This window comes from Protobothrops mucrosquamatus, unplaced genomic scaffold (genome assembly GCF_001527695.2).
Source record: "Protobothrops mucrosquamatus isolate PMUCROS unplaced genomic scaffold, P.Mucros_1.0 scaffold128, whole genome shotgun sequence".
NCBI classification, from domain to species: domain Eukaryota; kingdom Metazoa; phylum Chordata; class Lepidosauria; order Squamata; family Viperidae; genus Protobothrops; species Protobothrops mucrosquamatus.
The window spans coordinates 276006-348094 of record NW_015386495.1 but is presented as its reverse complement, the minus strand read 5'-3'; the positions used below and the strand labels follow the sequence as shown (position 1 = coordinate 348094).

The window sequence follows — 72089 nt, the reverse complement described above, 5'->3', positions numbered from 1 at the left end:
TAATTCTTAGTTTTATTTTTTCCTGTACACTACAAACGAATACAGTATCTCTACACATTGACTATAGATGCATACTGTTTTGTTTTATTTTGCCTTTGGTGGTTTTCCATTTATTTTTATTTCACATGATTTAGAAAGCTTGAATCTTGGAGCTTTCCTAATTATTTTTCTCTCTCTGTCCTTGCTCTGGCTTTTCTTCCTTCTCTTTTGTAAATCCTAACTCATTTTAGTCGCTTTGTGTGTTCTGTGTTGGCAACTCCTTGTGCAAGTGCCTGCCAACTCCTTGCAAATCCTCATGTCTGTTTTTCCACTTGGTATGTTTTTTGGCTGCTGGTCAATATCTAGCCTTTAACGTTTTCCAGTCTCTGTTCTCAATAAGGATTTCTTTCTTCCACACATTCTGATTCTTCAGACATGACGTGGAAGTGGTCTCACTGATTTCACTGGAACCTCTTTTCAAAGAAGTATGTTTTGGATCCCAGCTTAGTCTCCATTCATCAACCTCCTAATTATTACCAATTTTTCCCCTTTGTTTTTCTACAGAGCATCTCCTGGGGAAATCATTTCAGATATAAGTTGGGGGAAAGTGTTATTAAAAAGAAAAAAGAGGGGGGACTGGACAATTGATATTAGATAACCTGCAAAAATAAAACCATGCATTTTATGACCATGTGTTTTTCTAATTATTTAAATAGTGAATAATAATTGCAGCAATGTTATTGATGCAGCTCCAAAGTCCCTTTTTTGTTTCAGCAGACAGATTTTGCCATGCATAAATGGATGGATAGTACATAGATATAACTTAATCATTCTTAACAACAATCATGTCTAAAAAATAAAGAGCAAAAACTAAGGAGGGCTAAATCAATTGAAAACTGGTAGTCATCTATTAATTTTAGAGTCATCTATTGAGTTTTTTACATTCCAGTTTATGTCAATATTTTTTTTCCTTTTTTCTCTTTCCCTGCAATGCAGTCCCTCCCATCCTCCCCATCCCCCATCCCTGTTGCAGATAAAGGATCTTATTGGGAACAGCATGTAGTGTGGTTGCAACATGCTCAAATTGGGGTGGGGGGTTATTTATAAGTGCCACAGCTCCAATATGTATAAGAGGAATGAATATGTTAAGAATATTAGCTGAAAAGCAGACAATCCTAATAATGATGTTTTATATTCTCTAATCCAGGAATGGTAAACTCGTGACATCGCGCAATGTATCGGGACTTTTCCCCCATTGCCAGCAATGGGGTGGGCACGGTTTCAGTGTGATGCATCTGGCCCGTGGGCCGGCAGTTTGACACAGGGCTTTTTTTTGTCATAGAACACCCATAACGGAGTTCCGGCACCTTTTTTGGATGGAACCTTGTAGGGTAGGCAAGGCAGGTTGTATGACATGTGTGAGTTCCGGCACCTTTTTTTTTTTTTAGAAAAAAAGCACTGGTTTGACATGCCTGCTCTAATCAGACATATGCACTTGTATAATATACATATTGATTAAACTGCATTGTACAATTGCATATTGTACTGTACAGTTGAAAATGGCAAGAATTACTCAGTACAGAATCTATGGATTGTCCTAGATTAGAATATTCACATTACTTGAGTAATAACTACACATAAGCCAAAAATGGACTATCACCTTCTTTTTCCAATAGTGTCAGTCTATTCCTGTTTAACAATAGACTTTGTTTTTCTTTTAATTTGACTGCAAGCAGGATAATTTGTAAAAAGATATGCTTATACTCCCAAAGTCTTCTAAGGCAGAGATCCCCAACCTTTTGGACACCAGGGACCAGTTCTGTGGAGAAAGGTTTTTCCGTGGACCAGAGATTGCATGGTTTTGTGTGCTGCCTGGATCCCACAAATGGACCTTTGCTCATTTGTGCGGACCGGTTGCTGGCATGCCACGGCCCAGTACCAGTCCATGTACCAGGGGTTGGGGACCCCTGTTCTAAGACAATAGACCCCTGTTCTATTGACACCGTGTTTTATCTGGACCTGTAGCCCTTGACAAACCACCGAGAGATGAAAAAGCATTACTTCTGGCAAAGTTATTGGTATTGGCTGGAACTGTACATTATTTGAGAATAGGAAAACTTCTACTTGCTTTGAATGTTCTATGATGAAAGAGATTAGCATTTCTATCAGTTTAATTTGCTGCTCCAAGGAAAGTTAAATATAAAACAAACATATTAAGGAAGGAAAGAGAGAGAGGGAGAGAGAGTACAGGATTTTGATTTTCCTGACACATCAATTTTATTTTATAGCTATGCTCAAAAGAGTGGAAAGAATGGAAATATATAATGGAAAATTGTACCAATTACAATTATTTTTCCAGCTATTCGTGGTCTGGTAAGTTCCTATTTAGATTACAGCACTCATGTTTTCTAACATAGACATCAACATAGACAATTTAAAAAAGGGATTGGGCAGATTTATGGATGGTCAGATTATGAACAGTTAACTATGTTAAGTATCTACAGTAAAACAGTTTCGCCATTAGCTGCTGGGAAATGTAAACCAAGATTGCTGTGACATTTAAGTCCTCTTTGTGAACTTTTCATAGGCATGGTGCTGGCCATCAAGAAAACTGAATCCTAACCAGATAGGATGAAGGAGAGCTTGAGTCTATCCTCAAACCCGGATTTGATGATTTAGGACAATTACTAATATGCAACCCAGCTACCTCAGCAAATGACTGTATTATATTTATATAAATATTAAAACGTATCTGTATCCTAAAGAAAGGAGATGAAATAATGCTAATAATAATAATAATAATAATAATAATAATAATAATAATAATAATAATAATAATAATAATAATAATAATAAAGTTGGAAGGGACCTTGGAGGTCATCTAGTCCAAGCCCCTGCTCAGGCAGGAAACCCTATACCATTTCAGACAAATGGCTGTCCAGTCTCTTCTTAAAAACCTCCAGTGTTGGAGCATTCACAGTTTCTGGAGGCAGGTTGTTCCACTGATTAATTGTTCTAACTGTCAGTAAATTTCTCCTTAATTCTAGGTTGCTTCTCTTTTTGGTTAGTTTCCGTCCATTGCTTCTTGTCCTGCCTTCAGGCGCCTTGGAAAATAGCTTGACTCCCTCTTCTTTGTGGCAGCCCCTGAGATATTGGAATACTGCTATCATTAATAATTTAAAACATTGCAGCTCTAAATAACTATTTTTGGTGAGAAAAAGACATTGCTAATTTACAGTTAAGGTTTACCGTGAATCTATAATTGATATAGTTTACATAGTATATATGGAAGAGAGATTAGACAACTCTTATCATGCATTCAAAGCATCTTACAGCTACATGATCTGCATATCAAAGTCAGTTTCAGGTGAAGTTTATAATTTGAATATATTTGTTAGCAAGAAATGGGATAGGGAATCCACTCCCCCCCATTACTTTCTGGTCTTGCTGATATAAAAATTATATATAAACCATGATATAATATCTGTGCATATCATGCATAGTAAGAAACAGAACACATAAGTTAATTGATTTTCAAGGCAAAAGAAGCAATAATTTTGCTAGTAAGTGAATGCAATACGTAAAGTAATGCAATTTTTCGTTTTAGTAGTATTGCATCTGAAGAACAATTTTAGGGAATTTAATACCTTGCATACCTTATTTGTTTACTTTGCTTGGTTGCAATACAATTATTATCTAGTATGAATTTTGTGTATTTTAATGTAATATAAAATTTATGAATTTATTGATTGCATTTATGTTCTTCCTTTCTGTTTATAGATATATTCAAGGTGGCTTACTATGGTTAAAACAAAAATACAAAGCTTAAAATAACAGTTAAAATCAATTAAATTAAACAACATATTTGATCCTCATTCTCTGTATTTATGCTCCTTACCTGAGGAACCTCAACCCTCCCCCAATTTAACTTTAATAGTAATTCTCTCCTAGAAATGATATATTACTTTGTTCAGTAAAGAACTTTTATTGCTTGACTCTTGGCTATTTTCATTGCTGTTGTCTCTGTATAACTGAGAGCGTCAATTAGCCAAGAATGTTTTCTTTAAACACCTGTTCTGGTTCTTCCTAGAATAAAGATGCAAATATATCATATGCAGATTTATTATGCAAATTATTGATTCTTATAATAAATGTTCAGGAAGACATCATGTCAAGAAGAAACCTTGAAGAGATAATTATTCTTTAGTTTCAGCACTGAATTTCAAGTGATTTGTGTGGGCATTTCAGGCATATGACAGTATCTACTGCAGCAGTAGCGAACTTATTTCAGCCCAAGATCCAAGCAATTTCTTGGATGGCATAAACCAGTAGTGATTCCAGGCAGTGAAAGAATGACTCTTGCCCTTACCATTGGGCAAGAAAGGGTTGGGAGTTGGGAGAGAAAAAGGTGATTTCAGGTTTATCATGTTTTTATTGCTTCTTGTTCACCTAGAATCATTGCATGAAATGGGTGACCATCTAAGTTCTGAAAATAACTTGGAATTGTATAAAATCTGTGCAGGAGACTGAAAATTATTGTTAATAACATATTGCAATGTAATAGTTCATACATTATAGCTATATTTAATATACATAATATACTTAAATATTTTGACCAGTTTGTATTTTTATAAACTTCTTAAAAATTCAAATTAAATTTATGAATGTGTATTTGTAGCCACAGTTTCACAAGAGCACGAAGTACATTTCCTGTCTATAACTGCCTTACCTTTTCACTGGGCTTATTCCTGATGACAATGTATGAAAGCAAAAGTTGGACTTTAAAGAAACAGCAAAGGAAGCATATCGATTCATTTAAACTTCGGTGCTGGAGAAGAGTCCTGAAAATACTCTGGACAGCCAAGAAAACAAACTTATGTATGATCGAACAAATCAACCCAGCATTCTCATTCAAGCCACAAATGACCAGGCTCAAATGATTTCACTTTGGACACATTATGTGAAGACATAGCTCTCTGGAGAAGGCTCTAATGCTGGGAAAGGTAGAATGAAAGAGAAGAAGAGGATGACAAACAGCAAGGTGGACAAAGTCGGTTATAGTAGGGATTTAGAAGACTTGTTCAAGTTAAGGATAGATCATCGTGGAGAAAATCTATGTGGACAATAGGAGTCAAAAATAATGTTAATAGCACATAATCAACCTTATTCTTGCACTAATGTATATCTTTGTGCCTAGGTTTTTGTCTGACACCTGAATAGTTCTAAGAACAATTCTGCTCTCCTCAATTGTCTGAACTTATAACGTGGGTTTTAGCCACCATTTAGTCACCTTCAAATTAGTTGGCTTCTAGGTTCTCAGCATCTCTGTTGGAGTGGTGAAACCGCTGGGTCTGATTCCTTTTCAGCTTGTCTGCTGTAAGCTTGCAGTTGCCCAAGCCGGCTCCTCCTTCACCATCAATTGCCTGCTGAGTTGACAACTGCTCCACTCCCTCAGCTGCAAATTCTTCCTCTCTGTGCTCCCACACAACACAAAGCTTTCTCCAAAACACACCTACATACCCATGCTCTTGTGTTAACAGTGTTTTTCTTTTGTAATTGGAAACCAAGTGTGGAAACCAGGGCTCTTGATACTGTTTTAAACTTCCAGGGGAGAAAACAAAGGGAAGGAAGAATTCATGCAAATCACTTCAAGGATTTCCTTCCACAATATGTATGCCTTGAATATTCAGAGAAAGCTTGAAAGTGAAGAAAGGACTTTGGACTTACTTTACATGAAGTATCCTGTTATTTGAAGTGTCTCTTTTTCTAATGTTTTTCATATAGCCCTGAGGAGAAACATTTGCCATTCAAAGGAAGAAAAAAAAGTTTGGAAGTTTGTCTGATAACCTGGTTGAATCTAAAGAGGATCTGAACCCTGGCCAGAAAAACTTTTTGGTTATTGCAAATCCACTTTCTGAGAACTGTCATCTTTTAATACAATATTCCATTATAATCAGATGCCTTTTTCATTCTCTTTCTCCCACTCCATATGCACAAACCATATTTAGTTTTCACACTAAACTTGGTCTTTCTGCAATATTATCCTTGAAAAATAAAAGCACTAAAAAAAACTATACTGAGTTTTCTTTTGATTGAAGGTTGATTGTTCAGTTGATCTACCTACCAGTTAGTTTACTATTATTCTTCAAATATAATTTTTTTTCAAGTTTACTTTTTCCACATCAAGGAAAAATACTATCAAGAATTAGAATACTATTAATACTGAGAGCTGAGTTACAGTAAATGATTGATTCTATGCAATTTTTAAATAAGTTTTTTGTTGGGTATTAAAGCAATTAGAAGTATGCTACAGAAAATAAATATGCAGTGATTGTCTTTTGTTCAACTGATATCAATACCAGAGGGATTTAGAGAACCAATGGTTGTAGTTTTATTCTTATGTTACAGCTAACCATGTCTGGATGACCACTATTGAAAATGAAACATTGGCATATCCGTCATTTTCACAAGTTAATAGAATCACTTATATCAGACATGATCAAGGAAGATCTACAGAATTAATGAATACAGAATTCATTAATGCCAAATTTCCAATTTGTGTGTGGCTGTGTGTGCCCTCTGTGGAAAAAATGGGTGCATGGCACTGGGAATGGTCCATGTAATTATGAAAAACATTTCTGAACTGGCTTTAAATGTATGAAACCAAGTATAGTGGTTTTCTCTATTTCTTGAAACAATCTTTAAGGCTGCAACAATACCCAATAATTCTGTTTTTAATGAAAGATAAAGCATAATTTTAATAAAATAGTCTGCAACTTCATCTGGACTATTCTGAGTCACATTATTTCTCATCGTTCTATGATTAGATTGTTATCACTCTGCCTCTGATGAATAATGTATTTTTTCTTTATAAACTTAATATGATATTTGCCTAATCCTACCACAGAATGGTGGTGCTTGATAGTTGTCTACAAAACCTTTCATTTATACTTGAAGAGTGGGTCAGATTGTAGCAGCAGTCCCCAACCTTTCCAGCTCTACCGACTGGCAGAGGCGGCGGCAGCACAGCGAGGGGGACGGGATGGTTTTGCACACACAACTTAATCCCATGCATGGGCAAATGGAGCTTTGCGCACTCGCCTGCTGCTTGCATAGCCCGGGCCGCAGACTGGTATAGGTCCACGGACTAGGGTTGGCAACTACAGAACTTTATCCAAGTGGCAAAGCATGTTACTTTTAGAGAGTCTCTGAAATTTCACAATATTTTTATGTCAACTATTAAAATATCTTCTTTCCTCTACAGCAAGGCCCAACTGACAGTTACACAAACATGCAGTGAATAAATGTTGGACTGTGTGGCTCATTATAATATTTTAGGAAAAACAGAAGTATACATACAACCTCTGAAATTTCACAGCTGCTATTAAGCAGATATAAGAGGCTGTGAATGTTGTGTATCTCTGAACATCCAACTTTACTATCTTGAGATCACTCCTTTTTAAATCAGTTGGATTGTTAATCAAACTAAGGGGTACAGTAAAATGAATTATCACACTCTATTTCAATTAACACACTTATCTACGTGCATATAGGATCACATAAACCCTAAGCAAGGAAAAGGATTTACATTTTCTTCACACCTCAGGAACCAAAATTGACTTAAAAATTATACTTCTTCCTTTCTATTGGTTTGCTACCTATATGTCCGCAAAAGTTAAATTTTGATACCTTTTGAATGATATCACGTTCTCTTTTTCTTTAAACCAAAATTGGAACTGTTTTTGTCAGAAAGGTAGGCCGCATCAAGACACAAATCTTGTTTGACATTATTCTGTCCAATTCTGTTTTATTTTACTTGTGGAACTGTCAAACGGCAACTACACATTTCATTCTTCATTTTATCGCATCACTCACAAACCTGCCAGGGTTCATCCTTATCAGGAGCAGATTGTGAGGGAATGCATTTGGAGCTCTCCATCTCTGCTCCAGCTGTCCCAGCCATCCTTTTTCCACCTTCCCCTCATCACTCTCCAGAATGTAATTGAAACTGGGATCCAAGGATACAGGTGTGCAGGACACCTGCACAAGCATTGTATTTAAAAAGAGATTATTTTGAATATAACTGGTATTCAGGTTTAATCAAACTATTCATCTTTGCTGAAACCCCCCCCCCCCCCATCGTAATAAGATACCTGTATTCTTGATTTTGATACTTGATACTTGTATTGTCAGTTATAACAATATGCTGTTATTTGGAGCAAAACTTTTAGCAACAGGATTTATTTTACTTTTTATGTGATAGTGCAGCAGATTTTTGGGAAAGCTCTGAAGACTTGCCTTTTCAGCAAGACCTGGGGCAGGGTGATGTGTAATATTTTTAAAAAACAAGCACTAAAGTTTGCATTTGCAGCTATAATTATTATCTGCCATGACATGAATTGTTAACATTGTTGTTAAAATTGTTGTTGCTCTTCAGCAAGGCCTTTGTTGAAGGAGAGTGAGATCTCTCACTTCATCACACTTGCTGTCTTTTTCCCTTTATCTTTTATCTTTAATTGTTTTTATTGTAATTTCTTTTCTTTGACTATCAGAACTAACTGCCCAGAGTTGTTAACAGTCAGGCGGCATACGAGTTTAATAGATTATTATTAGCAGTACACGTAGTCCTCAACTTACAAATGTAATGGAACTGTTTAATGCTTAGAGTTGTCATGGCAATTTAGGCAGCTTCTAAATAGATTAGATAAATAAATAAAATTAAAGTATACTCCTTCCTCTTCCCATCAGCTATGGTTACGTGCACATCCTTTGTGTGTTGTGTGCATATTCAGAGTCAATAGTGGGACCGGTGCCGGAGAAGTAGAGTTCTATTAACTGGGAGAATTCTGAAGTTCACATACTGTTTTATTCCTCCTCAAAGCTTGTTTCAGTTTCCAATAGCAACCACAAACTCCGTGTGAGAGTATTACACATGCCTTTCCTTTTTTCACTGTGTTTGTTCTGTGGAAAGTTTTTAAAATTTAACACTAGACCATGACAAGTGGCAAAACTGGGTACAGTTCATGAGATGTGAAAATATTGGTGGCACTTACATCTGAGTATTCTCAGATCAGATATTCAAAAACATCAGGGTCTCGGTATAAAAGTTACTGCCTGAGGATATGCATATTTACTCAGAAGCAGTGCCAAAGGAACATTTGTCTGGGCCCCTTTCCCACAAAAGGCCATGTCTATTTTGAAAAATTAGGGGATTGATTGGCATCTTTTTGCTTTTTAAGCTCTTTTGTTTAAGCTAATTGCATTTCTGGCTGTCTCGTTTGTATTTGTAGCCAGGCTTAGTGGGATAACATACATGTACATATACATGGAAGACAGATGCTGCTGCTGAATCCCTAGGGCTTTATCTCTAGGCAATATTATCATGTCTTATATCAACATCACATTTTATTCAGCCTTCCAGTATTATATTTATATTAAGTTCTGCCTTTGCTGGAGACCTAAGCTTGACAATTGTCCATCAGACCCTCCTTTACTCTTATGGAAGACTAGGCAGATAATCAGGGAGAAGCTGAGATTCCACTAAAGAGGCCATGGTTGAAGATATCATGCAAGTAGACATGTTGCTTCCAGTTTTAAGGCATCTAAGCCAAAATAAAACTCGATTGTCTAAGGCAGGGGTGTCAAACTGCCGCCTCACGGGCTGGATACGTCATAGCAAAACTGGGCCCATCCCATTGCCGGCAATGGAAAAAAAGTCGCAATACGTTGCAACACGTCATGTGACGTTGAGAGTTTGACATCCTGGTCTAAGGGATGTGTTTGGAACATCCCAAGTGCTTTTTTTCCTGATTCACTGCCACCCCTGTGACAGCACCATGAAAGTAACAAATATTACATATTGATTTTTTGCCATATGTGGCCATGTTCTTGTTATGGAATGAATTTTGTGGGTCTCTCTGGAAACCTCAGATAATATTTTTCGGTTTATTGTAAAGACCGCTAATTTTTATTTATTTCACTGATTTATTTTACAGTACTTATAAATATTCTACCTCAGTCCCAAATGCAAATCTTCATCCTTACTCCAAAGCAGTTAACAAGAGAAATTTTGGGCTCAATTGTGGTCATAAGTCGAGGACCGCCTGTATTTCTCTGTGAAGTGCAGCATTTGTTAAAGTTTGCACTTCTAGTTATAAATTAATTAATGTACACAAACGTGTCATTTTTGTCTTCTTTTCTTCTTTTTGGTAGGATGATATGGAGCTTCAGGTTTGATTCCCAAAAGGTACTAAGAGTGTAAAGGGGCACAAATATAGCATCTGTTGGTAATTTTTTTATTTTTTTTATAATATATTTTATTAATTTTTTAACATGGTCACCTTAATATTCGGTAAACAGTGTGTTGTCTGGGTTTACATTTAAAAAACATTCACTAACAATTGGTTTCTATGATCTATAACCCACATAATAGCTTTACTTGATTTCCTCTTCTTCCCATAATGTTCTCTTTTACCAACCTTAAGTTAATACAATTCTTGTTTTGATAGATAACAATTGAATATAATTTTTTTCTAATATTTACACAAATAATAATCACATCAATATAATATTTCTTTTCTATCTAGTCATTCTGGTTGCCTCATCATAGATCCCGTTTACAGTTCTTGTTTACATTTGTTTTTTCCACAATATTCAAGACATTCTTACTGGTTAAGATTTTCTCAAAGTTAATTACATTTAGATATTTGATTCTATTTTTTCTCATGTAAATCATCCCATAACTTTTGCCTTACTTAAGGAATAAATAAGACTAAAAAAAGAGAAAAAAAGAACAAGAGTAAAGAGGGATAAAAAGATAGTTTACTACTGAAAGTCAGGTTTCCCCTAAGCTAATACATATTTATTTCCAAAATTTTTCCATTCTTTTTTAGCATAATTAAGAATATATTTAATCTTTAAATATTCCATTTAATAAATCTAGTCATCTGGTCTTTCAACTCTTATTCAAAACATTTTTTTTCAATCCATTTTAATTTTCTTAAAATCAATCACATTTAAATATCTAAAATATGTCCTTATATATAAGCCATTCTAACTCTTTTATATTACTCATTTCAAGAAATAAGATAAGAAAGTTAATAAGTAGGATAGAGAAAATCTACGATCTTACCCAGATTCAAACGCGCTGTTTACAATCAGCTTAAAATAGTGCTTTTTTACTTCGGTTGCTTGTAGCTTGGGCTAGCCTCTGAAATTAGGCTAGCCTTTCTCCTGTTGGTTTCTGAAAGGCTCCTCCTGCACCGGTCGGGTCGACCGCTGTCTCTCCATGGTCCGCGGGACTTCCTTCCTTCTTTGCCACCTCTTCGGGGTGGCTTACGACCATTTAGGATCCCCTAACATGAAGAAATTTAGCCAAATGGCACAGAGCCCCGAAATCCCTTGCTGCACTACTGCGCAAGACCGGAAGTCAGTTTGTAACTTTTTAAAGTATCTGTGTTTCTTTATGAAAAAAGATGTGGCTGATTTAATGAGTTGCAGTCAGGTACTAGGTTTTTGCCCTTGTGCGCTTTTGAAATCAAATTTGAACTGTTGTATAGTCCTATTCTGTGGTACTGCATATGTAGTCATATTTATCTATGTAAGTGGAAAGATGTATTAAGGAAAAAATCAATCACCAACTTCAAATTTAACTCTAGAATTCATTGACTATTCATTTGTATGTGGTTTTTGAAGATAATGTAGCAATTACAGGAAAAACTGCTTTGAAGTTAAAATATATTATTTTAAAGCTTAGATAGCAGGGTACATTATAAAAGCAAAAATGTTTCTTGCTTGAAAGAGCTTTTAAAAGCCTTGGGTTAGGAACAAGGAAATGGCTAAGCACTCCCTGTTATGTGAATATTCCAAAAACAATACTCATGCTCATTAATTTTAAATTAAGCATAATATATTAACTAATTTTATTCAAAAATACTCCCTGTAATAGAATATCTTGATAGAAAAGCTGGTGATAATAAAAAAAGGACTCGAAGAATTTCATAGGCTGGCATGGGCTAGAAGAAATACATAATCTGGTGAGCATTTGAAAGAAAAGAACTATCTGTACGAGAAAAGTACTGGATAGCAACATTTGTACAGAGTGTCAGACAGTGAAAGAGGTATGACACCAGGGGCTAACATAATGTTAAGTAATTTTACAGTGCCAGTGCTCTTCCTCATAAATTTCTTTTTATTTACTGACTTCTAAATGCTAAGAACATAAAGCAAAGAATATCATTCACTTACTGTTCAAATCACCTGAGCAATTCCTATGAAGACGAGCTGCAAATACAACATTTCCTCCTGATTCTATGATGCAAAAGCCCAGGAGTTGGAAGCAAGATGGAGCCAGAGTTACTATAAATGGAGAAATGAACTACTCCAAGTTCCAAAAAAACATGGTGTTTCAAAGAAAATAGAATTTGGAAATGGAAGAGTCATCTAGAGTTAAGATTAATTTTGTGATTGTTACTGGTGTATTTTTTAACTGATTGTCAGCCGCCCTGAGTCCGCAAGGAGAAGGGCGGGATATAAATTCAATAAATAAATAAATAAATAAATAAATCAGACCCCCCTCCCCATGAAGTTGACCCAAAACCAACACCATAGTCCAGTTTAGAGAGCTTCTTTATGACTAATGGACCTGTTTGCTTTCTAATCTGTCCCTCTTCAAATCCTAGGCACATTGTATGGGAAAACTCCATTGGAAATAGAAATGTCATCTACGGTTAGTGTTTTGCCCGCATCTTGGTTTAAAACTAACATCTTGGTTGAATTTAGAGAGCCTCTTTAAGTGTGGTGGACCTCTTTCCTTTCAAAAAGAAAGTCAAAAGATCAGGTCTATGTTTTAGGAAGGTTGAGAAAAATTCACTGCTACAATACGGCATTTTGCCTCTGTACTGTATGGCAAAATGCTTCACTGAAACAAGTCATGGTCAATTTATACATTCATTAGATAATGTTGTAGCAGAAGATACACCCAGAATTGTGTGTATTACAGCAAATATAATAATAATAATAATAATAATAATAATAATAATAATAATAATAATAATAATAATAATAATAATAATAATAATAATAATAATAATAATAATAAAAGGTTGGAAGGGACCTTGGAGGTCATCTAGTCCAACCCCCTGCTCAGGCAGGAACCCTACACCATTTCAGACAAATGGCTGTCCAGTCCTTCTTAAAAACTTCCAGTGTTGGAGCATTCACCACTCCTGGAGGCAGGTTGTTCCACTGGTTAATTGTTCTAACTGTCAGGAAGTTTCTCCTTAGTTCTAGGTTGCTTCTCTCCTTGATTAGTTTCCATCCGTTGCTTCTTGTCCTGCCCTCAGGTGCCTTGGAAAATAGCTTGACTCCCTCTTCTTTGTGGCAGCCCCTGAGATATTGGAATACTGCTATCATCTCCCCCCTCGTCCTTCTCTTCATTAAACTAGACATACCCAATTCCAGCAGCCTTTCCTTATATGCTTTGGCCTCCAGTCCCCTGATCATCTTTGTTGCTCTTCTCTGTACTCTTTCTAGAGTCTCAACATCTTTTTTACATCGTGGTGACCAAAACTGGATGCAGTATTCCAAGTGTGGCCTTACTAAGGCATTGTAAAGTGATATTAATACTTCACGTGATCTTGATTCTATCCCTCTGTTAATGCAGCCCAGCACTGTGTTGGCCTTTTTGGCAGCTGCAGCACACTGCTGGCTCATATTTAAGTGATTGTCCACTAGGACTCCGAGGTCCCTCTCACAGTTACTTCCATTCTTCTATTCTTCTATTTTTTTAATTTAGAAAAAATGTAATGTAACAGAATATATCATAAAGGAATACAAATAAGGCAATAGCATAGAAATGTAACTATGTAGTCTGAATTTACTAATATCCACACATTCCTATTTCTAAGACCTCCATTATGATATTTACACCAAATAAGAAACTTTCTTTCTGAAAAAAATGTTTGCTAACTTCTGCTGCTGAACATCTTCAGTTCCCAAATTTTTATTAACTTGCATGGGTCTTTGTGTAAAGTTAGATCTTTCCATATGGCTGTGTTAAAGACACACAGCATATGTAGCGATATTCCATTATATTCTGTCTAAACTGAGAACAGTTTGCTCAGATTCTTACTGTGATTTACAACCAACATGGAGTCATTAGACAAATACTGTAAGTCATTGCAGCTGAACAAGCACTTTCAACTGCAAACAGTGGGAAATGTTTACCAGAGACAAACATTTCACTTCTAAAAGGTTCACAGCTTTCTTTTACATACTATGCAAATATAAAGTTTTGGAGGAACGTTCATATTATAGGAGAGAAAAAGATTGTTAAATAGGGATAGGAAAGCTTATAACTATTTGTAGCCCCAATATGTAAACGGGAGGATAATTCATCTTTTTCCCCCCTCAGCATCTACCCAGGGTAGATTCTATATATTTAATGTTACATTTGATACTTGGATCATTTGTTTTCCTTTTTTTGTACATCAATCTTTTTTTCTTTTTTCTTTTTTTTTGTTAGTGCTGGATGTATGGGTTTTTTTCTGTTTTGCATTTTATTTTGTTGATAAAACAAAAATAAATATTTTTTTAAAAAAGGAAAAAAAAGATTTTAGTTAGTATTCACAAGGAACATATTCATTCCAATCACCCCCAACTTAAAAAGAGAAATGGCAACCTGAAGGGAACCAGCATTATCTAAATTCAGAGCAACAGACAGTGCCAGGGAAATAGCAGGGTTAGACAGCAACAAAGCAAAAGGAAGTTCAATTGCTAATTTAAAAGAGAAGCTGGGGGTGGGAGACTAAAATAGTTATCAGAAGAAAGAAAAACCGAAAAAGTGCAAAAGAAGCAGTTTCTGTTTCAGGTAAGAGAAACACAAAAGCATTAGATTTCAACTATTCATATCTAGATAACAAATGTATGTCGCATAAAAGTTGAATCCTAGAGAAATTTATATTTGGATCCAAATAAAAATAGGGTCAAATATGTCAAGCTTTGGGACACTATCCTGAAAATAAAGAAGTTCCCAACTATCTACTCCACCACCACCACCCACTCCAAGCCATTTCTGACAGTGATGCCCCCGGAGACAGGGAGGAAAGTCTTAAGTTTTAAATCCTGAATATATTGGTTGTAAAAAACAACTTTAAAAGGGGCAATAGTCGCCATCCACATGACAACTTTGATGATGGTCTTTCAAATGGCAAGTTTCTCGTTTAAACAAAACAATCATTTCGCTTTAGGATCACAAGCTCAAACAGAGGCCTGATTTTCTGTCAGGCAGAAAATAGGCAGCTAAAGCTTCATCAATAAAGAAGTACACATTGAATTCAATGGATGAATTGTATGGAATGTGCCAGTAATACATATATATCTTCCTTGGGATAGTGAGGCAACAAACTGGGTCAAACAACTCTCCCTTGAAGGTTAAAATCTGGTACATGACTCTTGAGCCAGTCCAATGTAGTGGTTAATGCACCAGGTTAGAAACCAGGAGACCATGATTTCTAGTCCTGCCTTGGGCACAAAGCCAGATAAGTAACCTTGGGCCAGTCAATCCCTCTCAGCCCTAAAAAGAAAGCAATGGCAAACCACTTTTGAAATTTTGTCAGGAAAACTGCAGGGACTTGTCTAGATAGTCACTAGGAATCAAAAGAGGAGAGAGATAAGGGGAGGCGAGGCGAGGCAAGGCAAGGCAAGGCAAGGCCCTGACTGTGGTAGAGATAGAGTTTGTTTAACTGATTATGTGCCATCAAATCATTTTTCACTCCTAGCAACACATAGCTTTTTTTAAAGATAGAAATAGTTTTTAGATAAGAATTAAAAGGAAAGGGTAAAAAATATTTTTTTAAAAAAATCCAGGTCAATTTCTTGAACCAAATCATTAGGCAAGAATTACAAAAAATAATAATAATACCATAACAAGCAATGAACAAGAAAAGACAATTGATGCTCAATCTTAAAGACAATTACAGGTTTTAGACAAAGCAGCAAGGGACTTGGTGATCATGGGACTGTGCTTAAGATGGGCTGAAACAAAGAAAGCAGTGTTTTTTTTTTCAAGCAATGAAAAGAAACAGAAGCTTGATTTCGCTTCATTGCCTTTAAAACTGTTAAACAAAGGCAGACTAGCATGAACAAAGTTGCTATACGCAGTTAATTTATTCAGGTTGTACACTGAAACTCTTGATCTGTGAAAGAATTGGTTTCCTTATTGGTTTTATTTGCAAAGTGAATTGACATTCTTCTGTGAATTTTCCTTCAAGTTGCATTTCATCTTAACCCAACTGGTAGCAGAAGCACATGAATAATAACCAAAGCACAGGAACAATTCATGTGCTTTTGCCTGTGTCAGTTCCACAATATTCTTAAGCTTGACTGCCTTTTGGGAACAAAATTAAAATTAAATATGAAGTTATGAAAACTGAGTAATGTTTAAGAAAATATATGGCATTAAATTCACAAAAAGATATCCTATATTTCTGAGTTCCTCTCTAACTTTAACCTCAAATCCAATTTTCTATCTTTTTTCCCACCTAGATATAATCTATATATCCAATCGGAAATTCCTTGTAGCAGGGATAATACCGTATGTAGTCTTTATGTTAAATCCCATTGCAATTTACGAAATAGTTATTCTAACTACCTTTTACATCTCACATTTTCCTTTTCCAGATAATGTTTGAAACAGAATCACTGTTGTTCTCTGCAGGGCAACTTGGATGTAGGCCCAAGTTTTTGTTCCAAAAGTATGTGTGTAGGTGAGTATCCAGGTTCAAATTCACTGAGGAAAGGAAACCTTATTTTTTCCCAGGCATAATGAAAGCAGAATGCCTTTGTCAAGTACAAGAAAATTGGCAGTAAGTTTTCCAAATGACTAGCTAGCTTCCACTCCTCTACCTGTTTCCTTTCAAGCTCAATTTCAGAAACAATGACCAAAATATTTCAACATGAATTTAAGTGGCAGGAAACCTGAAGGTGCACGCCAAATCTAACAGCATTTATAGAAGATATGCACAAGACTTTCCAAAAGAATGTGTCTGCTTGAAAACTGAGGACTTAAACCAAGATCTAAACGAAGGACAACATATATTCTAGAAAAATATTCAGTAATCTAACAAGTCCTGAGCTTGAAAAATAATGTATAACTATTCTAATTCAATGACACCAGGGTTTTATTCCTAATTACAATGGAATGTTTTTCTTTCTACATTTTTGGAATTTATAATAACAAAAATCTGACTCTATTTGGCAATGTTCATTCTGTCTTACAGGGGAATTAAAACAACAGATTTATGCCAAATATGTCTTCAGTGACATCATTTATCAGCTTACCTAAAATGTATTCTTGAAACCACTTTAATAAAAAAAAAATCTGAGCAGGGCCAGATACATTGGTATGAATGGGAGAATATCAGGAAATCCCTGGGCTATAGGCTCAAACAAACAAACAAACAAACAAATCCTGCTGAAAATAATGGCAAACCACTTACCTATTGTTGCCAAACTACACAACTTGTGTCCACATAATCATTTTGTTTGTCAACCATGCAATTTATTTGTTGTCCATGTAATCAGTAATATTGTGCTTGAGGGAGTGTTTACCGTTATTTTATATTAAAATATCTTATATTAAGTTGGCAGCCTTCAGCTACTGTAAATATGGTGGGATAAATTGGACTGTGGATTAATTCACTGAAGGTAGCCAAATCAGGGAAAATTGATTTAAAAACATTCTTTTTGTTAAAATTAGCACTACGTTGCTTCTATAGGTATGAAAGGAATGTTTGATATTGTACAATCGATTGTCATACTGATTGCATGCCCATTACATAAAAAGATTAAAATATAGCACCCTCTTTTTATAGGATATATTTGATAATTTATGATCCCTTTTTCTTTTTTTTATAAATACACGGCAGTTGCTTAATCACTAGACTCTGAACATTTGACAGGTAGTCCTTGACTTACAACAGTTCACTTAGTGACCGTTCAAAGTTACAAAAGCACTGAAAAAAGTGACTTATGACCATTTTTTACACTTATGACTGTTGCAGCATCCCCAGGGTCACGTGATTATATTCGGATGCTTGGCAACTGATTCATATTTATGATGGTCGCAGTATCTCAGGGTCATATGATCCCCCTTTGCAACCTTCTGACAAACAAAGTCAATGGGGAAACCAGATTCAATTAACAACCATGTTACTAATTTAATAACTGCAGTGATTCACTTAATAAATGTGGTAAGAAAAGTCATAAAATGGGGCAAATCTCATTTAACAAATTTCTCACTTAGCAACATAAATTTTGGGCTCAATTGTGGTCGTAAGTTGAGGACTATCTGTACTTGAATCCAAATTAGCTGCAACATTTGTAAGAGAAATTTTAGTCTGACAGAGCTTCCTCATATTACTTCCAAAACAGCTTTCATTAATACTAAGTCCTAATACTAAGTCCTACGGGAGAAGGGCGGTATATATAAATTAAATTATTATTAAATTAGTTGGTAAAGTCCACTTTCCCTTCCCACTTGTATTTATTGATTCAATGATTATGGTTTATTTTAGAACACTCTCAAGAGAAGGATTATTTTAGGAAGTTCTGCACTATGGTTTCTACATATGACTTCAGAAACCTCTTGTTGACAGTGAAGGCAGATTGTGCAAAATCCAGTCAGAACAGCATGGTGGCCTAGTAGAGAAGATGCTAGCCTCCCACTCAGAAAGTTGAGAGTTCAATCCTACGGAGTGGCAGATGTTTCTCTCCTAGGGTGCAATGAAAAAATATCTGCTGCAAACTCTGTGTAGCATCAGGAAGGGTAGTAAACACTCAGCTCAATTCAGTTGCCCCAACTCTACCCCAAATGAAGATTTACCGGGCCATAAAAAGGGAGTGTGTGTGTGTGTGTAAACTTCCTGACAGTTAGAATAATTAATCAGTGGAACAACCTGCCTCCAGAAGCTGTGAATGCTCCAACACTGGAAATCTTTAAGAAGAAATTGGACAGCCATTTGTCTGAAATGGTATAGGGTTTCCTGCCTGAGCAGGGGGTTGGACTAGATAATCTCCAAGGTCCCTTCCAACTTTATTATTATTATTATTATTATTATTATTATTATTATTATTATTATTATTATTATTATTATTGATCATTGCATAGTCAGCCAGATGTTCAGACTGGATTTGGCATTTTTGTCTACCTATTGAGTCCTTACCAAGGACCTGGGATAGGCAGATGTGGATGTTTGATGGTATTACAGATATCGTTGCTATTATTATTATTATTATTATTAGTAGTAGTAGTAGTAGTAGTAGTAGTAGTAGTAGTAGTATTGTTGTTGTTGTTGTTGTTGTTGTTGTTGTTGTTGCCTTAAGGCTTGCAAATATTTGAGATACAATTCAGTGCTTTAAATATCCACATTTTAAAAATTAGCTCTTGAAGACTATCCACATTTGAAATGTGTTCCTCGACATACTATGCAAAGTCCGATATGGCCCACAAGCTGACAAAGTTGCATGCTCCAAGTTTATGGCTTTGTAGACCAAAACCATCATGTTTAGTTATGCCTTAAAAATAATTGAAAGCCAATGAAGTTGTAATATTTGTCATGAAGGATATCCAAGCAAAAATAATGGATGGAATGTTTTCATATAGTGGTGGGCTACAAATAGTGTTGAGCATGTTACAGTGATCCAAATAAAATATATGGACACATTCAAACTAGGCTTTTTTCTCTGAAGTTGGCAACTCCTGGCCAATCAATTTTATTATAAGAGTCACCTATGTGGGAGTTGGGTGGCTGTATAAATCTGTGTAATAAATTAGCAAAAATAAATAAATAACGTGAGCCCCAAGAAACAAAAATTGATAGAAACTTCACATTACATCTAGAAGCATCCTGAAAACATGTTGAACTTTACTATACGCTTGATTTTTTCCATCATCCCAATTTGAAAGCAACAAATGAGTAATAACCAGATGAGTTTTTGCCAATTCACTTTACCCAACCCAAGAATTCAATCTGATCTTCCAGGAACAGAATAGATGGAGCACAGAAGAAATAAAATCTTCAGAACCTTGCTGGTGACCTATGAATCTATTTCCTAGCTTTAGTTGCCTTTCTTGACCAGTGAAAGAGAAACAGGAAATAAGAAAGGAAATGCCATTCCTATTCATCCTTAGGAAAAGCTCAGATTTTAAATCTAAATTACTAGTAGAAGCATTTCCTTTTTCCTGTACTTAGAAATAGATGGTATAATTATATTGCCTTTGATACTCTTTCTTATTTAGCAGCAATGGGGGATGACATTTGGGCTTTATTTCCTGCTGAATATTATGGTTTAACAACAGCTTTTTGTCCTTCTTTTTAAAGGTGATTGTTCAGATTATTAATGTATTTTAATTACTATGTTGTAAATTGCCCCAGAGGCATTAATTAAGGGTGGCACGCATATAAACACATTAAATTAAAAAAAGTGGTTACAGGGAAATAGCCTTCTACAAATAGAAAGAATCACCCCTTAAAGCCTGTCCTCATTAGCAGTCCTTAGCAGGGTTCAGTTTTTATGGCGGCAGTAGAAAATGTTGCTGGCATAATAATGCATTGTCTTGACAATCTCTATCCTCCTTTGTGTTTGTTGGGCTTGCTGGGGTTTTGTGATTTAGAAAACAGTGGGATGAAGCTGTGTAAATCATAGTCTGACAAAGGTCACCCTCATAGGGATAGGGACAAAACTGTGGTTGCTAGGCTGTTCCCCTGATGCTGTAAATAACTAATAAAGGAAGGTTCTGAGGTTTAATGTATGCATGTACTACTGACAGTATCAATTTAAACACAGGGTCTGTTTGCATTATGTTTTAGCCTGAATAATTATTTTGGTTTGAAATTTTATGGATTGCATAATTGCTGTGTTACCATGATGAAAAAAGCCAGTAAAATTACTCCAATTCCTACATTGCAGTAAGCCACAATTTTGTTAGCAAAGATTTATTGAACAAGGTACTACTGGCTGAATTCACACATTCTTTCAATGCATTTTATAAATCACCAAAACTGATTGCATGGTGATGTGGTGTGATGTGCGAACACAGTGCTGTATGTAAATGCTCAGACACGTTCTGATAACCTATTATCTAGAAAATAGTAAATAGTCACCTTAGTTCTCTTTGGGTGAGGGAAGCATTTTGCATTAAAAAAGAGAAAATGTCATTCTTGACTAGGAGTTTCATGTCATTCTGCACGCTTCCTTTAGTAGCTGGGAGATATTTTTGCACATATGTACAGCTGATGTATAGAAGTCTTTTGCTGCTATTGGTTGTGTCAGAACATATTACTTTATCTTAGAGGCTACATTAATTCAAGAAATTGGTTTGAAAAGTGTTTCTCTTAGAGAAGAATTAAACTATACTTTTCCAGTTTTGCTGAGCCTTTAGAAATATAGTATATCTTTTTATACTTTATACTCATAGAGTTGCTTTCTGGCTTGATCCCTGATCCTATCAGAAGTTTGATATAAGCATATGAAATTGCCAGCAGAGACATAAGAGAAAAGCCTATCAACTCAAACCACATATTAGTTGTAATCTTTGTCAACTCTGAAAAGTTGTGATTCTTTTTTTCATCATGGAAATGCAATAATAAAGAAAACCTCACTTATTTGATTTCTAGCTGGCATACGAATAGAGGTAGAAGGCTTCTCTGAAAAAGAAGTTGGCAGATCTACATATTTTAAAGTTGCCAAGTTTGAAAAGGACTGATCTACAGGAATTCTAATGAATGCATTTTACATACAGCAGGCTTTGAAATTCTTGAAGCTATCTCAAAACCTCTTGGCAAATTTGCATGACACAGAAATGATGTTTACTACTTTAAATGTTTTTATGATCCTTAAAATTACAGTATGTACCAAAGCCTTCAAAAAGTTGCGACATCTTTGAAGCTGCAGGCTTTGGTGCTTAGTAATTTACAAAGATGGCCAACATTATTTCTGCCTATTTACAATCCAAAATCATGACTTTCCCCAAATCGCATCATAAAACTTCACTTGGAATGCTGTGAGATGATAGCAGAAAGTAGCAATGACGGAAGGATAACAGACCAGAAAAATCACTGCAGCTGGGGCTATAGAAGAACAGGAAAGTCTCATTGTACATTGTACTTCATTGTACCAGACATTTTTAACAGAAAAAAGGATAATGGCAATTCTGCAATGAATTGTAGGGACACTTTGCTTTTCAGTCCTTCAGATTCACAACTCTTCCATAAGAATTAATGATTAAATATTGAAATATCTGCACAAGAGTAGAAAGGTTAGAGTAATAATGGATAATTATTTGACAATTATTTTACTAAATTTACAACAAGCATGCAAGACCTTTTTAACCCAGAAAGACTTCTCTCACTTGACAAAGTATTTTAAATTCTTTCATATTTGTCCACTGAAACCATGGCCCAATAATGGCAATGCAGGAAGAACCTCACATTTCTCAGCTCCTAGGATTTTTTCTTTACTGTTTTGGTACTTGAATCACTGAAATTGTTGGACCAAATTTTGAATAGGCCTATTTTATGCGTGGAGTCCAGTCTAATACTTTAGATCAGACTGGAAAATTAGGGTAGATGCATAAAGCTCCACATTTATGCATGCTTGAGATTATACTTTACTAAGCAGAAACAAGGCTACAGAATAGAGCCCCATATTTGAGTGAGATAGTATAGTTCAAGTCCTTAATAAGATATAACATCCAAGGCCTCCATTTAGGTTCCAATGCCTTTACCTCAGGGGTGTCACTCGCAATGTCACGTGACGTGTCACAATGAATCACGACTTTTTTTCCATTGCCAGCAATGGGGTGGGCGCGGTTTTGGCTTGACGCATCGGGCCCGCGGGCGGGCAGATTGACACCCCTGCTTTACCTTGTCAGCAGAGCTTAATTATGACACAATATGGCTTATTTGCTTCTGATTTAATGCTGTACAAACTTATTCATTACATGTTAGCATTATATGAATCAGTCTACTATGGTAGGGTTATAATATCCATGTGGCTTTTCTCAATTTAATTGGTATGGTCATTTGACTAATTACTAACAATAAGCTAACATATCCACATGGCAAACATCCAAACTTCAACCAGATAGCAGCAAAAATGACAGAAGTTTTCAGCGTTTTCTGCCATCTGGATATCTGCCATTTAGACTTGGCAGCCCGAACTATGGCCAGTTAAAAGATCATACTTTTGTTTTTAAAAAAAACCTGTTTAATTTATGCATGAACCAGGACAACGTGCAAGTCTTGTTCATTAGAATTATCAGCAAGTTGATAAAAAAAAAGGAGGGGAAGCAAAGTTCTGGATTGCTTCTCCCCCTCTAAATACGCTCCTGGTGGCAAGCAGTATTTCATTTCATTATATAACAATCCCAACCACGTAATTTGGTTTACGCCTCATCCAGGTGATACCTTTTAAGGAGCTTGCGGAGTCCTCCCATTATTTGGTCAGATAGTATGTCGTATATTTTGTTTATTGCTGTCTTTGCATTTCTGTTTGTCCCACTCACTGAAATAACTCAAAGGACTCCCCGCTCCCTAATTCCTCCTCCGCCCCTTTTGGAAATAATCATCCCCTTCTTGTCTGTAGAACCGGGACGTCTGATTCCCAAACGCTGGGACAATTTCACGCGCCCTTAAAAGCCCTTCCCGGCTTCGTCAGCTGCGCAGCAGACGGGAGGGTTGCGTCTTTGCATGCAAAGCAGACCAGCTCCTTTGGGGACGGGCGGAAGAACCTCCGGGGCTCGCGGATCTAAGCCGTCCGAGCTCCCCGCGAGGCGGCGGCAGTAGCAGCGGCGGCAGCCTTTCATTACGCCCTCCTGTCGAGTTGAGAAGGTGGGGTTTGCCTTGGCGAGGGCGGGGCTCCGACTGAAGGCCGAGCACGGTACAGGGACCGGACAGGAGGGCAAGGAGCAGGTCGGGGGTGGAGCGAGCGCCTGGAGCGCGCGGGGGCAACCGGTCGGAAGTTTTGGCTGAGCCGAGGCTCGGAAGCTTTGCAAGTCCTTTTAAGCCTTCGCCTTTACTTTGGAGCGGTTCCGATGAGAGGTGAGTTGGCTGGGTAGAATTGGGGGAAGGATTAGACTTGACCCCCGGGGCTTCTGTATTGTGATATTTTGGCGGGAAGCTTGGGCTTCCCTAGTTGGGAGACAAGCTGAAAGGTTCCCCTCCCCTTCCCCGCAGAAAGTTTTCCTAGCAGTAGCTGCAGTTAAAGGGACCTTGAAGGGAGGGCTGAGTTGGTGGTTGTAAACACGGTGCCTCTTTCACCGCTGAGCCGCAAGAGTTCCTCATATTGATGGGGGGGATTGCTCCTTCACCCCCCCCTCCCAAAATAACCCGCCAGAGGATTACTATAGAGAATAATGTCAATACTACCGGTATAAGGCTGCTAACGGGAACAGTGGTATGCGAGCAGTTACAGAGGAATGCATAGTATAGGAATTACACTAGTGCTCATATGAGGAGTGCGAGTTCAGATTTTTCTTCTTAAAGGTACAGTCTGCTTAGTTCAAAAGCTTCAGGAGGATTAGCCGCCGTCCTGGAAGGACAAAAGGAAAAAAAAACATTCGTTTCAGATACTGTTCAATTCGTGGATCGTGCAGAGAAGGCTTCTAGCTGTCCACCTCTTGTGCTTCATTATGTGACATAAACTCATCCAAACACTTATCAAAGAGTGCTGGAGAACTGGAACGATTGCAACTGTATTATGGCCTACAGTTGTAATTAATGTAGATGCTGGAATTCTTGTTTATTGTCCTTAGTGCTAACTGTGTAATGTTATGCATGTTTTACACAAGTCCCGTGGCGCTGAAGGGGGCTAATCCTCAAAACATGTCTGGGCTTTCTCAGCCTCAGGCTAAGCAATGAGTAAACAGGCATACTTGAGCATGGAATTGTTAGAGCAAAATGAGGTTCTAAAACCCTGTTTAAGTATTGTGGAAGAAATGTCTAAAAGCAAAATCTTGGTTTGCTGCTATTTTTTTGCTTTAAAAGTTAAATATTGTGTAGTACAGCATACTAGTTTTTAAAATGTCCCTAGACTTTGTACAGTTCTGCTTATCAGATTGGGATTCTGCTGATGGGAGGCACAGTTTAATAAACTTTGCTACTGAAGTGCAACCTTATACATGTTAGTTCATAAGTGAGTACCCTGGAGTTCATTGGTGCTTTCTTCAATGTAAATTTATGAAGGATTTGTTTCTGGGAAAGGAAGTGAAATTTGTGCTACTTTGCAGCATGTAATACCATTATTCTTTGTTGAAACAGTTTGGAAACAGGTTTGCCATACACTAGCTACCCCCTCAGGATCCCTTGCCTCAGGATCCCTTGTGTATGTTTTGGGGTATGTTTTGAGGTATTTCCACCCTTTCTAAAAAGCACTGTTAGGCTTTGTACAAATTGTACTTATTTTCTTAATAACCCTGAAATATTTGCATGATTGTATCTGAAATATGGATTGATGGTGCTATTGAGCGAAATTAGGTTTGATGAAAGACATGGCACCAGACTGCATAACTATTGCATACCCTACATGGTTTCAAACTTTAAAAAAATATTTTTCTAGAGAATTTATTTGTGATAGGAAATATAAAGTGTTCTTCATTTGCCTGTCTGCTGGAGAGCAGAATGTGACTTAACTTGTAGATCAACAGAAGTCCATCCAATACAAATGATTACCTTTCTTTTGCTTTGCCTTCTGGAACCACCATGGCTTGTGTCAAATTATTCTTGGCTAGTATTCTTGTGCTGTAATAAAGTAGATCTTTTATTTAAAAAGCAGCCTCACTGTTTAACTGCATGTAGACTAAAAAAACTGCTTCCTTTAAATGTCTTAGAAAAACTTCAATTAAAAGTTTTTTAAAAAATTTCTGGCACAATATGACCAGTGAACCTTTTCATATCATCTTGGTGGGAATAACTGTAAGAATACATTTGAGACTGCCTACTTATTTAAATGTTAAACTCTGCTTCCATAGATCCACTATTATTAGTGTACTTACCATCTCTAAGCCAAAGTCTTTGAGTGTTCATCAAGCATTCTTTTTTATTTCATTTTATGGAATACAATTTTTCTCCTTTATTCTTTAACCACAGTGATGGGAGTCTGTGGAAGATGGAAAACACGAACATTTTTTTTGATATTTTAATTTGAATGAGAAATATCAATACATCTGATAATCATACTTCATAAATGGGGCCTGGGCACTTACTATTTAAAAGAAGAATCTAGAACTTAATCCAGGGGTGTCAAACTGCCGCCCCCTGGGCCGGTTTCATCATACCGAAGCCGCACCCACCCCAACACGTCACGTGATGTGGCAAGTTTGACACTCATGACTTAATCCATTCCTCCTCTGTACTTCTGTGAGGTGTTTGAATGGTATCCATTACCTATCTCAGCTTCAAGCTGCTACTGCTCAAATCCTCTCCCAACAGTACTAGACATGTTTTAGAAATGGTAGACAGTTCCTTTTTTATTAAAAAAAATAATACTGAGATGATGGACGCTTTCTCTTCTACCTTTTTCCCATCAAGGATGATTTATTAGATTGTGGCTACTGAATGATTTAAGTTTTTGTTTTTCCTTTTTTTGTTGTGCAATAGGAGATATTGCATTCCTGTGTTGATGTTGAATTGACCTCAGTTCTGGGTTATGGATGGACAAAATGAAGTAGACTTTTCCAATAACAACGTTACACCATTGTGGAAGAGAAGATCAGTTCATCGTGGGCATTTGCATACAAAGAATAAACCTAGACCACAGTCCTATCAGAGTTCCACTGGGGTCCTCTTCACAGATTTTCCTGTGGAAGACAAAGATACACTCACTTTAATGCAACCTGATGAAACAATTACTTCTCCGGACAACTCTATTCAGAGAGATCCCTTGCTTTTGACCTGTAAAAGTGTACCAAATGGAAAGGTTCAGTTTCCAGAACATAGACCCTTATCTTCTACACTTTCTGACCAGTCCCCACAAATCTTGAAAATGGTTTCAAATAATTCTATAAATTTTACATCGAGTGGCTATTTAGATTCAGCAAACAGTAAATCAACTCGCACAAGGAAGGCTTCTAATCAAGCTTCACTTAATTCTGAGATGGAACATATTGTTTTCAAATCAAGCTTTGGAGTGTCACCAACAGAAATTATGCATTCGCCAAATAATAACACAACCATTGACTTAGCATTACAACCGAGTCAACTTCCTAAAAACCTAGAAAATGAAGCTGTTTGCCTGCGTGCTCCCTCAGACATTGCACATTTGCCTCTGCAAAGAATACCATCAAATCGGAATGACCAATCAGATATCTCATCTGTGATTCTAAGCACAAATAGTCTTGCTGCATTAAAAGTGGGGAAACAGCAGATCATCCCTAAGAGTTTAGCTTCTGAAACAAGAGTAATTGGTAAAGCTAATTATCAGAATTCAGAGCCAAACAGCAGGGTACTTAAGGTACGCAGCATGGTGGAGACTCTTGATGCACCTTTGGCAGCCAGTGAAGATGATGAAACAGAAGGGGATGTGGAAAGCCCAGGGATGCTAAAGCGTAGCTTGAGGTCTACTTCATACCGACGAGCTGTTGTGAGTGGTATTGACTTTGATGGTATTGCCAATATTAAAATGAAAAGCAAAATGTCTCAGCCAGTGCTGAAGGCAGTCATAGAAGACAAAGAGAAATTCTCTAGTTTAGGAAGAATAAAGGTAAGTAAATAAATGAAATTATTATTAGTTTACAGTCATTGGTAGTTCAGATGGGCTTATTTTGAACATTTGGTGTTTTAGTTTTTATGCTGCAAGATCAGAATAGTATTTTAACCATAGATTAATAGGGAAAAATGTGAGAAATCTTACAGGTTTAAGAATGAGAAAGGAAATATTCTTTACCACAAATGAGTGATAACAGCCCTATCACTAAATGAGTCTTTGAAATCTTCCTGAACAGACCCTTTGCTGTTATATGTAATCTTATCCATTTAGAAAAACACCCTTAATAGTGCAATGTGTTACTTTTCTTAAAAGGTACATATTTTAAATCTTTATACAATACATCCACTTTTCATTATCTGTGATAATCATTTATTTACTCTTTTAAGCGGGAAATTAATTCAAACTGCATGGCTTGAAACATCATAGTGAGTTCTTTATTTCAGCAAGTGCTCTTAGTAGCTATCCAAAAATTTATCCCTGTGACATTCATATGGGATGAGGTTTTGTGTCTGAAATGTTTCTCAACTCTAGCACAAGCTCTGGATACAAACTCAGTTTTCCTCTTTGTGTTTCAAACTTGGTTAGTGTGGAGTACTATCCAATACAGAAACAAACTGACTATTGAGAACAGTGACTTTCTGTGTTTTTAGGTACTCCGGGCTCTTGTTAGGACCAGAAGATTGTGCCTTAATCTTATCCCAGAAAAAGGCAGGGTCATGCATTGATTTGCTTGATCTTTCTCCAGACTTGCAACCTAAAATGTTTATAGCTATATATGCGAGAATATTACTGTTTCATAAATTTGCATTCAGATACTCAAGTTTATGATATTGGTTGACATGGTAAAATGATTATTCCAGATTATGTCAATATATCCTGATTGAAGATTATACATTTTGATTTATCATATTTCCTGGTTGTAAATATCTGTATAACTCTGGATGGAAATATTGTTTAAGCAACAATGTGTATGTGTATTTGGAAGCATTATTTGGATTTGGGGTTTTTCCCCCAGATAATTGTATTAAGGGGATAGATACCCTTCTAATAATTTTTTTCTGGCATCTTAACTCAGATCAGTCAAGTCATTCATGATCTATTGCTGAATCTCACTACACTGACAGGGTTTCTTGCTATCTGTCCACGTAGAAACTTTTGCATAAAGAAAAGTTAAATTTCCCAGAATTTCAAAGTCAGATAATTTGTGCAAAGGCAACATTCGTAAAACTCAATTACAGAGTTCAATACATATACAATGCATATTTGGCAGAGATGTATTACTAGATTTTTTGTATATAATTTTGCTAATCATGTCTTTACTAAAAGCAACGTGCTTTTTTATTTACAGTCCTGTCTTTTCTAGGCACCAAGGTATAGCTGTTCAACCAATATTTTTTTAAAAAAATTCATAATCTAACCCCCACCTTGCACTTCAGAGATTTTTACATAGAAATGTATGCACTAAACTATTTTAAAAAAAGAATTTGAAGATTTCTTTTTTTAAATTCCATTTTGGAATGTAGAGATCATCTGAGGAATGTTAGGATTTTTTTTAGTATCCCTGAACACTGTGTGGTTGTTTAGTTTTAGCTTAATGTGTTGTGCAGCCCAGTCATTGTGTTTTGGAAGTTATGATTATGTCTTAGCATGATGCATAAACCTAGCTACTTGTGATTTAACAAACAGATCATTGCTAGTATATCCTGTTCTTTTCATTTCAACTCTTCTACCATGTTGAAGCTGAATAAGGTAAATTGTGATTAAGAGGTGTTTCTGTCAATCCAGCCTTCATCTGACCTTTGACCTGTTACTTCTGATCGTTTATATAACTCTGGGAGCATGTAGAATCTGCTAGGTGGAGATGGAATAGGAAAGTCTGTTTATGTCAGTCCTATTATGTGTATCCAAATTTCAATTCAACTCCCTAGACTTATTACCAAGTAATACAAGATTTGAGCCACGAAGACATTATCTGTGATGGAATGTATACAAAGTCTATATGTTTTCTATAGAACTAGAGGTTTTTTTTTGAGGGGGCGTAATTAGGAAAAAAGGCTGGCTTTTCCTTGTACAGGAAATACAATTGAATTTAAAGACTAATAAAATCATTTACTGTATGCATTTCATTATACTTATACTTTCATTATACTTCATTATACAATGAACCATTTCCTACTTTAATAAAGAATTTAAAATTTTTCTTCAACAAAAATATTACTGATATGCATGTTAGAAGTCTGTTATTTTCAATGGGTTTGGAAAATTTTGATTCCGAATCAGAACATTACCAAAGTTGTAGACCTCCTGGAAGATGGCTACTATCCTAACTTACTATCCTAACTTACTAATGGCTACTATTCCTAACTTAGATGTTATGGAAAACATTTAAAATTCATTTATTCTTATGAGCATTCCTAATTTCACCAGTTTCCCCTTCCCTTCTCTATTTTCTTTTTGAAATATAGAAGAAAATGCTAAAAGGACAAGGGACATTTGATGGACAAGGTAAGAGATGCTTGGGTATTCTGTACTAATTTTTAATGATATATTGCAGGGGTAGTCAACCTTGGCTCTTTTATGATTCGTGTACTTCAACTCCCAGAATTCCTGAGCCAGCCAAGGTTGACTACCCCTGAATATTGTATAAAGAAGTGGAACCAGGTTAAGTTTTACTCTGCAAAGCAAAGTTTGGGTCAAAGGTGTAGATTCTTCTGTTTATATTAACAGGATGAGGGAAAACAAAACCAAAGTTGTTACACCAAATATCAACAAGCATTTTGGTTGTAATATCCATAGTGTTCTTCCACTAGTAGCATGGGTGAGAAAACACTCTTAACCAGCTTTATGATGTCTTCAAGTAGAGTAAAATAGGATAAGGGGATTTCCTATTGCAAAGAGTTCTGTCATATTGTATAGTTAATGGGAGAGAGAGTAAGGAAATGCAATCTTGTTATAATGGTTATATAAACATTGGTTATGCCCTATTTGCATGGGCTCCCATCTGTCTCATTGGTATTGTGAATTTCTTTGGTTATTGTTACTTCTTGTCCTAATTTGCACACTGTTATCACTTGTAAGCAACACTTTGGTTTGTTGGTCATTTGTGTTTCAGATGTCTGTGGATTTTTTTAATTCATAATTTTCTTTTTTCTATATTGTCCAAGTTGTCTCATCAAGCAGTTTCCTTTAATGTCTTTGGCTTTGTTCATTCAATGCCTCATATTTCTTAATTTGAGACTGCTTCATTTTTTAGCCACAATATACATATACTGTTTATAATGGTCTATGATTATAAGAAAGACTTGATTTGATCTACGTATGCTGCTGGTTTAACATGTTGCAATTTTTAATATTTTTTCACACTTTCAGTGGTATTCTCATACTTTGTTATTACCAGTGCAACTTATTTATATATCCCATATTTTAGAAATCTTAGGCTTTCAACCCAAGCTGTAAATTGAACAACAGTTGAAAAATAACATGATAAATTGAAAGCAGGGGTCAAGTCCAGTTACTCTCCCCCTACTCAAAGAGTATTAATAACAGGAAAGCAGACTTGATAGAATTGATCCCGTGTGTGTGTGTGTGTGTGTGTGTAACTTTTATATAATTCAATAAATATAAGATTCACATAGAAGAATTGAAACATAGTTCAGCCTACTTTCAGAAAGTCATTTTATTGTTAACTTATGTCTCTTAACTGATTATGTGTGTATTTTTGTATTGCATTAATTTGTTATTCATGTGGAATGTAAATAACTTACATTTAACTGAAATAGGGCTATCTGGGATTTCTGATCGAAACTTCAGATACTTAGATCAAGCCTATTTTATTTATAATAACTATGTATGGTACTGTAGCTTTAAAACATGTTCGTATATTATCAATTTCTTGAATCTTATTAGGGTAATATGTATTCAGTATTTAAAAAGTAAAGGAAATCAAAACTTCAGATTGTATAATTTATTCAACATGATAAAGTATAGAATGATTTGATTTACATTTTAATAGGCCTGAGAAAAAAGCCCAGTATTTAGTACTAAATCTAAGATGTTGCTACTGTATATATCCTTTAGCTCTGCATTTGCAGTCATAATTACAAGAAACTTATTGATTCTGTTTAAAGTTTCAAATGACTTTACACCTTGCTTACAAGATAAATCAGCCAATTTTCACAGAGGAACCCTTTGTATTCAATCATCTACAGAAGGGGGGGAATAAAATAGGGTTTTTGTTTTTCCTTCCTGAATTTGGCTGACCTGATGTTCCTGTAATTTATAATATGCTTTCCCAGTATCTGTTCTGAACAAAACTAGCTGTCTAAGAGAAAATTATTATAACTATATAGCCTAGAAGCATCTCAAATCAATTTTGTTTTTTGTTATTACAGAAAATGCAGTGTTATATCAGAATTATAAAGAAAAAGCTTTGGATATAGATTCCGATGAAGAAGTAGAATCAAAAGAACACAAGTTAGATGAAAAAATAGTCATTCAATACAAACCTCTAAGATCGACATGGAGTCAACTGTCTGCAGTAAGTGTCATAATATTACTAAGTACCTCAAAGTTCAAATTGGAAACCGGTGATGTTTATAAGCAAAGTTTTTTTACAGCCTTATTTTACTCTCAACTACCTCCCAAAGCAAAATGTTTATGAACATGCAGATACTATTCAGTAGTTGTAATTGGCAAAGAGAGGTGGCTGCTACATCTGCATTTTTCCTTTGATTCATGGTTTTTATAGAAATCAGACTAACTGGATGAAGACTTCAGGAAACATTATAAACCAACTATTCTTTTATGGAAATAATAGGTTAGGATGATTCCTTCCTTCTTACCACTTAGGAAACCAGTAAAATGGAGAGTGTACAGGTGGTTACAATTTAATTTGAAATGTTGAAATTTGAAATTTTAACGGTGCTGGATAAATGGACTTATAATAACCCCAGGGTGCTTTTTTCAAAAGGCAACTGGACTATGTTTTTTCTTTGAGGAAGAAGACGTTCCACTTCTCATCCAAGAAGCCTCATCAGTTCTGACTGAATGGTGGGGGGTCATCTGGTTGTTAATTTAGCACTTGGGGGTTTATCTGTGCCCTCAGGATCACCTGAATCAGAATGCAAATGGTTGTGGACTGCATTGTAGGCAGGAAATAGGTGGTGTCATATTCCTCCCCCTCGGTTGAGGGAGGGCTCTTCAGTTCTAACATAGATGGCCTTTTTAACCCCTCTTTCAAACCAATGATTCTATCCAGAATATGGACTTAATAACAGTTGCCAGAAGTTGCAGCTATTGTAGCGCCCCTGTGGCCAGGTTATGAAAATTTGGATACTTGGCAGTGTGTTCAGCTTCTCCCACCTACCAATCTCCCCCACATCTCAATCACCCAGTCAGCCCAGCAACATGTGCAATGCTGCCACAGCCCAAAAGACTGGCCCTACTCCCTGGCCCATGAGGCCCGAGAGGCCTTGGTCAATTGGAGAGCCCACCAGTGCATGCAAAGCACCCTATTTCACTCTTTTTCTGCAACTGCAAGTGGACTCCACTCTCTTAATCATTCAGAAGCTTTCTAACCTTCTGAATAATTGTGAGAATGATGCCCACTCTTGCAGTATTTCAAAAGCCTCCTTCTAAAGCACTGTGAGAGCAGGCATTATTCTCATGATTGTTTGAATAGGTGGGGGAGGGGAAGCAGGCCTGGACCTCCCAGGAAGTGGCAGCTTTGTGTTGTACTTCAGCACCCTGCCAACTAACACACAGTCTGTGCCCAGCCTTCAGTGCCTCCCGCGATGCCTTTTTACCTGGGACTCTTTCCACTTAATGGCCTGCACAATGGCTTAGCAACAGCAACTAGCAGAGCCAGTATTGCAATCATTGAATGAAGAGGTTGTATGTCATCTTGCTTAATATCTGCTTTGCTTAGTGACTGATTTCTATATGTCCAGCCTTCCATATATTCAGCTGACATCTTTTTTAGGAATATTTATTAATAATAATAACAACAATAATAATAAAGTTGGAAGGGACCTTGGTCTATTCTTCCAAATTCTAAACTATTAAAAATTTTCAAAGAGTTCAAATATGAACTTAGTCAAAAGATTCACTGTGAATGAATATTTCTTAAATCTTTCTGAAGCAATATGATTGAATTGGATTTCAGCTACATCAGGTACACAATATAATTTAACAGCATAGTTTAAGGGCAAGCAAAAAACCTTTATTTTATCAACTGCTCTAAAAGGTTGTTTTCGTTAACTACTCAAAGTTTGATGTATTGCAGTCAAAACAACCAACTGTGTTGTGCTGTTAATTTCCTACTGTGGTCTCTGCTGGATTAGAAGAGAAGATGGACTGATCCAGCTGAAATGGCTCATTGCAGGGAGCTTAAATTATAGTGCGAACATCCAAATTTGGCCATTATCTTAGCAGTCTGATTATTGCTTTCATGTAATTGCTTTCCATTACCATTCCACAGGGGTCATGTGGTGCTGTTGCAAAAAATAATCATGCCACTAGTCCCTTGCCCACTTGATATCAATAGCCTAAGGATTATCAGAGCAATATGAATGGATAATGCATAAGCAGATAATGAAAACCAGTTCTGTGATATAACTACCTTCCTGCAGTTTCACAAATAAGGAAATAATTTTTAAAAAATCTTAAATCTGTAAGATGTCAAAAATTATACATTTTTTAGGTTTTGAAGTTAGCTGCACTTACAGGCACAATGTGATTCATTGCTTAAGAAGTAATGTTGTTAGCTACTTACATTTAATTTTAATGCTTGACATTACTTTTGAAAAAACTTGTTCCCAAAAGTGCATAAACTTAATATTTAATAACTCAAGAGCCATTCCAATCTTCTACAGTAAAAGTGTCTTAAACCTATTACTGATGTAGTAATGACTTTCTAAAATATCTGTATTGACTATAACATAGTCTCGTATGTAAGAATGACTGGATTAATTGATAGGTATTAGACATAAAAAATCACCAAGCCAAATATAGTTCAGTAATCACACTTTATGACCTGTTCTTGATCTCACAAATATGATACAAAATTGGGTAATTGCTTGGTTGGGTTTATTGTTTACTGGATTTATTCAGCATATCAAACTAAACAAATTGCATTATGATTTAATGTAGCTGTGAACCCAATGTGGTAGTTATAAGCCAAGATTTATAAGTTAGCAGAATCTAATCTGTTAACAAGCTAAAAGCCATGGTTTTCAAAGATGAGATGGACCAAGTTGCTATATGTAAACAGGTGATGGATTACAAATTGTGCTGTAGTCAGATTCTTAAGCTCTGGTGTCTGCATCATTAAACAGTTATGTTGATAAACAGCTAATATAAACAAGGTAAATGTGTGTAACTTTAAAAGATAGTTTTCGCTTTGATGGTGCCCTTTTTAAAAAAATCTTCAAGATTAAACTGTAAATTATAAGGAGGAACATAGTAACATTTGGACAACAGCAAATTGAACAATTTTCTGCACTAGGAAAAGACTCTTCTATTTTGACAAAAAAGTATAGTTTGATGAGTTGGTATCTTTTAAAGGCAGATTTATATATATACAACTTATGACATACTCATTTTCTGTAAACCTGCGTCCTCTTGTCTCCTGTCAGATTGTATGATCTAAAAATTAGCAGTTCCCATTATGCTCTTGTTTAAATAGCATGGGGTTATGACAAGCAAAATCTAATCATTTTGTTACTTATTGATTCACAACAAAATGCTACTATATCTCATGAACATTTGATATCAGAGTTCCATATAGACCTTATGAGTTGGATCCAAAAAACTGAAAATGGGATTCTACTATGCATTAGAGATGTATAATCAATCAATCAATCTTCTGCTGTAATTTGCTACAATTCTCATGAAAACATTGTGTTGGTAAATGTAAAGGAGTCCCTGCAGGTTTTATTCCACTAGTTGTAGCCGATAAGCGTTGATATACATATCACAACTAAAACATAATGCAGTTTGTTTGGTTTTGATTTAATAGCCATTAGAGGTTGTAAATCATGCTTTATGACTAAAAGTAATGTATAAATCGAGCCATTATACCGGAGTTAAAACAATTTCTGATTAACTATTGGGAGAAGAGGATTAAGATGTTGAATAGGAGTTACAGCTGGAAATCTCTTTCTTATGGACCAGAAATGATTTCCATTTAAGCAAGCAAGCAAGCATGTTACATACCCACTTATATATGTATGTGTAATATGTATAGGAAATATGTAGGTGATATTGGTCCTACCTGTGTGGGTTATTTTTTATTGTTCTTTCCAATGCTATGGTTTTATGTAGGATCTTTTTTTTTTAGTTTGCTTATCTCTTCTTAATTGACTGAAAGAAGCTGGATAGAACACAAAGTCTTTTGAAAATAGTTCCTAAGCTATTAGAAATAAGATATATTCAGCTCTTTTTAAAGCTGTCTTTGTTTAAAGAAGTAAAAGCTGCGGTGTCTCATTCCCAATATGCAATACCAGGGCAATAATATGCATGTGAAAGTAGCTTGAATTGTGAGCATACCAGGAAATAAAGTTAAAATACATTTGGCAATAGTATATTTTAAGTTATATAATTACGTTTTTAAAGTTATTTGCAACATCGTAAAATAGCTGCAAATACAGTAAAGTAGTTATAAAGTCAAATGCTAATGGGAAGTATCAAGTGTACCCTGTGAAGCTAGATAAAATGTGTGGTAGATTCAATGAACTGCTGCCTTTCAGGTGATTTTGATTCATTGAGACTTAGGCAGCTGAATGTAGAAGCATAGAGAGATCAAGAAAGGTAATAATAATAATAATAATAATAATAATAATAATAATAATAATAATAACAACAACAACAACAACAACAACAACAACAACAATAATAATAATAATAATAGTAAAGTTGGAAGGTACCTTGAAGGTCATCTAGTCCAACCCCCTGCTCAGGCAGGAAACCCTATACCATTTTGGACAAATGGCTGTCCAGTCTCTTCTTAAAAACTTCCAGTGTAGGAGCATTCACCGCTTCTGGAGGCAGGTTGTTCCACTGGTTAATTGTTCTCACTGTCAGGAAGTTTCTCCTCAGTTCTAGATTGTTTCTCTCCTTGATTAGTTTCCACCCGTTGCTTCTTTTCCTGCCTCCAGGCGCTTTGGAAAATAGCTTCACTCTCTCGTCTTTGTGGCAGCCCCTGAGATATTGGAACACTGCTATCATGTCCCCCCTCGTCCTTCTCTTCGTTAAACTAGACATACTCCATTCCAGCAGCCGTTCCTTATATGTTTTAGCCTCCAGTCCCCTAATCATCTTTGTTGCTCTTCTCTGTACTCTTTCTAGAGTCTCAGCATCTTTTTTACATCGTGGTGACCAAAACTGGATGCAGTATTCCAAGTGTGGCCTTACCAAGGCATTGTAAAGTAGTATTAACACTTCACGTGAAGTGTATCTTCAGGTGTTTAGAGATACCATACCAGTATTCCTTTCACAGTGACTACTCCTTGGCCTTCATGAACAGTGATAATCTTAGGTAAAGAAGTGTTTTTCTAAGGGAACAATTAAACTTTCCTCTCATAAATCATCAGAAGAATGGCCTTTCTCATTACCTAGGTATCTATAAATGACCTCTTTGCTGGATTTTGAAAATTTTGCTCTTAAAAAAGAAAACAGAATATGTGGGGATGGGAACCTGAATTGTTTTTTCTTACAGGCAAATTTGACATTCTTGGGCTATAGGAATGTGAGGAGCTTGACCAGCATGATTGAATCTGCCTAACAAGGACAAAAACGATTAATTTTAATTCTAATCTTTTATTGCAGTAATAGAGAGTTTTGTTTGTATTAAAATTAGTAGAGGCATGCTTTAACTAATCTTTATAACCTCACAATAAAGTAATGCCTCTTTCCATGTTACGCATTAGACCATATAAATAAAATAGGTTTTAAATAAAATAGGCTTCCTAAGTGTACATATATGAAACAAAGGATTAGTAAACATAAAGCTTAGATTTGTCCATTTCCCACTAGCTTTTTACCTTTCCTCCATCATTGTTCTGAAATTTCAACAGGCCTTTATTTGACCAGGTTGGATCCATTGTTCTCTGCCATTTTGCTCAGGTGCTATAAAAAGACATATTTACACCATCAGTATATATGTCCCTGAACCATATGCTCCTTTTCTGGGCTCCTTCTGCAGAATTCCAGGTGACTTGTCTACCTGATCTCCTGATGAAATTCATTGGTAAAGAGTATGCTACTTCTTTTGTCCAGCCAGAATGCAAATATGTCTTTCTAGGTTGCTCATATTAATATATATATCTTCCACCTTTCCTTGTGATTTGAAACTGTATTTTTTCTTACCTTTTATTTTTAACTTTTTTATGTTAAAGAATTATAGAGACACACATATGATACACATACATACTTACATTTTATTTGAATTTGACTTCTGGCCTTAAAAACAATTCAAGTACATAAATTAAAACTAATTAAATAAAATGCAAACAGATGCTACATGTTTTTTAATTTTTGAATAAAAATAAGCACACGTGATTTTTCATGTAACAGAAAGGTAATGAAAATAATATAAAGCAGGGGTGTCAAACTGCAACGTCACGTGATGTGTCACGACGTATCGTGACTTTTTTGCCATTGCTGGCAATGGGGTGAGCTCGGTTTCGCTATGATACATCCAGCCCGCAGGCTGGCAGTTTAACACCCCTGATATAAAGCAACAGATATAACCTATGTTTGTCTTCTGTTCCTCCTTTTCACAGCCTGCCCAGGCCCTAATCTTACAACCCCACATTCATGAATATTTGTAGGGTTTTTGTCTCAGTTCCTATCACATGCCCACTACTAATCTGCCCATCTTCACAGACTGATCCATCAGCCTACATACATCGCTCAGTAATCCCAAGCTGTTAGAATTTTAGCATAAGAAATACCCTTTTTAAGCACAACCCTTCAAATTTCACATCCTTGGTCCACCCTTGACATTTCTGAAGTGTCATATAATTTGAGAACTCTTACTCCACTAGAATTAAATCAACACTTTAGTGTACCAGGGAATTGAGAACATACTTTTGACAGTAATGCCCTGCCCATGGCAATTTTTTACATCTGGGAGCCATAACAAAATCTTTCTAGAGTGCCTTTGGTTGGCCAGAGCTTCAGTAGTCTGTAACATCTGTAAAGGGAACTGACAGCACAGATGTTACCTATGGTTGAGACATTGACAAATCATTTAGGTATCATAAATTGTCAATTGCTATTATAGAAACTATGAGTTAGGGTAAACAAATGGAATATATATATATATATATATATATATAGTATCAGTTATAAAAATATATTAATTAAGCATTCATTTCAGGTGAAGAGGAATGGCTTATCTCAGACCATCAGCCAAGAAGAAAGAAAAAGGCAAGAGGTATCTGAAGTTTATAATCATTAATTCAGTTATTCATATATGCCTTTCTAGTACATTGTTTTAGAAAGGCAGCCTCAATAAATTCTGGTTCTCTTTTCAACCTTTTTTCTTTGAATTAAATTGCATTAGCATTTTTTTATCCATGCTTTCTGGAATTGTATTGCCCCCCTAGGGAAGGGGAATACTTGCTAGTAGAAAAGGGTTGTAGAAAATATAAATTCATACATAATATGTGCTTTTGGAGGTATATTTAATGATGGAAAGAAGATCCTTACCCCATGTAAAGTAGTAAAGTATGTAGAAATAGCCAGTGTAATATTGGTGTCTTTTCTCATAACCAATTCTGTTTCTGCAGTTTTGACATATTTCTGATAATCTTTCACACTGTATAGATTTGGGATTGCAGAGATAAAAGGGGTTAATAGTAAAGTTTATTTAAGTCATTGACTCAGAAGTAGAAAAATTAAACTTGAGAACAAAATCAAAATTTAAAACTGCCAAATCATTAAAAGGGAAGAGAAAAATTATTTTGCTTATATGGTGTAAATTGATTAATTTAGGCTGTACAGCTTTTTGCCTTTAAACCTCAAATCCAGTCAGTTATTATTATTAAGTTAGACCTCCAACAGCAATAGAGTTAGTAACCTGCATAGCATTAAATATTTGGTGAATATTCTGCTTGAAGTTACTTATTCTTGTTGCTACAGTGCAAAACCTGGGTGTACAGTAACATAGGTCTGTAACATAGGTCTGACAGAAGGATTAATCTTTTCTACCTGGTAAATGTTTCATGAGAGACATGATTAGATACATTTATATAAAAATGGCAGTATAATTAGGTGTGGTCCATATCCTATAGTGCATGAAATTCCAAAAGCAAAAATCTGTTAAGATATCTCTGATTCTGGTTCTATTCGTTTATCATATCTATGTATGTTGAACATCAGTAATATTTATATAATATTCAATAAAAGATTTTTAAAATATCTGTTATTAATAATAACAGAAGGTAGTATGTCAAGGTTGGCTAGAGAAAGAGCTCTTTGATATTTGGCATTTGTTAGATTGACATGTAGCCAGTTGGACTAGAGCAGTGGTGGCGAACCTATGGCACGCGTGCCAGAGGTGGCACTCGGAGCCCTCTCTGTAGGTACAGGCACTGTTGCTCCAGCCCTGCCTTCTCCCATGGCCCCCTCCTCACCAGCAGCCCCGCTGGAGGAGAGTCGCCCCGGGCACGGCCCACGCGAAGCAGCACAACCAAGGACATGGTAGCCGGGCAGCAGGGACAAGACTTTGCCCTTGCGCCCTGTCGCGCATAGATGATGCTGCGGGGCACGGGCGGAGGGTGATCTGGGCTGCCTGGGTGATCTGTGGCGGGCCGTGGAGGTGATGGGTGGTCCAGCGGGCAGGGCGGAACGGGGACGGGGATGGGGGTGCGGTTTTGGGGCACTTGGTCTCTAAAAGGTTCGCCATCATTGGACTAGAGGTACATGGAAATGTGGAAATAACTTCCTTCCCCTTTTGTGACTTCTACTCATGAGCTTGCATTGGGTCTCTAATCTTTCTATCATATTAGTATGAGGAGTGATCCTAAAATTTGTTGTTTTCTCCTCCTCAGTCCTCTAGAGGCTTCTGCTGCCCTCTTGATGAGTTTGGAAAACTCTCCTCCAGCTCCTTTTGGTTTGGACTGCACTCAAGAGAACTGTTCCTCAGAATAGTCCTGACAATTCAATGAGGGATCATAAGGAAGGACCTAAAGAGCATTCTGTGTGTAAGTCAAGTCAGATTTTTAAGCTGCATAAAGTCAGGATAGGGAACATCCAAAGGAGGAAATATCAACATGCTAAATTGAACTTTGCTGTGAATGAACTGGGAAAGAAGCAACTTATTTTTAAAATGATAGGAACTTGCCAGCTATTAGGGGAAAAGTTGAAGGCTGGTGCAGTTCTCTTCAGCTGCGGTCCAAATCAGAGGAGCTCAAGGCTGGATAATGACTCAAACTAAAGAAGGAAAAAGGCTGTTGGATTGGATTGGCTACAACTTTATAGACCAGGCATGTCAAACTGCCAGCCCGCGGGCCGGATGCATCACTCCAAAACCGCGCCTACCCCATTGCTTGCAATGGGGAAAAAGTCATAATACGTCGCGTGACATTGCAAGTTTGACATGTTTGTTATAGACTATAAAGTAGGGTTAAAACGATTAGGGAAATAACCTTGAAAAGCTTTTTACTGAGTGATGATGGTTACAACACATTTTGTGACTTAGCTTAGGTGTGAACCCCATCGTAGTTTATGAGCTTTTGGCTTAGGTGTTAGATCACTTGGCTTTTTTAATAAGCTTATTAAAACAGACCTTAGGCTTAATACTACATGGTAAAGCAGACATACATGATGATAAGAAATAAAGGCGTTATCTTTAAATGAATCAAAGAAAGAAATGCACAACAGAGTGCTGAGGAGTCTATCACTCTAATATAAACTGTACCTAACCTAGACTGCTTTAATAAATACAAGTGTTATGTATATATGTAAATACAATATACTCTTTGGTGCCGTTTCCCTTGCCTTACTGATTAGTTTAAGGTTTGTACATTTTATTTTAAAATGTACTTTATGTGTTGAAAAGGATAAAAAGTAAAAGATATTGAGTGAGGTTCTAGAAAGTACATAATGATTTATCCTGGATGCTATTGTTGCAATGTATTCAATCTGTGTGATAATGCAAGCCAAGGAAAAATAATCTGGCCTAAGATAGCTCTTAAAATGTATCTGCTATCTACAAGCCTTTCTAATCTTAAATGTAATTACTACAGTGGACCTAAGCACTAGTTTTTAAAAACATGCCTTCTGTTTTAAAGGCCTTTTAATTTTAAATTAAAGTACTTCCTCATTGCCATATCCAAAGCTTCAGTGCACATTTCAACTCTAAAGAGTTCTGACAACTGTCAGACTTTAAACATCTGTGTGCATTGCTGTTATGCAGATGAACTGAAACTACATTTTTGAGTGTCACTCATGAGGATTGTCATTTGTCTTCAGTAAGAAACAAGAATCGGAAAATACATTACCATTCTTCACCTCCAATTAGCATCACTAGGTTATACATGAACTCAAACACTCCCTGTTCTGTTTTTTTGAAACTTAATTGTTTGGAAGTTTTCTGAAATCCTTTGAAAAGCTGCTTTCATTATCTGCTTGGCTCACAAGCAGCTATAACTGGCTAACCCCTATCTCATTTTCGCTTTCAAAACTGGGATGCCTAGGCTTGGATTTCTCAGCTTTGAAGGAATCAATTAGGGCTGTCATCAGGACTGAGAACAAAGAATCTTTAAATAGTCTTGAAGATGAGTTCTCTGATGTCCTTTCTTTTTTAAAAAAAAAATCAGATCAGAACAAATTAGTCATGGAACACTGCTGCTCTCTTTAGGCAAATCCTTCCTTTATGACTGCAGTTAAGGCAGCAAAATGAAGTAGAAACATAGTTTTCAGGGCAAGATGATGGCAGGAATGTAAGTCATAGTGCTTCTGTTGCCTCTAGTCATATTATACAGATCTTCTTTATGTTCACTTGGTTGTTGATTAAGAACTTGAAAACAATTAACCAGCCTGCCCCAGAAGGCTGGACATTTTCCAGATATTTGGACTTTAATTCTCAGGGTTTCCAAGCCAGAATTATCATTTCAAGAACTTTGGCAGTCAGAGCCCACCCAGCTGAAGAATGCACAGATTGAGAAGAACGGAAATACATACTGTACATGCATGCTTGAAATGCTTACAGACTTTATAGCTACAGTGCAGCTCACTGTAGACTTTCAATTCTCAGTGGAAAAACAGTGACAGTAGAGAACACTAGGATCTCAGTCAGTATGCGAAATATTCATTGTAAAAACAACAATGAATGAATGGGCTGCATAAAAACTACATCAAAAGATATATTTTGGGGGAAAGCAGATAATCATACTGAAAGTGGTACAGCCATCATGTAAAAAGTGACTAAATCCCACTGAGGTAGTAAAACCAGATAGAATGGCTATTTGCTAACATGCATATTCATTCATAAATGGGAAATTTTGATTAACTATCCTGGACTTGCATGTAGGTCTGCTTTTTTGTTTGTGTGTGCACACATTTTTAAGTCAGTGTTGATTTCTGGCGACTGCCTGGACTAGTCCATGCAGTTCCTTGGAAACATTTTTGGAAATGGTTTGCCATTGACTGCTTCCTATGGCTGAGTTAGTTGCTTCATGCCTAACATAGAATTAGAACTTGGGGTGCTCTGTTTTTTAGCCTAGTGCCTTAACCACTAAACCAAACCAATTCTTGAAAGTCCTTTGCACCTCCACCGAAATTTGGGCACCGCTGATGTAACCAAATTTAAGAATAATTAAATAGGTCTCCTATTCTTCTGTCTCTGCCGTTTTTTCTTTATCATTTTTTTTATTCACAATCATGTGAATAATAAGTTGGAAAAGTTTGAGAGACAACATATATTCTGGATCCCCGTCCTTTTCATATTCAGCCAACTGTCAATAAAAAAACAGCACTATTCTGTGCGACTTTGCTGCTGATTTTACTATGAATCATTTTAATTTTGTAATAAATTAATAAAGCTTATTTTTGTTTTATGTATGTTGGACAATTCAATATTCGATATTCAAATATTTTCCTATTTTAGTTACATTTGAGCTGAATTAACATGATTTTTAACATTGTGTTACAATAACATAGATTTGTTAAAAATGTATCCTGGATTATTGGAATATATTATAGTATTAAGAATTTATGACTTCTTTTTAACTGTCTAAAAATATAGCCAGCAGTGGATTGCTGATATTTGTCAATGCTTGATTTTTTTTAAGTCTTAGGATTTTAAAAGTAATTTGACATATTAATTTTTTTAACAAGGTTTTTTTTCCTTTCCTTTCTTTTCCTCTTTGTTTTTATTTCTAAAAAAAAAAAATTATATCCCTGCTACTGCATGGGTACAAATCAGTTATGAAATTGATATATTAAAATATATGAAGGAAGACAATCTGAAAATAAAGAACACTCATCTGAAAATGTGGTATAATTCACATATTTATCTAAAGTGGGGATTGGAACTAATGTTTTAAGATCCGAAGGCAACAGCTCAGCCATCCAGCCTTCTGACTCTCATTAGGAATGCTAAGGTGTTGCCACTAGAGTGGTGTGGATTGATTGATTGATTTTGCTTTTGAGTTTTTTCTTCTTTTAAAGGATGAGATTGAGGTCCAGAGCCCAAGAGTCAAATTGCTGACATGTCCCCTTTAAAATATTTCCAAAATCTGAAAAATGGCTGAAATATGTCACATTTTGATACCCAATCTACACTAAACATTTACATAATTTATTTTTATGTTATATGTTTAATATACATATTTACTGTGTCTTTATTGGCCAAAGAAGGGGGAAATGTATTTTTCTTCACCCCTTTTCACTTAGTTTATAGGTTTATTTATAGGTTTTTTTTGTTTTTTTAAACAAAGTAGATGCTAAAACAGGTATAAAATGGTCCTAACATTTGTATTTTTGTTTACTGTTGAAATATGTACTCAAGTATTACATTTTAATTTATAGTTCAGAATAATTCTTTCAAGATAATTGTCCAGGATATTCAAAAATACTCCTGTAAAAATGTATTACTATGAAATGTTTTTTTGTATAAAATCAAAAGAAATAACTTTAGTTTTCTCTTTTACTCCTCCCACCCCCCGATCATGCAGGCTATATTTGAAGTAATCTCTTCAGAACATTCATATCTGCTCAGTCTAGAAATTCTGATTCGGATGTTTAAGAATTCCAAAGAACTGAGTTCTACAATGACAAAAACAGAAAGCCATCATCTTTTCTCCAATATTGTAGATGTCTGTGAAGCAAGCAAGAAGTAAGTTTTAAACAGTCTTTATCACCAGAATTAGTGATTTGCCTCTGGTTGTTGCTTGCTTCCAGGAATTTTTAAATGCTTTCATGTTCATATTGTTGGCAAGTACATTGTTGCTACATTTCTTTAGACAATTCAGTTGAAGACAAATTTATAAAAGTGTGATCAAGTGGGTCAAATTTGTAGTGTCAAATTGTAAAGAAGTCAAGAACTAAATCAAAGGAGCTTTTAGCTATTTTACATCTGTTTTTTAAGACATAATAAAATCAATAGAGCTTAACCAAGCATGCTTGCTAGACTAAAGAATGTACATGGGAATGATTTTTTTAAAAAAATAATCTTAAAATTTGAAATCATATTATGTTGCCTATCTTTGCTATAAGATATACTATGACATTCATGGAATATGCTGAATATTTGTTACACAGATCCATTATAATAGATTTATATATGTGCTGTTTTAATCATTTGGCAGACAGTATAGTGCGTAGTACAAATACTGTTGAAAGCTTTGACAGATTTCTTCAAATAAGGCAGTTCTGGTTTAGAATCATATCTTTTCTGGTCTTAAACCAAACAGCTTTTGCCAAACCCTTAAGAGATGTGTGGGAATCATATGCATAAAAGATTAACTCATTAGTGGATACTATTGTAAGGTTGTGAATTTGATAAAAAAACTATTGATTTTAATGTTGCAGGATATTTTGATGATTCTTTAATTTGTGATCTAAATTATGTTTGTAAATTCAAACAGATTTCTAGTCATGTTTGGACTAGTTTATATAATTATCCCTTTCTTTGTAGATAATATGGCAGATAGTCTGTTTAAGCTGAAAAACTAAATGTTCTTATTAAAGAGTAAGTCTTATTGAGTACAGTTATATTTATTTCTGAATAACCATGCATTTAAATATATTAAGTAGCTTTTATTTCTAGGAGCAATTTTCCCCCCAGAAAAATTGAATATAGTAATGCACTGGATATTTTCATGGATAATTACAAGGGTAATCCTACTGTTAAGAAAAATGACTTCTACTATTTGCAGAAATATTTTATGAGTAGAGTTGCATCTATATGTTTATTTTTATAACAACCTAAGTTTTGTGGGAGTACATTTCTCAGAAATCTAGTTATCATGGCAAGGAATTCAAGTTATTCCTGTTTTTACTCTTCCATTCTTCGTTTGGCCTTCTTCACTTCAAATTTCCGCCAAATTCTAATCCAGCACTTTGGGCATAGTTCCAGAATTTCTGTTTGGTTGGTGTTGTTTTCTACCGGATGACATTTTGATATTTGAATATCTATAGAAGAGAATATTTGCAGTTCAGGGTTGAACTGTGGGGTCTTTGGTGCTCCCTGGGCTTGGTAGCTTTCTTGCAGACAATTCATTACCAAACCTAGTATGCAGATGATGTATACACACATACACAGACGACAAATATTTTTCTCTTGTTTTCTTAGAAGAATAGATCATAATCTTCTGGAATAGAGTCAAAGTTACTATTTATCTGTTACTGTTAGATTAGCTGTACTATGCCAGAGTCAAGGTAAGGAAATCAGAACTTAAGAAAGAAATCCTCTTACATAAGAAAATTATCATAGAGCAACAGTATAACCTTGGGCATTGCCTAATCCAAGAACTCTGAGTCACTTATAGCACTGTTTGCTTTCTCTTGGCTGAAAACTCATACATTTGATGTTTTTGTCATCTAAAACAGTTACATCATTGTGCTTTATCAACCTGTTGTTTTCTATTAAAAGTACAGAAGTTACTTTCTTTTTTGCTGTAACAGGGACATGTTCAAATCTTTAACATCCATAAAACTTTCATAAGTAACTGATTTGTTAATAAATAAATCAATAGGTGTTTCAGCCAGCACATATAAACTTTTTCATATATCTGGTGGGGTGTTTGTAGGAAGGGTGTTCATTCTCCCTTCCATCTCCCCCACCATCCTGCGAGAACCAGTGAAGTTTCTTAGATGAGAAGTGAAATGTCTTCTTCCTCAAAGGAAAAAAAAAAGCACCTTTGAGATATTGCAGTTTATTTCTGTATAAGATATGTCACATAGGGATGTAATCATAAAACGTTTATGCCACTGAATAGAGATGTCCATGGACATCTTTTCCCACACACAGGAAGACCTTTTTATTAATGTATTTATAGCTATTTAGTACTTTGATTATGTGGTAGTCTTTCTGTGAAACAGATTTTCTTAATATAATATTATGGGCTTAAGAAGTTTGTATTTTGAGACTGGCACTCTTGTTTCTGCAATGCATTCAGTTTCTTTTCATTCATAACTTGTTTTCCCAATTCCAAATACATCAAGCAGTATGAGAAACCAAAGCCAGATTGTCTCTAGCAGAAAGCTGTACAGATCTGCTTGAAGATATTCCCTTACTATGCTTGCATAGGTCTTCAGGTTAAGAATAAGTGTAAATTTACGACAACTATTATATTAATGTATGCAGCACCTTCCTTGCTTTCATGAAGCAACTCTTAACTACCGTAGAAATAGGTTTATTAAGTTAATGTAGTTGTGTCAGTTGGGGCATTATTTCAGAGATATTTCCTTACCAGATTCCTCATGTCTTTAACAATGACAGAGCTTCTAATATATTGCCTTCACTGGAAAAGTTCTTAAAAATTCAGGAAGGTACTTAGAATTGTATCCGTCTTGAATGTAACCCATGTAAATCTGTATAGCAGTCAAAGATTAATAGTTGACAACAAGAAATTTTTTATGACATTAAGATAAAGATGTTTTATAACATTTGTCAACTTTCAGTTTTATGGGAATCATGAGTTTTGGAGTTTGGATGCATTCTGTACGTTAGTCCATTTGAGGTGTTTTAGTTCAATGCACTGTTTCATCCAGTTAAAAGTTGTGGGAATTTTTAGTAAATTAGAGATAGACTATACATTCATTTCTACTAAGTATGTTTGGTTATCGGTCAAAAGTTTACTTCTGAATTAGAATGAAGCATATTTAATCCAAAACAACCGTTTCTTCTCATATTTTATCCATCTTTATACGCTGTCTGTCTGGCTCATACTAGAAATAAAAATCAAGTTTTGAAAAAGCCTGTTTAGAAATTTACTTGTTAATATAATAACACAATGTAGACATAGTTCATTGAATGTGGATATGTTCAAGACTAAGTATGTGTCTAGCATTATCTGGCAACCAAGGTGAAATAATATTTTAGTTATTGAGGACTAATAAAAGTTTCAGTTGATTAGTAAATTGTACAGCTTATATGTTACATTAAAGTTGCTTTGAAATGAGATGGGAAGCAAATAAATGTAATAAATGAAATAAATAAAAGAGGAAAAAATTCTGAAGTGATTTAACTTGGTCTGATGTTTTTACATCGCTAAAACGTAGCATGTAGTGTGTAGACTTTTTATATCCACTGTAGGCACAAAGATAAAGCATTTGTCTTGCTGGCGAGCGAAAGTAATCACCATCCATCTGGCATTGTAGAGAATAAAACATTTAGGAACTACTACTTTATGTAACACTGCTGGTCACCAGAAGTATGTAAACTCCCATTTCAGTCTCATGTGTTTTAAATGAGGAATAAAAGAACCTAATTTAATTCAAACATTCATTTTTCTAAAAGAAATGTGTTTCCATTCAGTTTCTTCCAGTTGTTTGTTGAGTAGCCTGTAAAATATGTTCACTTATCTTTTGAATGCAGTCTTCGCTGTAGTCAATTTATTATTCACTTTCCATCCAGAGAGACAAATCTCAAAAGTTATTTTTTCCTGCCAGTAAGGAAAAAAAAAGAGTGTTAAATGTTTTTCAGAAAGTTAGGTCAAGGTTCTACTTTTGTGAATAGTTGCACAAAGTATGCAAGGACAGGCATACTTGCAATTGTTTGGGTGGAAAGACAGTTAAGGATCTTTTGCTTTTAGATAACAAATTATGATTAAATGTGTTATTCAAAAATATTCTGTTCATTTCAGGTTCTTCACAGAGCTTGAAGAAAGGCATCAGAGCAACATCTTCATAGATGATATTAGTGATATTGTAGAAAAGCATACTACATCAACTTTTGATCCTTATATAAAATATTGCACTAATGAAGTCTATCAACAGCGGACACTTCAGAAACTGTTGTAAGTAATGAGAACTACTATTGTATTACTGGAATTGTTTGGAGAAAATGATGTTGTGAATTATGTATAATTGTGTTTTTTGAAAAATAAATATTTCAGCCATACTACGTAATTGTGGAATACAGTAAAGTGAGATTTTGATTTTGGTTAAGCGATTCCCCCAAGGTTAATTTATTTCAACATATTTCTAAATTGTCCTTTTATCTACAGGCATGATGGCTGAAGTATGAATATAATTATAGGTAAAACTAAAAACATTGTTTCAATCACAATTGTTATTAAAATGTTTTGGTTAATTTTCTATTAAAAAATCTTACTGAAAAGATTTTCTCATTAGCACTGGACCTATTCTAGAAAAAAATAGATTTTTTGTGAGATAACCTTGTATAGATAACATATAGTTGTAGCTTCATAATAATTGTGTTTTTACAGGTGAAAGAGCCTCTGTGATAACTAATCAGCAGTTTCTTTGAGTTGAAAAACCATAGGCAACAGTTTTATAACTAGCCTGGATACTACCACATCTTAATAGAAGATTTGTGGGACAGTCTTATGAATTTTGGACAAAACCTTAATTTATGAGGTGTGATTGTTGGTATTAGTTTTTATGTATTCAAGAAAGCTATTGGCAAACAATTTTTTTCAGACAAAAACAATGTTATTTATAAAATTGTTGCTATTTTGGACAGAGCTACCAATCCATCCTTCAAGGAAGTATTATCGCGGATTGAATCTCAAGAAGAGTGTAGGAATTTACCAATGATATCCTTCCTCATTCTCCCAATGCAAAGGGTTACCCGGCTTCCACTGCTGATGGATGTAAGAGGAGCTGATTTTTAATTATCTGTTCTGTTTATGATTGTGTTTATATATGTAATTCTGCTGTTATAATTTATAATTATGTAACCATTTAGTTGCTTATCCATCATATAAACTGCTGAATTGTCATAATTTCAGCAATTCAGAATTGGTCCAGTAATTTAGAATTGGGAAATGTTTTTGCGGACAAGTAAACATTCTGCTAGAGTGGCTCCTGTGGGATTATAAGACTCTACATAAAGTACGATTTCATCCCTTGTCCTTTCATGCTGGACACTGCTGTTTTAATTTCAGAAGGTTATATTTTGCAGTGCTGCAACAATTCTTATAAAAGTTAGAAGAATTTTAGGCTTAAGAATGTGGAAAACTATTTTTTAAAGCTTTATGGGCTAAAACACAAGGTGGTCATACTTAAACCAATTGCCACAATGCCACAGTACCTTTTAATATTTATTTGGTTTATATGCCTGACCTTCTCACTTGCATATGACTCAGGGTGGCATGTACAATTAAATCTAACAATAATAAAATTCAATCATTAAAACCAATTGAAACAGTTAAAAACTATAATAATAAAAAGTCAAGGGGGAGTGCTGTCTAAACTAGCCAGTTTGGTCTAGTGGTTAAAGTACCAAGCTATAAACAGGGAGACCATGAGTCCTAATCCAGCCTTGTCATGAAAGCCAGCTGGGTCATTCTCTTTCAGCCCAACCAGTTGTGGGGAAAATAGGAAGAAGATGTGTTGGATAAGTTTGCCACCTTGAGCTATTTGTCAAAACAAAGGTGGGATACAAATTTATCAGATTTTGTATTGTACAGATAAGTTATAGCTTCATTTAACAATTAAAAAACAATTAATAAAAAAGCTATATTCATAAATAAAACACAATAGAATTTCAGTGGTGAGAATGAGTGGTCAGGACCACCCAATGAGCTTTGTCAGCAAGAGTTTTGAATCTTCTGCTACCATAACTTGGTATGCTAAATTATGTATTAGTACATAATTGCTGTCTTTTGGCCTGCAATTTAACAGTAATGGCTCTTTTTATCCCATTAAGGCTCTAAAAACAACATATTACCAGGAACAGTTTTATAGCATTTTGGCTTCTCACAAAAAAACTCTTAACTCCCTTGTCATTAGAAATATATCAGTGTGAGATGTTTGCTTTGTTTTCTTTTGTTTTCACAGCTTGCTCATAAAAGTAAGTTGATAAAATGTTGATTTAATGGTCAGACCATTTTTATTACGTTCCTTAAAAAGAGAAAATGTTAATTTGCATCTTGTTCTGGATCTAACTATCTAATATTCAATATGCAGATTTTTAATACCTTGTTAAAATTGAACTGGAGAGGTAGGCAGACAGAGACATTTGTACTTGAAAGTAAAAAAAAAGAAAAGAATGAAAGATGGGGTTACCAACTCATTATATTAAATATTAAAGTGAAATCTAGATATTTCCTGGGAGAAAAAACATTTCAGAGCAAGATGTTTTGGTGGTATAGAAGATAGAATATTTTGATTCACCAGAATGTAAATATTTGCATAAAATTCATGATAGAGATTTGCAGATACAAGTATCCTATACATTCCCCTCTCACTAATTAAAAAAAAATACACATCTCTAAATTGGCGAATTTTTTATTTCAGACAATTTGCCAGAAAACACAGAAAGATTTGCCAAAATACGAAGTTTGCAAAAGGGCTTTAAAAGCAGTAAGCAAGGTATGTTTAGATTCTCTGTATGGAATACTATGTGTTTATTGCTGAAATTATTTTGTGCATGTTTAGAAGTCAGAATTCCGTATATAATTTCTTCAAAATCTACTAAATATTTTTACAACCATAGTTGAGCCCCGGATGTCCATTGTTAGGCAAGACAGATGCTAAGTAAGTTTTGCCCAATTTTTACAACCTTTCTTGCCACAGTTGTTAAGGGAATTACTGCAGTTGTCAAGTTAATAAAATGGTTATTAAGTGAATCCGGATTCGCCATTGAGTTTGCTTGTCAGAAGGTCGCAAAAGGTGATCAGATGACTCCGGGACACTGCAGATAACTCCGGGACACTGCAACCGTCCAAAATATATGCCAGGTGCCAAGTGTCCAAATTTTGATCATGTGATTGTGGGGAATGCTTGTGTTGTGTTGTGTTGCAATGCTTGTAAGTGTTAAAACCAGTCGTAAGTCTTTTTTTTTTTTAGTACTATAGTAATTTCAAACAGTCACTAAATGAATGGTTGTAAGTTAAGGACTACCTATATCAGAATTTCACTGGGCAAATCTGCCTTTTGGGGGGTAAAAGTTTGATTCAGCAAAATTATTCATTGTCTCTAGGAAAATGATGATAGTAAGAAGAAGGAAGAGCTTCCCAGACTATTAACTAACCTACTGGCTTAGCAAAATGAATTATGTTGTTCAGTTATAGTACAGTCAGCTTTATTTCCATAAGTTATAAGTGATATAGGTGTTTCCCATCCTAGTGTTCTATTACATCTTATGACCTTCTGTGATAAATTGGGCTGAGACATAAAAACCAACAGAAGTTAACAGGTGACTTTCATTACTGAATATCATTTAAACATGGATCTCCTTGTCCTTATTCAACTTCCTCTATTGTAACTACATTGATCCTCATTATCAGAGATACTGATTCTGCTTAATGCAGTTGCATAGTAGCTTCTGCGCATTTATACTAGCATCAAATATATTGTCTCTTTTGCAGTTGTTTTCTCCATTACAGCAGCTTTAAACATTTTTAAAAAATGTTCTGCACTCTGAATTTAATTTTCTCTGTGGGGTGAGCTAAAATATATGCAGCTGAAGTGTCTGAATTTGGCTCAATAGCCCATGAGTCATCCAAGATTGGTCAGCTGCAAACTGTTGAATACAGTATGCCATTTTCTATAATTTATTTAGCACTCGGTTTTATGTTTGTCAAATCTTTATAAATATATGTTGGCTGATCATCAAAATAATCTGATGCAGATAAAATAGTGTCAGAATGTATTAATGTTTATTAAACTAAGTTCACACTTAGAACACATTCAACAAGAAATCTCTCGTACGTATTGATTCTCAATTAATTTCCTTTAAGGAACATCCTAAAATTATGTACTGATCATATGAGCTGGAATTTAGGATTAACTAACTATCATCTACCACACATTTGTAGCAGAATTTTGTTGCAAGCTAAATATGGGGCCAATTCTTCGTTTAGCTTAGCACTCTCTGAGCCGTCTGTATTTCTAGAGATCCATAGAATGTTGAAGGAAGGAAGAGAAAAATGGCACTGTTGATAGGTTGATTGCCATTGGGGATGGTGGGCTTTATATTTTCGGCTGCTAATTTTTGCAGCCTAATGTGTAAAAGAAAGAACTCCCCCTCTTTTGTCAAAGGACAATTGAAATGTCATAGCTTGGATTTCTGTAATTAAGCACAAGTAATTCCTCTCCATTGCAATCAGCAATCATTGAGAATCTTAAAAAAAAAGGAAATAAAATTGGTTTCTGGCTAAAAATGGAGAATGAATCTCCTCCAAATCTCCAAGACAAATAAAATGAGCTTTTCTTCCCAAACCTGGCAATTTGCCAGACAGATGTTTATCACTGGCAAGAAAATTAACATTTAGTGATACTGCTTTCAGTGAACACTTGTAAAATATTATAGATATGGTGTAAAATTATATAGGGATGCAGTGCTAACTTTCACCCATGCTAGGTAGAGAGAATAACATCCATATACATCACAGGACCCAAGTTGCATTAAGAACTCTTAATAAAACTCAGTTTATTAGAAGTAAAAATTATATTCTCCTTAAGACCCAGTAATTTTTGTTGCAAATTATTCCTGATAATAACTGTTGACATTTTTCATAAAATATATAGAAATAGAAAGGGGAACAATATAAAAACTGTTCATTCAAGAATGATTATTGATGATCTGTTTCTCCATGCTGATATTGCATGTTATATAATGTAATCAGCATTGTAACAGTTCTAAAAAAAGTGGTGCATTTTACATACTGTTCAGATCAGGAAAGAAGTCAAAATAGCATTCTCTTGACTGGTACTGTTACTCTATATGGAAGTCACTAAATTATCAATTGATAAGTCTGATTTTATCTTTGGTTCATAAAAAGTGCTTCTAATGGCTTGCTAACAAATACTTTCCAGAAAAAAATATGCCTCATGGGTTTTTAAAAAATGCCTTTATCTTCATTTTTTCCAAATTACTCATTATTTGCACTGAAATTCATTGCTACTGAAAAAAGAAAATACTTTAATATGCCTCCTACACATAGAATAGCTAGAAATAGAAATTGAAATGTAACTGCATTGTATCTAAGTAACTCCAGATGAATTTTTTCTCAGAAAGAATATGGTTTTTTTTTATGTTTCTCATTTTTTTTGGGAGGGGGGGGTTCCAAAGTTTTTGGGAAATATGAGACTTTCCCAAAAGTATCCTCCAAAAAGTTGGGTAAGGCTGCTATTGGTATAGTAGTTTTACCTTGATGGCAATTAGAAAAAAGTTTTTTTCAAGCATCCTCTGGTGTTCCTTTTCATTAATGATATATTTGGGAAATGGATTTAATGATACAGATTGGAAATAAATAGAATCAGCATTTTGTGTTATTATAATTCTTGAAGTTGACGTTTGCAATAGGAAGAAAAAAGAACAAAGGGAAAGCTTTAAAAACTTTTCAGTTCTTTGGCACTGAAATCCTGCAGGAAAATAACAAGTCTTACATTAATTTTTAAAAGTAGGTCAGTAGTAATACAAAAATGTTATTGCGATTTTACAGTTGAAAGTCTATAGACTAGAGTATCTCAGCTTTTAGTCACTTAGTCAAGAGGAGATCAGAATTCCAGAAGGACTTTAAGAATGAGGGTGCAACCTGGTCATATTAAATATCGATGTATGAAGAAATGCTGAGATGTCTGATTTGGGGCCCTGGCTGTTTTCAAGGCTGGTGCTGTTGTCTGCTTATGTTTTTATTGTTGTTTCTATGAATCACCCAGAAACATATGGGCTGCCATATATGCCTTGTAAATAAATATTCATTTGTGGGAGGACTGAACATAAATTAGCAGTCTAACAATAGAGAAAAAAAGTACAGTGCAAACATACATCAAAGAAACAATCAAAATAAAAAAATGAAATCAGCAAAATAACCATCATGTGGCTCACAACCTCACTACCATTAAAAGCAGATGGGAGAGAGCAACATAGGGCTGTGAGATTGACAACCAGCAGTAGCGTCCTTGATTCATACCTGGAAACTGGCAGGCAATCAATGCAGTTCCCTAAGAAGAGAAGTCAATCTGGTACACCAAATACATCCATAACTGCCTGGGGAATTGCAGCTGTAGCTTCTAAAATGTCTGAATGCATCACAGTTGTTCAAGGGGGGAAATAACTAGGATATGAGTTGCTATAAGAAGGTATAGATAGCCATCTACTGTGTCCTTGGATATGTGCCTGTATATTAGAAAGGGCTGTCAAGAAAACCCAAAACCAAGAAATCATGTCTTTATGAGTTGGGATACTAAGGAAATGTAAACAGTGCCCTTTTTTTAAAACAAAAAATGGATGTAGCATTCTTATATTGTTTGTAGAAAAGGCTAGTTCATTCAAAGGTAGCTGTACATTAAAAATCTTTTTCTGATTCCTTATTGTTATGTACCTCAGAAAGATGGGACGTTGTACAGAAAAAAAGTAAACTTTTAATACTGAGTGCAAATGTGTTAGGTGAAATAGATTTTTTTTCCCCAGTTGGTTCGTCTGTGCAATGAAGGTGCTCGAAAAATGGAGAGGACAGAAATGATGTATACCATCAACTCCCAGTTGGAATTTAAAATCAAGGTAGAAAATTTCCTTCCCTGCATTTTTATGCAGACTTCTAACTTTTTGCTTTGTTTTAATGCTGAATTTTCTGAGTGAGAATAAGCTGTGTTTATTTTTCTTATGATGAAATAGGGATTATTCAGTTGATGTTTTGGAAAATAACAAAAATATTTCCTGAAAGCAATAATGCGTAAAGATTAAAGCACAGTTCATATTTTTGGTTAGTGAATGCCAGTTGTTGTTTTTCCCCCCCTTGCATTCAGAACTATAGAAAGAACACCATTTATTGTTAAAATGTCTGTTCGGAAAATCCAGAGAAAATATTAAATTGCAGTTTTCTTACATTGTAGCCCTTTCCACTAGTTTCTTCTTCACGATGGTTAGTGAAACGGGGTGAATTGGCAGCATTTGTTGAAGATACTGGGATTTTTTCTAAAAGGACTTCCAAGCAACAAGTATACTTCTTCCTCTTTAATGATGTCCTCATTATCACAAAAAAGAAAAGGTAGGAACCATACTGGACACATTTTTTTTACAGTGAAATGGTAGAATTATGCCTGTCTTTTTTTTATTCTGCCTTAAAAAGAAACATATTATTACTTTCTATTTCTCTTATTTAAACTTTTGACAATTCAGTTGACTTTTAATCAATTGCCTTTTTGTGAGAGTATGATGAATATTTATTTGCCATGTTAACAGTTGTTGTTTTTTTAAAAAAAGTTCTACTTAGATTACTCTCATTCATACATGGAAAAATCAGTTCTGATTATGGAATATTGTCTTTTCTCCCATTTTTTAAAAAACCATTGTAACTAGTTTCTTGAAAAAGAAGACTAATAAAGGGAGAAGAATTTTCATCTGATTATCATACATGCTGATATTCATTTTTATTAGGCTGGTCATTTTTCCCAGAGTTTATGCTCAGCTCTTCATTTGAGATTCTGTTAAGGAGCAATATGAGGTACTGAACCTGTAATCTTATGGATTGATGATGACATTCAGAATTGAGTAAAAGAAAAATACGTTACAAAATGATCTTGTAGTTAAGAAGGACATTGTACGTTGGCTTAAAATTGCTTGTATATTATAAGAAGACTTTCCGAATGCTTTACATACCAGCTAGGTCATTAAATGAATTACCTGGAACTTTTCTAATCATCAAGCATGCTGAAAGGCATCCAAGTAATGAGACTTTTTCAAGTCCAAATAGCTATAAGTAGCTAATTTTATATACTTATTTTTTTCATATTAGACAAAATCATATGGGTTGTTACACTTTATTTGAGTGCTTCCTAAGAATAAGTTGTGACCAAAGGTGGATCCTGTTGGGTTGAGAAGTAGAGTTGTGAAAAAGTTCCCAGAGGATTGAGTAATTTTTAATTTTACAAATACTTGAAAATTACTACTTCATGATAATAATCACTTAAATATGACTTTCCCCAGACTCTCTAGAAAACTTTGGAAGCAGTGAAAGGTACTTAATTCTGACTGGTTCAGCTCACATTGCAGAATTTGCCCAGCATATTGTGGGAGATGTTTAGCCTTGGAGAGCCCTTGACCAGCAGTGAATGAGAGGTCTTTCTATCGTTATTGCATTTGTCTCTTGATGTTCCTTTTAGAATAGTCCAAAATTCATGATTTCTAGAACAGATTATTCCAGGGATTTCTGGAATAGTCTGTTCCCTCTGAAGTATGTCATTCCACGGACAGATTTGACAGTTTTCAGTTTTAAATCCTCTGGTTTGAATTATTTCATTATGGTCCAGCCCTGAAACAGGTCTATGTTGTCCAGAACATATCTTGGGCACCTTAACCTGCTTTCAGTTCTGAAAAAATGTCTTCCAGAAACCATCCTAGAATAGCATGATCCAAAGAGATTAGGCATGATCTGAAATTTTTCAGAATGTTCTTTGATCAAATTAGCATGTTTTGTACACCTCCACCAGTTTTGAAGCACATGGAGGCCAAGTGGGATCCTTGTCTTCTAAAACTAGATGAATATGTTGCTTTTTTTTCTGCTTCTGTATTAAAATCTTCAGTGCTTTACGAAATAACTTTGAAGGGCTTCTTCTTGTTCTTCAGTGAATACTGTATTGTTGTTAGGCTGTACTGCCTTAAAATACAGCATATGTGATTTGATTAATTCCAATGTATTTTCCTCTCTTATATACAATTAAATATTTCTCTTTTTGACCTGTTGAATTATTTTTACAACAAATCAGATTACTCTGAAGCTTCATTAATAGAAACACAGATAATTGTCAGAGTAGTATGCTCACATTTTAAGAAGACCTGGCTATTTTTTTTTAATTCTGTGGTTATTACATATTCTTACATGGTATACAGTCCCCTTAGGATATCACTGAAATTCTTTCTCCATCTAATGGTTTGTCAGCTCTTGAGATAATCCTGGAGTGGAATGCAGCTGGACGTCTTAAATATGAAGCCAGCCAAAGGTCACAAGCTCTTTGGAATGTTACCTGTGCACAGTTTCTGGATAAAATGGAACTTGTGCTACACATAGAAGAAAAATATTCAAAACAATAACACCTGTTTGTAATTAGATTACTGCTTGAGTTTCTTTAAAGTTGCAGAGCTTTGCAGAGCATTAAAATCAACAAAAAATAGTGATGCTAATATGGAAAGGAAAAAAATAGTGATGCTAATATGGAAGGAAAAAAAGAAATATATATATTTTTGTATGGGAAATTACATTCGCTGCATTTCTTGGCATGCTAGCAAATTTTACGTGGAAACTAAAGCAATAGTTTACTAGCAAGCAGATCCCTAATTTTTCTACCTCTACATTTTTCTGTATAAAGCCAGCCTGATTGCATTTCCATTTTCATACATCTGCTAACCATCTTCTCCAGCAATACATTGTTTATTGAGATGTGAAGGAATTGGCATTACTCGTAAAGACTCATTATACATTGTAAACAAATTAAGCTCTCTCATTCTAGTGCATTCAAAAAATAATTGCTTTACAAACTCCAGAATATCAATTGTTTATATAAAAAAATTATCTGTATGAATTTTCAGTTGGATCCTGTAGACGGTGATGGAACGAATGTAATATATTTACCAATGTTGAAAGTTGGGGAGAATTATGTGTTTAATGTTTCAAAATCAGCTAAACATTACGCACACACTGTTATACACTTCTTCTTCTTTTCAGTAAGGATTGAGATGGAATCCAAACTGAATGACTCGAGTTTTAGTTCCCACTAAATTAGTTTATTTCCTAAGGGAATTCATTCAGGCAGGAACAAGCATTGTGGAAGTTATGCATATTCTTCATCAAATTTGTATTCCCGTGTGATTGGTAATTTTTCATTAATAATGTTTTCTGCTGTAAAAAGCCTATTTATTTATTTACTGAATAGAAAAGGTTCCCTTTCTGAGTTCTGCCAAAAAAAAGTTGGCTTCTTGAGGAGGAGGCAGATCAATACCTCTTTAAGACCGCTCCCTCAAGGATGAATTCACCACTGCCAGAATCCATCCACACATCACCCCAAGGGTGGACTTGGCCAGAAAGGAAGGGGATGGATCTAAAGGGCAGAAGGGCAAGATCACAGTCATGGTGACCCCACACAACGCAAAGTTAGGAATATTTAAATTAAATACAAGAATGCATAAGTTTAAATATGGAATAGAGTTTTTCTAGAGGACCCAGTATTATCTTGTTACCTTGATGATTAGATCCTTCATGAATGGTTTCTTTCTTGTATTTCCTCATTTGCTGAACAGCTGAAAATGTCTGAAAAATTAGGCACCGTGGACTGTTCTGTAGACCGTTTGTTGCACACCTGACATGTTTAGCATTGATCTGAATCTAAACTCCCTTTGACTCTTGTCTCTTTTGGCTCCTTGTATTGACAGTGACGAGAGCTACAATGTTACAGATTACTCCTTAAGGGATCAGTTACTAGTGGAGCAGTGTGACAACGAAGAGCAGAATTCCTCTCCAGTAAAAAGCAGCACACCAATGCTTTACTCTCGGCAGAGTGCTGCCAATCACCTCTTCAGATTAACTGTCCTAAGTAACCATGCAGGAGAGAAGATTGAACTGCTTTTGGGAACTGAAACTCAGTAAGTAAATGTCACTCAGTAAGTAAATTTCTTCTATTTGCTTTTCAAATCTGGGATTCTGGAACAAGACTTTTCCATCCATTGCATAGAAATATATTTTTCTGCTTCCGTTCATCTTTATTGTGAAAATACATAATAATAACATACTTTAAATTATCAATTTGCTTATTTTTTTGTTAATAACTATCATAGGATTACAGATTTTTGAGGCAATACATATTATCAAGTTAATTAGAATGAACAGAATAACAGAGTTGGAAAGGAACCATGGAGGTCTTCTAGTCCAACCTCCTGCTCAGGCTGGAATTCCTGTACCATTGCAGACAAATGGTTGTCCAATCTCTTTTTAAAAGCTTCCAGTGTTGGAGAACCCACAACCTCTGGAGACAAGTTGTTCCACTGATTAATCGTTCTAACTGTCAGGAAATTTCTCCTTAGTTCTAGATTGGTTCTCTTCTTGCTTAGTTTCCATCCATTGCTTCTTGTTTTGCCTTCAGATGTTTTGAAGAATAGGTTGACCTTCTCTTTTTGTGGCAGCCCCTTAGATATTGGAACACTGCTGTCACATCATCCCTAGTCCTTCTTTTTATTAAACTATATGTTCCCAATTCCTGCAACCATTCTTCATATGCTTTAGCCTCCAGCAGCCCCGTGATCTTTTTTGTTGCTTTTCTCTGCATTTTCTAGAGTCTCCACATCTTTTTTATATCATGGCAATTGATATAAACACATGTATTGTATCCAGGCCCATAATTGTCTTTGTTGCTCTTCTCTGCACTCTTTCTCGAGTCTCCACATCTTTTTTATATTGTCATGATTGCAACATATTTTTGATTTGAGACTTTGAGATGCCAAGAGAGTCTTTGCTAATTTTGCCTAAGGGAAAAGTATATACTGTATATATATTGTAAAGGCATCACAGTGCTATTTGTTTCTTTATTATATTTATTATAATCATTATTTGTTAAAAAAAAGTCATATAAAATCTCTCTTTATATTTTCAAATTTTGTTGTTTCTCTAAAAGGTTCAGCTTAAACATTGCATTCTTTTCATACACATTCATTTCCTAAGAAATAGGCATTATAATTCAGATATTAACTCCAGACTGCAGTGAAGCTATGGAAACTATCTTGTTGAATTCTATATAGCCTGGAAAAGGGAGATAATAAAAGAAGCTGCTCTGCCTTGTTTGGCTAGACTACATTCATCCTGAGACAGCAACAACAAGAAGCATTTTGTTTTTAACGGTTCTGATTCCATAAAAAAAAAAAATCCATTTTGTGGAATGGCCTTGGCATCAGAGTAGCTTTTTGAAAACTAAAAGTCTAAATCTGTTTCTGGAATCCAGAAAGCAAAAGAGCGTGTATGTGCATAAAAGTCCGTACATTTTTGCCCAGTAGTGTTAGGACATTTCTTCCATCTCAAAAATTAAAATGAACCATGAAGCATTGCATTGTGAGATACAGATACACACAGAGAGAAACATACATTCTTATAGGATGGCTTTAGCTCTAGCTGATTAATATTGCAGTGTTATTAGATTAACATGCCAGAATGGCCCATGTGAATTCAGCTAATTTCAAAATTGGCATAACTAAATCTTTTCTATCACAGTTCAGCCTTTTAAAATCTAATTATCATGACTTCTTCATTGGAAGAAATGAGGTTTTCTTCTAATATTGCTTAGATGTCTGTGCTGTATTTCAAATGATATGACAAAAATCATTAGCATAAGTGTAGTTACCTATTTTCTGGTGTCTTAAAACTTAATAAATAGTGATGCATACAGATATTTTTATTATATTTTTTCAATCAGGCTTAATTCAATTTCTTTTATTAAAATCACTGTTTAATATATCATAGTTTTTTCTTCATGTAATGAAACTCAAGTGATTTTATTTTTCTGAGCTGATCCATGGAGGCCCCTCTGTTTTAGGAAATGTCCTGCATGTATTACAAACCAACCACCTACAAAACATAATCACTTTTTGGGGGGTTAGCAAGCAACTATAATTCCCTGGGATATATTTTCTTACTGCATTAGCAGTGTGTTGTGAATAAATAACAATGTCTTTTTACATAGAAAATGTTGCTTTGTTTAATACCAAAGCATAATTTTAAAAATGTTGTAGTGAAGATACTTGAGGGAGATTACATTGGTCAATTTATTCTGTCATAGAACCAGGGAGAATAACTTAGGTCTTCAGTAGCTCCTGGAACATCAACAGGGTGGGAACTATCTGTGTCTCTGAAGAGATGTTATTCCAGAAATCAGACATTGCAATAGGGAAGACATGCTTCCTAAAGCGCCATGAGAACATCTTCACTAATTACTGGTTTGCTTTCTGGTGGGATACAAGGTGCTGATTGTTACCTGCAGGTTACTTAAAGAACCGCCTATCTACCATAACATCTGCCTGCCTAATTTGATCCCGCAGGTGGGGTGCGCAGGTTCCTTCAATTAAAGCCAAGTCATGTATTGGGGCTCTGGAAAGGCACCTTCTCTGTAGCAGTACCTACCTTCTAAAACGAGATCCTCCCACCCCAGAGATATGGATGGCCCCTACCGTGCTGTTATTTAGGAGAGCTATGAACACTTGGCCCCTCTATCAAGGCCTTTGGTGAGGAAGAATGAGACTCCCACTTCATTGAGCTTGACATCTTTTATCTTTACCTTTTACTGATTTCATTGAAACTTCTTTGTTGATTGTTTTGTGCCACCCAGAATCATCAAGTGTCAGGTGGCATGCAAATTTAGTTAATCATCACCTCCAGATTTAAAAGGCTTTCACATCTGCAGCCATTCTGCCTTCCTAGACAGCAACCTACACCTTCTCCCAATGCAGATCCTAATCACCTCTACTGAGTCACTTCTTTGGCCTGGGGTAAAGTTGAATGCAGGTAACATCAGCAAAGAGATAGTAACTTTACTACATGCTAATGAATTACCTCCCAGAGCATCTGAGAGTTTAACTTCTCCTGTCCCTGCCAACTAATACTGGCCACTTAAGGACCAGAAGAAGTAGACAATGTGAGCTGTCCACTCCCAAGTCTCCTGGACAGTTCATAAAGATATTTATGGTATTTGAAAGTCAAAGAGAGATCCATAAAGGTTAGGAGGATCACCCTCTTCTGTCCTAATCTTATCAGTGCAATGTTTTAAATTCTAGTTAATACAGGTCTAAATAATCTGTTTTCTCTCATGTCACTTTAAAAGGGAAGCTTGGACACTAGACAATCTTTTAAAATATGTGTAATATAAATGTATCCATGCAATGAAAAAGAGGGAGATAATTAAATATTGATGATGTTTCCCCCCTTCTTTAGGAATGAGAGAGCCCGCTGGATTACTGCACTTGGACAAAGCAATGATAGAAGAACCAAGGACAGGACAAGTAAGGAAGGAATGAGAAAATTACTTAGGGTTGCAATGTGAACTTCAGTGACCATTGATAAAAATTAAACCTAACTAGGTTTCTGGTGCTTCCCCCCCCCAGCCCATATTTATCTGTCTGCTTTGAATAATAAGTAGGCAGCAGAGACTCTATAAAGTATTTGATTTCCTTTGATTTTTTTTTCCTTTTAGTTTTCATGAGAGATTGAATAAGACTTAAGAACATTTCAAGGATGCCCCCTACTGGTCTATAGCTTTGGATGTAATTGATAGTTAATGATTTACATGAACATTTTTGATCTTGCTTCTTTCTGTATGCTGTCTGATTCTCCTGTATTTGCAGAAAAGATCAAGAATTTTTCATTTGAAGAGTTTGGAAACTGCGTGCAGAAAAATTTAAGTCACACTGAATATGTTTATAATTGCTTCATCTTTAAAGTGAATTCCTGAGCTTTTGAAATTCACCATACATTATGACTCAATAAATAATGTTCTTTCTCCATCAGCATTGACTCAGGTAGAAGTTATCAGGTCTTACACTGCCAAGCAACCTGATGAATTATCCCTCCAGGCTGCTGATGTAGTTCTTGTTGATCAAAAAGTCCAAGATGGTAAGTTGTTTAGTGGCTGTAAAACCCTTTTAAATGCAAAGCTCTTTAGCATTTGTGCTATAGAAAATAATAATGTTACTCTCTGTCATTTATTCTTATAGAGTTAGGATATCTTTATTGAAATGTAATATGTAAGAACGAGTTTTACTTGTTTGAGATATTAATTTGTGTTTCATTCTACTGCATAAGTAAAATGTGGATTATTTCAACATAAATACCTTCTTTGGGCATTTTTTCCAAGTATGTGGGAAAGCCATAGATGGAATAAAAGTACATACAAATTTTCTCAAATAGAAACATTTAATTTGAAAACATCTTTCTGAAGGCCTTTCTGAAAATCATTTTTGTAAGCTATATGAGTATTAACATAATACCACACTTAATCTTTTACTTACACTTTCAGTAAAATCTGCAGTACTTTCTATAAAAATGTCACGAACGTATCTAACCATGTAATTTTATCTAACCAGGCTTGGTGGGATGTCCAGAAAAGTCACCTGATAGAAAGCCTCAGAAATAGATTGGATGTTTCTAAGTAACCACAAAAAGGGAATGCAAAGTATACTGTAGGTTTAATGATTAATCTTAAAGAACGTTAACCTTTGCAAATTCAAATTAATGCTTACTTTCATTGATAGTACATGAAAGAAAATAAATGTTCTTTTCCCCCAATACTTTTGGGATCGATAGTATTTGGAATGTGTGCTTTTGGTAAGGCTGTATGCATTGCTGTTCAGAAAGTTAATAACAGAGCACTTTCTGTATTTCACAACTGTTAGTTAATGGTTATCCTTTAGATAGTAGCTAAAATAATACAGGTGGACCTTGCTTTAATGTCTGTTCAGTGATCGTTACAAGTTATGACAGAGGACAATTGGTCCTCAAAGTTCTGGCCATTGTAATACTTCTGTGCTCACATGATCAAAATGAGCGCCCCCTGGGTTCACTCAAATTTATTTTTTAATTAAATTTATATGCAGTCCATTTCACTGTTAAGTAACTCTAGGTGGCTTACAACAGCATAAAACAACCATATTGAATAATTAAATGTTAAAAACGTTGAAAATATTTACAACTACGTTTTGGTCACCCGCCTATCCACGACTGCCAGTTGCTCCAATGCCCTGCCCTGGCTGTCACTGCTGCACTTAACAGAGTAGTCTCTGTTGTCTAAGGCCTTCTTTTATGCCTCATTATTTTGCACCTGTTTAAGAATTGCACTGCTATGCCACTGCCATGGCATTTATCAGTGCTTATCTGGTTTCATTCTGTACAAGCTGATGGTTCCTAACCAGTGTAAGACAAAATATAGTATTTGGAGCTTTTTTAATTTAAGTCCAGAGGCCAAAGAAGTTTAAGTCTTTGATAAAGGAATCCAAGGGGGATCAGGTTTATCATAATATGATATCAGCATATCCATTAAATTTCTCTCTGCTTGGGAATGCAAAGCCATTGCTTCCCTTATCCACTGATACAAAAAAAGGTTCTGTCTCCTTTCTCCAAAGGAAGACATTAACTAGACAGATAGTGAGAGGTAAAGACATTGTTATACGTAGCTCCTGGTGATTATGCTACATTTATTTTTCTATTTTTCTATGGTGCAGGTAAAGTAGAGCTGATGCAGCAGAACTTGTAAATGCATAGTAGCTAGTTTTGGGGCTCAAGGAGTGCAAGCTCCTTATCCTATTTTAGTAAATCATTGAGTATCATTAATTACAGGAGGGTGTATTAATACACAAAGATTTATTAGATTAATAATCTTTGAGAACCCAGTTGCATATATTAAATGGAATATTAAACTCAGTAGAGCTCCATTAAATGGGCTCTGACAGGTTTCGTTATCCTTATGCCTTTTAATGTGTTTAATCCCTTTTGCATTTCATCGCAGGTTGGTATGAAGGAGAGCGATTGCGTGATGGAGAAAGAGGTTGGTTTCCAATGGAATGTGCTAAGGAGATCACATGTCAAGCCACAATTGACAAAAATATGGAAAGAATGGGACGTTTGCTAGGCCTAGAAACTAATGTATGAAAACTAATATATACATGTATTCTAGAATTTGCACTAAAGTCAATGGCATTTTGGTCCCCTCCATTTTATGTTGGTAGCAGAACAGATATATGAAGATAGATTTTTAAGAATGGAAGAAATTAACCTAATTCAAGGCAAATGAGGGTTCTTCTGAATCAATTTCTACACAATAAACTTTGTTTTTAAACTCTTATAAAAATAAATGTTGATTTATTGATAGCATATGTTGATAGCATTCCTATTTACAGTATTTACAAGATATTCCTGTATCTTATATCTAATATACGTTTGTTCCAAAAGTTAGTTCTGTAGTCCATTCATTTCACCTTCTATTTTAATTTAATAAACCGTTTTCATTCCTTTACTCTCACAATCAACATTTTGAATTGAATCAGGCTTCTATTATGTGTGCAATTGCTATGGTGCACATGATTGAGCTATTTGTATATTTTGAGGTAGAAAGGCTGTTGAGACCCATGAACATTGACTATCACTCTTCCAAATGATTTCAGTTGAACTGAAACACAATTGATTTCATAGCATATACTGTGATACCTGGATTAATTGGGGAAATACGATGAATGAAGACACAGAGACTACAACCATGGCAAAGACCAAGGAACAGTAAGTAGATTGGTTCCACTATCCAGTCTCCAGATAAGGAGAAGATGGAAAATTGCCCACACATGTTCCTCATGAGACTTCAAGACAGCAGTCTTCGTGGGTTTGAGTGCCAGGAAACAGTGTAATCATCCATCTTGCTTGGAACTATGATAGAACCTTTTGAAGGACACTTAAGTTCAAAACCTCACTTTCTAATTACATTTGCAGATTGCCTATTAGCCATCTTAAATCTATTAAGATTGAAAAGTCTTCATTGGGCGAATTTATATTCTTAAATTACAGTTCTTAATTACAAGCTTAAAGACTTAAAAATTTGAAATAAACGGCAAAAAACTAAAGATTTTAGTCTAAGAAAGTTATAAATGGATTAAGGACAGATCATTTTGGAATATTTATTTTTACTATGGAATTTTGGAATTAACTATAAAAAATAAACAACTTATGGGAAATAAACTTGGCTTTCATGAAAATTTCATGTGATAACAAAGAGTAAGTGATGATTTTAGAAATTGGACAGTACAAGGAACTAAAGATTTTAAGCAAAAACAAAAAAATACAAGTACTGTCAGTACTGAGACTTATAAAATAATGCAAAACACAACATTGGAAATATTAAAGATCTTGGAAGAATGTAGCCAGATGTTAGTAACTACAATAACAACAGTGTCAGTAATGACGTCTGTTTCTACGGATAGGCAATGTCTAAAAAAAGTTAATGAAGGAATGATAGATATGTCGATCTATAGAGGACAGGTTAAGAGAATGATTTGGAAATACAAATGAAACTGGCTGAAGTTTTAAAAATGAAAAAGGCAGTACAAATGATAAACCAAAGGAATGACTGGACAATGTTTTCTAATTCGATCTACAAAAGAAGGTTGTTAATTCCTTGAAGAAATCCTGACATAGAAAAAGAAGAAATGAAATCAAATCCTACAACCATAATTAATTGAATGAAAGATAAAGACTGGTAGAATTAAAAGAAAGGAATATGAAGTAGGTTTATTTGATCAAGGTTAAGATAAGACTTTTTTTAAAAAAAATGCAATCAACTGGCAACCCTCTGTAGATTTTTTTTACTAGCACCAGGATTGAAAAGTTGGCATTTTATGGATTTGCTTAGAAATAAGGAATGGAATGAAGAGATAATCTGATATTACATTTGTTTATTCTTGTGATAAAGGTTGGAAGTAACTTTTTATATATATATATTCTTCTTTTTTCCCTGCACTTTTTATTTTTTGTTTCCATCCTCATCTTTCTCTAAGCTTAATTTGTATTTTTACTATTATAGTTAAAATTCTTACTTAAAATTATATATATTATTAAAAACATATGGTATAATGCACTAAACAGCTTTTCATACTTGAGTTCTAAATAGTATTTATTAGTAGCTTTCCCCTATCTACATCACTTGCTCTGTTTTGAAAGTAGACTATCAGGGAAATAAAAACAGAAAGGAAAAAAAAATCAAAGCATGGATCATGTTGAATTAAAAAATGGTAATTTAACAGTTATTAAAAATATTTATTTGGTAAGTTTTGATCCAACAGCATAAAATCTAATACTGTGTTGAACTAAATAGTATGCAATAAATGTGTAAGGAAAAGCTGGTCCATATACCAAAAACAGATACTACAGTGCAAGGCTTAAATTTCAGTAAACTATAAGTATGACTAAATATTTGGGGTACAACCTAGAAAAGTTCAGGTGGCCATTAGATCAGGGGTTCCTGTGGTACCAGGCCGCAGCATGCCAGCAACTGGTCCGCACAAACAAGCAAAGCCCCATCTGCAGGATGCAGGCAGCACACAAACCCACACACTCTCTGGTCTGCAGAAAAACATCTCTACAGAACCAGTCCCTGGTACCCAAAAGGTTGGGGACCTCTGCATTAGATAATAGCAAATGGGGTAGAGAAAGAAAGAGAATGTGCTTAACTCTTCACTGCCATCTACTGGTCATCTGGATTATGGCCCCTGTGCCATAACTAATTGAATTTCCATGAATAAAAAAATATCACTAGCAATAGCACTTAAACTTATATATCGCTTCACTGTGCTTTACAGCCCTCTCTAAGCAATTTACAGAGTCATCATATTGCCCCCAACAATCTGGGTCCTCATTTTACCAACCTCAAAAAGATGGAAGATTGAGTCAGCCTTGAGCTAGTGAGAATCAAACTGCTGACAGCAGAATTAGTCTGCAGTACTGCATTCTAACCACTGCGCCACCATAACTTAATCTTAAGATATGTAAGTTTATGGGAAAACTTATCTTTTGAAGTTACATATGGTTTTTTTTTCTTTGCTAACTTTAATGTTGAATCAGGACCAATCCCTTGAATTGGACACAAATAAATGCCCTTATTTTTGAAACTCCTTTAATTTCCTTTCCCTGCTTGTCTTTGTTTTGTCAAAGATTGAGCAATTATCCCCTCTTGACCCACCACCAAGTACAAGAGATGAAGAAGCCATTCCATCAGTAACTTGGTAGTAGCAGAAAAAAACAGCTCTTTATTAAAAACCCTTGCCATGGTATTCAACTGAACAGTTGTAAGCAACTACAAGCAACAGCAACACCGTATTATTTTGGTACTGGTGACCACGACTTACAAATCATGTTTAATACTTGTAGTCCATCAGATGTTACTCTATTCTGCTTAAGGCTCCATTAAGCATCCTTCTGTGAAAGTTTCTTTTGCTGCTTTGTGATGGAATGAATACATAATTCATACAAAAAAGAAGTTTGTGGCCTATAAGAGTACAATGCAGACCTACTAGGACTCCAACAAATATATAAACACGGGTGCTAAATCTACTCTACAAGTTAGACAACTGACTTTGTGCTAGCCATCAATACTCTGAAAACTGGTGCTTTACTTAAGCACCCCAAATTCTACTGTGGTGTGAAATGAAAACTGCACTGAGGAGAGAAGTTATCTTAGTTGTGGTACTTATAGTACTACAAGAGCCACCCGTTGCCTATATCATGCATATTAAATGGAATAGAAAGTATTGTAGCATTTTATCCCTATAAAACAACATTGCAATGAACATTTGAAGGTGGGGGAGGTTGAAGGTAGATTGAAATATTTAATGCCATACATTTTCAATGTATATCCAAAGCAAGCATTTATCATTGGTGTGTAATATGAGATGGTAAGTTTACTCACGTTTCTTTTTTTTAAGGTTTTTTAATTAGTTTTTTCCCAACCACCCCCATCCCCAAATCATTTAAAATATTTTAAAATACAGGAGTAATTACTTTTAAAAATCATTTAACTGTTCAAACACATCCGTGTAGTGGAAACTTTCCAATTAAAGGGGAAAGAATCCCATACATTATTTTAAATGGGTTAAGAATTGTAGAAGTGCTCAAGATGGATTAGAATGTACTCTGAACTTGCTTTTTCTACTTTAAAGCACTACGACATGACTTAAGTTCATATATGCTGTGTTAATTTTACCTCATTGATTTCAAGTGGTCTTCCATTTTCCCTTAAATGACTCCTGTTATTTCTGTTAAGACTTTGAAAATACATTTATCACATGATGTACAGAGCTATTAATTTGCATTTATAGTCATAATTTATCAATTTCAATTTGTAATGCATTTGCTTATGTAAATAGGCATGGCTTTACTAACATATTTGAGTAATTCTGAACTTTTTTAGCATTTAATGAAACAGCTAAAAAAAATACATGAAGTGATTTCCCCCCCCCCCTTTAGATGAATATTCTATAAGTATAATAGTGGATCATAAATGAATTTGTATATCCTTTGATACGATGTATGCTAATACATGGTCCAGAATAAAGCATAAAGCAACTGTCATATTTAGGTTTCCTTCAAAATGATGCAATATTTTTGAGAATCCAATCAAAACAATCTTTGTTATGGTCATAGACCATAATGGAAGTTATGTAAGGCACATAACCTTAATAGATAACTGTATTGGGGGTGGCAGCTGGTTCAGGGCTGTAGATGGTTATTTTCTATGTGTTGTATCCCTTTGGATGTAAATAAATCTTGTTTTCCAAACAAAATATTTAGTTACATGTTATTTACAAGGAAACTAGCTGCAAAAATGCTTCTGCACAGTGAAAATGCATTAGGTAGACCAGGCAGATCTCACACAGCACTATCACATTTCTTTGCCCCCTAAAACAACAAAAATGCCAGTACAGCCATAAAATGCTTAAAAGGCAAGGAATGTGGATAACATGAGAAGAGATAATTGGAAGTGAGGAAATCTAAATCAGATAAAATGAAAGAATCAGACAATAACCATTATTCTAGTACTCAGTTTCTGTACTCTTAATAAAACCATTTTCATTATCTCTAACCTCATGTATTACCTGTATTCTTTGATTTGCATAGGGGGGTTGTATCATTGACCCTAACAAGGTTTGCTATTGTAGTTTATTTTCATTGTATAGTGCCAAAATAAACATAACTTGCTCTATTGGAAGGTTCTATCTGTTATTAAATGAAATTTATTCTATGAACTGGTGTTGAGGATGGTGGCTATCTGGGCTGAGTGCAAGGGTGGGTCCACCTCACAATGGATTCCACATCAGCTCTGATCACCACAGCCTCACTTATCTGGAATTGGGGCAACTTTGAAAGCATTCCAGATGTCTTTGTTTGCAATATGATCTGGCTGGGTGACTGCCTCCCAATGACCGTTTGGGTCATTTGCATTTCCATTGTGCATGGTGCCTGTTCGTGTCTCCATTGTTGGCCAGCATTCTGCCCCATAAGAGTGCCACTGGGTGGTAGATCTTCGATTTAAGGCACAGTGGGATTTTCCAGTTGTAGAGAACACCAGTGACCTGGCACTTTAACAAGGCAGTGTTGACTTGTGCCCAGTCATCTAGAAGTGTGTCACCATCAGTAATTCTGCAGGATCCAAGGTAACGAAAATCAGAGGCCTTTACAAGCAGGGTACTATCGACTGATTGTACCATCTGTCTGGATGCTGCATTCCAGATATTCAGTTTTTGCCAAATTAAGTCAGGGTCCAAATTCATTGAACCATGTTTTCCATTGGTTAACCAATCACTCAGTTCCATCCCAGGTTTCATTCTGGGTAAAATGGAAAGTAATGGATCCAAATATCTGGCTGGCTAACATGATATTCAGTCTGAAAAGGGATGTCTGCTGCTTCCCAATATTGCCAAAGGGGCTGGATCATCAAAGGTTGAACCAAGGGAGATTGCCTTTAGGATGATGTAGAGCATCTATGGCTCCCAAGCCAATAGACATATCTGGAAGTAGCATATCTACACAACATTGAATCAAGAATTCCAGTTCCTTGTTGAGGAAGCATCTGATCATAAGATCTTGCAGAATGTTTGCTTTTGTATGAAAAATTTGCATGCTGCCAGGAAATTTCTGGAGTTGAAGTCCACACATCTTAAAGTTGCTAAGTTTGAAGTATACAGTCTTGCACAA

General features: G+C 35.3%; 1 protein-coding gene across 2 annotated transcripts; it reads left to right on the top strand.

The window, feature by feature from the left end:
• The first annotated feature begins 23954 nt into the window (after positions 1-23954).
• On the top strand, positions 23955-66987 carry ARHGEF26 (Rho guanine nucleotide exchange factor 26). Of its 2 annotated transcripts, XM_015813017.1 has the most exons (15): positions 23955-24080; positions 26637-27738; positions 30210-30249; positions 32136-32281; positions 39125-39181; positions 44928-45088; positions 49062-49214; positions 49904-50033; positions 51682-51756; positions 55805-55894; positions 56227-56381; positions 59759-59968; positions 63297-63364; positions 63870-63974; positions 65863-66005. In XM_015813017.1, the coding sequence occupies exons 2-15, from the start codon at positions 26686-26688 to the stop codon at positions 66003-66005; spliced, it is 2586 nt and encodes an 861-aa protein (XP_015668503.1). In that variant the 5' UTR covers positions 23955-24080; positions 26637-26685. The 2 variants fall into 2 exon arrangements, with proteins under 2 accessions (XP_015668503.1, XP_015668504.1); XM_015813018.1 differs by lacking the exon at positions 23955-24080 and having other exon boundaries at positions 26686-27738; positions 65863-66987.
• The last annotated feature ends 5102 nt before the right edge of the window (positions 66988-72089 follow it).

What these genes read in the sequence shown, in the direction of transcription:
- ARHGEF26 (XM_015813018.1), top strand. Translation starts at nt 26,686, where the DNA reads ATGGATGGACAAAATGAAGTAGACTTTTCCAATAACAACGTTACACCA. An exon ending in GTCTGTGAAGCAAGCAAGAA is followed by an intron (nt 45,089 to 49,061) that starts GTAAGTTTTAAA and finishes TGTTCATTTCAG; the next exon opens with GTTCTTCACAGAGCTTGAAG. An exon ending in AAGAACCAAGGACAGGACAA is followed by an intron (nt 63,365 to 63,869) that starts GTAAGGAAGGAA and finishes TTTCTCCATCAG; the next exon opens with CATTGACTCAGGTAGAAGTT.